Raw genomic sequence first — 72089 nt, 5'->3', positions numbered from 1 at the left:
TTTAATTTGACAATATTTACATCTACACACTCAATTCCAAAAAAGTTAGGACAATAGGTCTTTTACAGGTATTTAATTGAAAACAGCACAAAGAAGAGATAATATTTTAAATGCCTGAAACACATTCCACAAAAAAGTTGGGACTTTCCACCGGTACACAGGTAAATAAGTTACAGGTGATGTTATCATAATTGGGTATAAAAGGAGCACTTACAAAAGCTTCAGTCACCACTTTGCAAAAAACTTTGTGAGTGAATAGACCAACAGTTTAAAAAGAACACTTCTCAACACATGAATTTTAGGATTTCACCATCTACAGTCCATAACATTATTAAAATCTCTGTGTGTAATGGGCAAGGCCAGAAATCAATGTTGTATGCCCCTGGCCTTTAATTCTTCAGATGGCACTTGATTAAAAACCCACATATCTCTGTAATTAATATAACCACATAGGCTTGGGAATACTTCAGAAAACCCTGGTCAATAAACATATTTCAGCACTGCTGAATCGGAGATGGATTGTTTTCAGAAATATTGGACGTTTTGTTCTCTGGGACAAAGAGGAAAAGGACCATCCCAATTGTACCAGCGCAAAGTTTAAGTGCCAGCATCTGTCATGGTATAGGGGTGTGTTAGTGCCAATGACATGAGTAACTTGTAATTCTGTTAAGGCTTCATTAATGCTTACACATTTTGATACAACATATGCTGCCATCTGGATGACGTCTTTTTCAGGGACATCCCTGCTTGTTTCAGCAAGACAGTGTCAAGTCACATTCTGCATGTAATACAGCAGCGTGTCTTAACTGTCTCAAGCTTTTTGGAATGGGCTTTGTATAATGTGATCCATACAGGAATCACAGACCCTATTATACATAGTCCAAAAAAGTCCAAAAGTAATTGGCCAGATGTGTCATTGTATAACTGGTTTACCTACAAGAGAGATAGCAAAAAGTCTATTGCTATTTAGAGTTGATTTGCACTAAGTAAACACAGTAAAGCAGTGGTGAGCCCAGCAATAGTAGTAGTAGTCAAGACTGGTAGTCAATACCACCTTTGTCAAGTCAAAGACAAATCCATGACTATGACTAGTCAAGACCAAGGCCCAATCCCATTTCTTCTTTTTACCCCTACCCCTTGTTTTCGAGTGTCACCCTAATCCCTTTGAACTGAGTTACAAGGGGTAATCATTGAAAGTTTGCCCTACGAAATGGGACAACCCTCAAATTAAAAAAAAAAATAATAATACACTGCTTCATTAACAGGCTAGTAGCGCTGTTCTGTAGGCGACCCGGCCCGTCTTCAGTGATAGCAGAGAAGGGAAAGGTTCAGCAACCTCACTGTTGGGCTTTAGCTACATTTAGGGCATCACATGCCTTCAAAGAGGGGTTTAAGACAATTATTTATTATCGCCCACCGCTAATTCTTTGGTGATACGAAGCTGAAGTCAGATATTCGCCAGCTTCTTGTTGGAATTTTCCCGTTCCACCTTAAATGGTGAAGCAGTTACATTCTGGCGCTTCAGGTGTCAAAATACTGCTGGACTATTTAAGGTAGAACAGGAAGTTAGCTACCTAGCTACCGAAACATTAGCATGCTATTAGCGATTTTTTATGCTTGTTATAAAGAAAGTGACCATAATACATTGAAATGACATTAAACTAAGATAATACGATAGTTATTGTAATTTTTTAACGGAGAAAATACTGTGGGTTTCGTTGGTCGCTCGCGCAGCCATCTTACCGGTTTTTCTTTTTGTCTGATAACACTCCGACTGTGCCTCTGAAAAATCTCCGTTTGGAGGGCCACGTAGCCCTAACACTTCACGCTACCCCTCTATCTCAACAAAAATTGGGACAAGGGGTGAAATGGGATTGGGCCCAAGTCAAAAGTGTGGAGATACCATGTTGATGATGAGACCAAGTGAAGGCCACAGGAGTCCAAAAAAACACTTTTCAGTATGGAGGCATCAATGTGTCAAAGACTACCTTAAAGAAAAGAATACACCAAATGGTTTATCACAAGATGGAAATCTTTTTCATTCATCCATTCATAAGGTCACAGTTTTGTGAACAGACAGTATAAACATTAACTTGCACCAGAGTGATAGAAAAAATGGAGAAAATTCAGAAGATTCAAATTCAGAAGATTCAAAGCACACCACTTCTAAGCACCAAGGTTCAACATATTTAATCTGCATTTGAGTTTAGATAGTGTGTTCCCACCAACTAGTGTGATCACTGAATTCAGGAAAAACACTCAGCTAAACCTTAATGTAGTGATGGTGAAATCTTAGAATTTCTGGTCAATATGATAGGTTTTATGTTACTTGCAGCTAATGTATTCACATTTGCATGAGATTATCTATTTGACCATGAATTTTACATTAAAATAAGTGCAATATGTCTTATTTTATAGATGGATGATTTTATAGGTGAGGACTTTGACGTTGTTACTGTTGAAGACATTAAAGAAACACTGACCCATGAAGATCTTCCATCAGCTGTCAGCAAGATCGATGATTATTTTGCTCAGCAAGACCTTGTAGAACTGAACATTGCTGTAACAGGAGAGACTGGATCTGGAAAGTCCACCTTCATCAATGCTTTCAGGGGAATGGGGGATGAGGAGGAGGGCTCTGCACAAACAGGTGTTGTAGAGACTGCTACGTTTCCCACACCTTACCCACATCCAAAATACCCAAATGTCAAATTGTGGGATCTCCCTGGCATCGGAACACCCAACTTCAAAGCTGATCAATATCTTAAACAGGTTGAATTTGAACACTATGATTTTTTCATCATCATCGCATCAGATCGCTTCAGAGAATGCCACGCCAATTTAGCAGCAGAGATAGTGAAAATGAACAAGAAGTTCTACTTTATTCGCTCAAAAATCGATATCAACATTTCTGCTGAGAAAAGAAAGAAGAAGAAAATATTTAATGAGCAAAAGACACTGGATGCTATCCGAAAAGACTGCATTGAAGGTTTACTTATCAACAAGTAGTATATTAAATTACATCATCTTATTAAAAAAAAAGTAATAATAAGTAATAAGTAACAGCAAATACACCGATATGAAAATAATGATTATTTCAGTCTATTCATTACTATTAGATACATCTATTATAATGGATGCTTTGAAATGAACATTTGTTTTTATCCTAGGGCTGGAAAAGATTGGTGTAGACTCTCCTGCTGTCTTCCTGATCTTAAGCTTTGATCTTGCTTGCTATGATTTCAACCATCTTGAAGAGACCATGGTAATGTAACTTCCCCAGCACAAGAAACGTGTGCTGATCCTGGCCCTTCCAAACTTCACTCTGGAGGTCATTGGGCCTCATTCTCCAATATCTTCCTAAGTTTGTTCTTTAATGTGTTCTTGAAAAAGGTCCTAAGAAAAAGTCTACATCAGAGTTATTATGTGTTCTTAAAGTGCAGAACCATTCACTAATTTGTGCTCTTGAGTGTGTAGATTCTGTTCTTACTTAAGAACAAATCCCAAATAAGAAAACACTGGAGACTGACAATCATAATCAAAACTGCATAAGTGGGCTTTAAGAAGAAATTTCTTCTTAAGATCGGTTGGTGAATGTGGCCCAGTGAGAGAAAGAAAAAGGCACTGCAGAAAAATATATGGAGGTTGGCTCTGCTGTCTGCTGGTGTTGCAGCTGTTCCCATCCCTATAGCGAATGCAGCTCTTTCAATCACTGTAGATGTGATAATTTTGGTGGTAGAACTTAAAAAATACTACAATGCCTTCAGTGTTGATACTGCCTCCTTGCAGAGGCTCTCTGACAGATCAGGAAAGTCAGTATATGAGCTGAAAGCAGTAATGAAGTCTCCTTTGTATGCAGAAATAAACAACGATCTGGTCATCGGGTTGCTGGCTGGCAGCACTGTTGGGGCTTTAGAAGCAGCAGCAGAACACTGTCTGTGTCTTTTGTTTTTGCCTTTTGGTACACACTGACTTTATTTTAATTCAGTTTGTACCAGTATTCGATTTATACATGGAGGCTTTGTCATGTGGAGGTGAAGAAAGAACTGAAGCATGAGATGATCTGTATGATTTAACTCTGAGTTTTGCACTAAAAGAAGTACAATGTGTTTTATTTTATAGATGGATGAGTTTATACACAAGATGTTTGAGATTATTACCATTGAAGACATTAAAGAAACACTGACCCATGAAGATCTGCCATCAGTTGTCAGCAAGATTAAGGATTATTTTGAACAGCAAGACCGTGTGGAGCTGAACATTGCTGTAACAGGAGAGTCCGGCTCTGGAAAATCCACCTTCATCAATGCTTTCAGGGGAATGGGGGATGAGGAGGAGGGCTCTGCAGAAACTGATGTTGTAGAGACCACTACGTTTCCCACATCTTACCCACATCCAAAATACCCAAATGTCAAAATATGGGATCTCCCTGGCATTGGAACACCCAACTTCAAAGCTGATCAATATCTTAAACAGGTTGAATTTGAATGCTATGATTTTTTCATCATCATCGCATCAGATCGCTTCAGAGAATGCCACGCCAACTTAGCAGCAGAGATAGTGAAAATGAACAAGAAGTTCTACTTTATTCGCTCAAAGATTGACAGCAACATTTCTGCTGAGAAAAGAAAGAAGAAGAAAATATTTAATGAGCAAAAGACACTGGATCGTATCCGAAAAGACTGCATTGAAGGTTTACTTATAAATAATTAATGTATTACATTGTATCATTTTATTTTTAAAAATTAAAGTAATAATACATAGTGAGTAATAATAAGAATAATAATTTGAGCTATTTGTTGTTATATTGTATATTGCATACTATACTGTTTTATAATCAGTGTTTTAAAATGAACATTTGTTTTCATCCTAGGGCTGGAAAAGATTGGCGTAGATTCTCCTGTGGTCTTCCTGATTTCATGCTTTGATCTTGCTCTCTATGATTTCAACCGTCTTGAAATGACCATGGAGATGGAACTTCGCCAGCACAAGAAACATGTGCTGATGCTGGCCCTTCCAAACATCACTCTGGAGATCAATGAGAGAAAGAAAAAGGCACTGCACAAAGATATATGGAAGTTGGCTCTGCTGTCTGCTGGTGTTGCAGCTGTTCCCATCCCTATAGCGAATGCAGCTGTTTCAATCATTGTAGATGTGATGATTTTGGTGGTAGAGCTTAAAAGATACTGCAATGCCTTCAGTGTTGATCCTGCCTCCTTGCAGAGGCTCTCTGACAGATCAGGAAAGTCAGTAGATGAGCTGAAAGCAGTGATGAAGTCTCCTTTGTATGCAGAAATAAACCAAGATCTGGTTGTTAAGTTGCTCTTTGGCAGCACTGTTGGAGTTTTAGAAGCAGGAGCAGAACACTGGCTTGGTCTCATCCCTGTTCTGGGATCTCTGGCAGCAGGTCCACTTTCCTTTGTCACTGTGTATTAAACACTGAAGCGTTGTCTTGATGGACTGGCTGAAGATGCCCACAATGTGCTCATGGCTGCTCTGCACATTCCAGTTTGAAAACAAGAGAATGAAGAAAAAAGCCATTTTTTGTTTTTTGCCTTTTGTTGCACACTGACTTTATTTAATTCACTGTGCACCAGTATTCAATTTATACATGGAGGCTTTGTCATGTGGAGGTGAAGAAAGCATATATTTAGACTTTATACTGGTTACATTACTGGACAAAGTTATACCCAACTCAAAAACAGGAGTGAGTTAGGGGGTGTTGCATTTTAGGGATAAAGAAAAGAGAATCTTAATCTGTCTCATATCATATACTGACTTACTAGTGAGGAAATTTACTAAACATGGTTTCATTGTTTTTCTTCATACTCAATAATACTTCATATGTTCATGTCCAATTGTCCCAAAATTTAATCTACAAATTCCAACACTTTTTATTCTCAGTTGTATTTTGTTTGGATTTTTTTTCATTTATTTAAGATTTAAATGTATCATTGTGTAACTTAATTAAAAGTTGCTGCATTTTTTGACAGATACACTTTGATCAGACTAACAGTGCAGGCATTAAGTGAGAAGAATCGAGAGGGCAGAGCAGAATAGAGTGCTACTGAAAGGCTTATAGACTCATCTCTATTCTTTATAGATAAAGAAAACAAAGACAGAAGGCACAGTTACTGCTATCTCCCCTGGGCTGAAGCAGTAACATTAGACACGTGAGAGAATGGCAACACTGTTGGGAAACTGTTTGACCTACACTCCACATCAGCAAAAATAACCCTTTAAAACACAGCTGGGTTATTCTTCTGTCATTAGCTTATCAGCAGTTTAGCTACACTTCCTATAGTTTATTTATGTCTACAATCAACAGGGTATTTTATAGGTGTGACACAGCAACGGGAATTATTCCTAAAAGCTCTATAGGATAAACTGTATATAATATTCTTTATTTTTTAAGTAACCTTTTCTTCAGATATATCAAATAAAAGCTACAAAACGTTCAGAGGAACTGACCATGTTTTTTTAAGGTTATTAGCCAACATGAAACTAAACAATTCAGTTGACTGATTGAATTCACCTTATGAAGTTCATCAGTCTGATTAGGCTAACTGACACATATCACCACAGAGAAATTAATACGTTAGGAAACACGATAACTCAGGGGTTAATACTTTATCTTTCAAAGTTCTGTAAGGTACATTTATGTAAGTAATAATAACTGCCTGTCTTAAAAGCCAGACTAATGTGTGCATAACACCATGGCCTAAGTAATGATCTGAGCTAAAAATGTGCTTAAATTATAGTCGCTTTTCTTTAAACATCAGCTAAAATATGTCTATGGCAGGTTTAAAATTAATCTCAGTTCACATACAGTGACATCTGGTGGCACGATTTATGATGTATGCAGCAATCAGGTTTAAATTAAAGATGAAACTATTGACTACTAATGAAACTACTAATGAATCGATGCTAAAACATTTTGTAGTGCAGGGACAGATTGTGATTTGGCTGCGTTTATTAACTGAGTAGCGTTCATCTAGAATTTATTTGAAGAGAAGGTAGGGAATTGTGTTTGGAATTGTGTTGGCTCAGTCAAAACCTTGAGCTGAATTTAGTTCAGAATCAGCAGCAAGTATAAATACCTGTAACATCTATAAACACTAGCCCAAGAATTTAAGAGACCTCAAAAAATTGTCAAGAGGAACAAAGAAAAAAAAATCATCACTGTGCAATATCAATTAGTATCTCACGTGTGCACACACACACACTGCCAACTAAATGAAAAGAGAGAATGTGAAGGTGGTGTCTGAATGTGCCTATATATGTGTTCTGTAAAAGGAAATAGTTTCTGAAGAAGCACTTTAAATCTGTTGGAACTGTCCTTATAGGCATAAATTATTGTTTAAACTAACCAAAAAGATTCTGTATTACTTTGTTGGGTAAGCAGCAAACTTTGCTTTATTTGGAAAATCACACTACAATGAGAGCCTTCCTGCAGAACAGCAGGCTAATGCCTGAACTTAGCACCCTGCGCACCGTGTTCTGATCAAAATGCTGAGATTTACACCTCACACAGCTATAGTCTCATGCCCCCAGTCCTCGGGGGCTCATTGCCCTGCACAGTGTCAATTATTCCATGCTCCAGCACGCCTAATCCAACCCCTTAAGATAATTATGAAGCCCTTTATGAACTGAATTAGGTGTGCTCGGGCAGAGAATAGATGAAGCAGTGCAGGGCAGTGGGTCCCTACCACTGGAGTTAAGAACCAATGGTCTAATGGACCAGTGGGTCTCAACACAGCCATCAGACACTCACACATAAAATGCACACACATATACATAAAATCAGCAAAATTAGACTGACAAAAATGTCTGGAAAATGTTGTCCTTTTAGAATAACTGATACAGCAACTACCAATGTAATACAAATTTCAGTTGAGCATAACTGATTCAAAAAAGTACCAGATTCAAAAGTAACTCAGTTAATAAAATAACAATACAAAAAGCACAAAAACAGCCTTGAATCCAAACAACACATGTAAAGCTTTACTGTGCTCGCTCACCCAGTGGTCCTCTACACTCATGTCACACTCAACGGTTATACATTAGCAGATAGCAGTTAGTTCGCTGCAAGGTTAGACGGGCAGTAAAAGCCAAACGTTTCATTTTACAATCATAAATCTCAACACTCTCCATGTCCTGGCCCCTACCTGTCTCTCTCTCTCCCTTCAGCCCGCCCTCCCTTCTGTCTTTCTCTCTTACTCCATAGAAAAGGAAGGTGGGGAATGGAGGGGAGTGGTTTAGGATAAGCACACAGTGAGACAGCAATGACATCACCAGCGATGTCATCAGGAGGCCCGTGAGTGATGCCATGGTGGCATGGGTGTGCGTTTTGTAGCAGTTTGGTCTGTGTGCTGTTGTAGTCCACAGTTCTTCTCTAGGCCTCTAGGTGTCCTCCTCCTCTCCTCCTCCCACTGCTCTCCTCCTCACAGCATCCTCTGCTGCAGCTCTTCTCCGCCACTCCTCCTCTCTCCCACCATACTCGTCTTCATCCTCCTCCTCTTCCTCTCCATCTGCCTCCTGCTCTTCCTCCAACTGCTGCAGAAGACGTGCCTGCTCCACGGCATGTTTCTCTACTCGAACACAAGTACAGATACATAAAACTGACCACTCGGATGCCATGTGAAAACACATATTTATAAACACATAACACAATGTAGAGTATAGCTTTAAGTCATCAAGGAGCTTATCTTTCATCATCACATCACTGTTAGTGCTGCAAGCCAGAAGATCTTAAGTCAATGAGTAAAGACTAGAACTGTAAAGAGTGATGCTTCTTCAAGTAGGGCAACTTTTTTTTTCTTGCTATACAGAAGTGCTAGATTTGTGACATAGCTCAAGACTTGGCCAACTTTTTCTCTATAACTGTCATTATCTTCAACACTTTCATTATCAACACTTATTATCATAATGAAAACTAGAGTATAACAGCATAATTAAACATTGGTACAATTGTGATTAAATTCACAAATTCTGCCATTGAGTGCTTGGAAACTGTTCAAAATAAAGTCAAAAGTGCTCCTAATTGAAGAATCTCCCAAAGCATGGCTTTGCACAGAAGGAAAGTGGTCAGATCGCCCCCTGCTGTTCATGTTCAAAATGTAGGTTAATAGAACGTGCGGTACATTACAGTAAAAGACAGAAACACAATTTTAATGAGCATTTCTACAAATCCTGTCTCTTGTATGACACCATCATAAACCTCAGCTAGGTAGTGGTGCATTTCATACATGCAAGTTAAACATTCACAGTGTAGTGATGCCTTTAACTTACCTAATCAAAAACATTCATCACTGTCTGTCATTTTGTAAAACGTATCAATTTTTCTCAGCAGTTTGGAAAAACATAGAGTAGCACTGCACCATTTTGCTTTAGGTGGCGACACAATAAAACAGTATTGTGGTTTAATTATATTTAAATCTTTACAGTTTTAAAGCTCACCAAATGTTCTGCAGTCGTATTGTATTTAAAGCTAACATGCTTGTTTGGTAGCAAAACTGACAGTTTCAAAGTTTTTTAATCCATTACTATCCATGGCAAAATGAATGCCAATTCAAAAACCAGCGTTTGCCGTAGGACCACACTTTTCCCATAACAAGCTGCAAAATAACTTCACATGAGCAGATCTTCACAGAAAAAATAGCACACTCACTCTGATAGTAAGCTGGAGAAGAAAAGCGACGCGATGGGAAAACAAAATCAGCAATGAACACCAGCACCTGAAAAAGAAATACAAAATGAAAGCAAGTCAGAGGTGGAGTTACTTATAGTACAAGTGTACATGCATCTTGCATTTAACATTGTGTTTGTGTGTGTTCTTACCAGTCCTAGAGCAAGGCCAGAGAAAAGTGTTGCCAATGCAAAAATCACATACGAGCCCCACACTGGAATCCCCACTTGCTCTGTCAGGTAGTTATGGCATTGCTGCAACAACACCACAATGTTATTAGAGTTCACGTTCAACATTCACACCGCAGTACAGACAAATCAAAAGAACAGTTTAGAGCACAAGTCTGTCAAATTATGACATAATACACTAGAACTCAATCTAATATGGGATAGCATGCATAATTTTCTTGACATCAAGACAGGCTTAGGGAAACACGTGGAAGCATTGTCCCTTAAAAAACATCATTATTAAATTTGAAATGTAATTCACCTTAGAAATGTCTGACATGAGAAGAAAATTCTTACCCTTATAAACATGGAGAGCTTAAAGAGAGCAGACATCATATTCATCCTGAAAGCAGAACATAAAATCATTCAATCCAAACACAACCTTTACACAGAGTTCATACACTTTTTAAGCAGTAGAATTCCATGAATTCAAACGATTTTTCCATGACATAAAATACATTTCCATGCCAAACATTTCACATAGTGCTGGGCAATGTATTGGGGCACCTACACATTACACTTACAGGAGTTTCATGACATCCCATTCTAAATCTATAGGCATCAATATGAAGTTGGTTCCCCCTTTGCAGCTATAACAGCTTCCACTCTTCTGGGAAGCTTTCTACAAGGTTTTGGAGAGTGTCTGAGGGAATTATTGCCCATTCATCCAGAAGAGCATTTGTGAGGTCAGACACTGATGTTGGATGAGAGGGCCTGGCTTGCAGTCTCTGTTTTAGTTCATCCCAAAGATGTTCGATGGGGTTGAGATCAGGGTTCTGTGCAGGCCAGTCAAGTTCTTCCACACCAGACTCACCCAGCCATGCCTTTATGGAGGTTGCTTTGTGCACAGTCATGCTGGAACAGAAAAGGGCCTTCCCCAAACCGTTCACACAATGTTGGAAGCGTACAGTTGTCCAAAATGGCTTGTTTTAAATGGTTTAAATGGAATGACTATGAGTGAAATTGAAATCTGACCCATGTACAGATTTTTGCACCAGGTTTAACACTCTGACCTCAGAAAACTAATCTCTCATTTTGCTCAATACATCAATGCTCCACAATTTCAGAGCCTATATATTTTGACTCCTCCAGCATCCCATACTCTCATGTGCAAACACATTCATCGGTTTCGTTGGTAAAGAGTGGTTTAGTGCCTTATCATAACACTTAACACAGGCACGTTGGGCATGTGCACACATCAAGATTAGGTGGACAGCAAGACTCCACAGACGGCGCGCAAACCTGAAGCGAACATGTTACTGTTTACAGTAACGTTTCCATCGCTGCAGTTTTCTCGGTCATGTAGTTTAATAAAGCTATCACACAAGCACCTGTAGAGGCGATCCTGCTCAGTAAATCTCCCTTCAAATTCATTCATTTTGAACACATAAAAAGTATGTCGGAAATGACACAATCACAGCGCCTCCGACCCTGTGTACTGGCCCTGTGCGATATCGCAGCGCGTGGTTCTGCACCTCCGAATTTTTGTAACTTGGTGCTCATCGTCCACAGCTGTCACTACCTGACTGGAACCGGAGACCCAATTTGCGCAGCAAAGGTACGTCATTTCTGCTATCGCTTACAGTGCTCCTGCACATGCGTAGTACAAATCAGGTTTTCGCTTGTTAATTCATCTTCTCCAGTGTTCGAATGTCAAAACATGTTCCACAGCGCACATATCCGGAGTGTTACACCTCAGCTAGCCGAGACTCACTTTAACAACGTGTTAGTAAAGCTAGCCCACATGCAGATACATTAGTCAAGGGTCTCGGTGCTTTTTGCCATCTAGACTCTTTAGTGCTTTACATGTGATGAGATGACGAACTGCATGGGTGGAAGTCCAGAAAATTCCATGACTTTTCCAGGCCTGGAAAAACAAATTTCTATATTCCATGACTTTTCCAGGATTTTCATAACCGTTTACATTACTACCCAGTCTTATCAATGATTCATCATCATCATCTATATGCTCTTAGCATACTTAATTATTCATTCACTGTGACTCACTATATTGACGTAAATAACGTGAGGCAGGCAAGTGCGCTCACACTGTATTTGAATGCTGCTGTTACACCTATAACTAAATGCCACAGCATAATTATACATGACTCATTGAGCTAAACAGCCAGTGGCCTCTTACTTTTGATGTTGCACTTTATTTGATTCATGTTATTTAAATAAGCAAACATTTTCAATTATGAATTTAAAATAGCCCATTGAAGAGTAAACAAAGTTATTTATGGCGCATCTATGGCACATAAAAGCACCAGAGATGTGCTAATGCATTTCATATGTTTATTTAGTCCACATAGCCAACGTCAGGTAAATAAATAAATGTTGCCAATGTTTCTGTGAAGAAATTGGAACCGGACATAAAAATTATGAACAGTACACCCCTAGAAAGGAGAGCGTGTGTGTGCGCGTGTGTGAGAGTGTGTCATGTATACCCATGCATGCCCAAAGCACCCACAATACCTCCCCCCCTCCACAATGCTATAATTATAAGCCCACACATCCTGATATGAACCAAAAAGAAACCAATAACCTCCATTAAGCGCACTCACTCACAGACATTAAAACGGGCACTCACAGAAAAGAGGAGGGACCAAACCAGGAGGACAGTGGTTCGATGCTCTGCCATTTCTTCTCATCAATGAAGCTCAGGAAGTCATCTTTGGTGCGTGCGCCCTGGTACCGCCGAAAAACTCCATCTTTGCAGCTAATACACACAGAAGGACAAAAGAAGATAACAGTATTAATAAAGTCTTACACAGAGGCAGCATGCATGCATACACTGCTTTAATACTCCAGACTGTGTGAGTCACTGCAGCATTAACCTCAGTGAGATTAATAACAGCTCACAGACAGGAACTGGAACTGAAACTAGAACCTACACGCATACACCCGTGCTCACGTTCAAGCACAAAGAAAGACAGTGCTATGCATGCTACATGCACTCAGTAATCTATTCTCAGTTCAAGACTTCAAAATTGTTCTGCATGTTGGCAACTGCTCTTCTTTCAGTTCTCCTTTTATTTAAGAAGTCGGCACACGCAGTGTAGACTCACTGGTAAATGGTCGGCAGTGCTGTTATAATGAATCTGCCACTCAGTCCTGCAAAAAGACAGAGAATGCACATTAGTTAATCTGGAACCTCTTTCAGACACTCATATACTTACAACAAGCAGAAGATGAGTTGGGCAGAACATACCAGGCTGCTCTGTGACATCCACTTTAGCTATGTTGACCCCCAAGTCCTCCCCCCACTCTGAAAACTCATTCCACACTGGCTGAAGCTGCTGGCAGGCTGGACACCATGGAGCAAAACTGGAACGTGCACAAAAAAAACACTAAGCTTACAGACAAACAACCGAGCAAAAGCATTTCAATGCAAAACTGCATTTTGCTGCACTGTAGTTTCAGACTCCATTTTAAATATTCAGCCTTAAGCGTTTTACATCAGCATGGAGTACAATATGAAACAGATATTGTAGCTAAGAGGTTAAGTCAGGTTGCTACTGTGGTATAAAGCTTTTAAGTCATTTCTATTGGTATTTCCAGGCTTTAAAGGGGCATTTCAGCCTAAAACTAGGATTAATATGTTGTTTGTCATGTTAGGTAATATTCATGAATGCAGCATTACATCCCTCACCCCGCAGGTTTGACAGAACTCACAATTTTGAGGAATGCTTTATGTCTATCAATGTTCTCTCACTACAGTACCCAGCATGCATTACGCAAATACATCACACACTACAGTATCCTCCCAGCATGATAAGCAATTCACATATGTACACTGACATAGAGGCTAAAAATACAAATATATGATATCCACCCCACAGGAGTACTTTTTCAACAGTGTCCTTCCACCTTCAAAACACATCATCAGAAGGTGGTTTTCCTAGTGCTTAACCTATAAAATCTCTATCTATCGACTATTAGGGCACTGCTGTAGAAGATGAGTAAGCATGTTTACAACAGATTTAGCAACGGTTATATTCTTCATTTTCACCAGAATGTCCCTTTAAGTAAAGCTAAAACACATTTTTCACTATGCTAAAAAAGCTTCACTCAGAAGCACAACACTCAGAATTTGAATGAAATCATGGAGAGAATAAATGTTTCTAAATTTGCTAATTATTTATTTATCTCTTTATCTCTCTCTTTCTCTCAACTCATATCCTCCAATAAAAGCAACTCAAACTGCTCTCTCTGATGGGACCATCAGAGAGGGGCTACGAGGGGCTCAACCACAGGGTTTTTTCATTCGGATCAGGTTTAGCTCTGTGTTCAGATCACTGAAACAGATCTATTTAAAAATGCGCATTTTTGATGTTAAAGATGTTCAGTCGGGAAGAAGCATCAACACATTCTTCTCATTTATCCTCACGGATGCTACATCTCTCACCGTTCTGCATCTAACTGAAAAATCTGGATGTAAACATGTCGATAATAGGCTTCATGCTGTTAGCTGGCCCTAGAGTGACCCACAGCCTGCTGATCAGTGGGCACTGAGGTGCTGTCAGTGCACCAGCGACAGTTTGCTAACCGCTAACTAACTTGTGCTGAAGGAAACTCACAACTCGATCATCCACTCGCCCGTTAAAATCTCCTCCCAGTTTCCGTCTGTGATTACTTTCAGGTTTTCCCGCTTGGCCGACACAGGCAGCACCATCAAACACAACGCTACTAAAAGCGGATAAGGCTTTAAGAGGGATTTTAAGTGCAGGACTGGTCCCATCCCTCGGTCTTCGCGCCTCACCAGGGACGCCATGTTTACGCTAATTCTCAGAGCTGGTTTCCGCTCTGGTCGCTAACATCCGACTGTAAGTCACGTGACTGATTTTATAGGTTCAGCCAGACTAGAGTCCGGGTAAGAAAATATCTGGTGTAATATCGCCAAACAGAGCGACGTTCAAAGGTTATTAAATAGTGAATTTTAAAAAGAAACAACTACTTATTATTTTTGTCGTTGTTTGTGCAGCACAAATCGTTTGTTCAGTGTTCCACAGTAAACGCTAGGTGGCAGCATAACCTGAATATTCAGGGACATCTGCCGTTTCCGAGGCTAATGTCCGGTGCTAGGGTTTGTTTGTACAAAGGAATACTCCAAAAGTATCAATACATACCTTCTATTTTAAGGTTCACCCATTGCTGACACAGCCGTTCAACTGCATACAAACAGTGTACATAATCTCCATAAAATAGAATAGAGTCCATTGCCAATATAACGGGACACTGGAGCAGCTGTACATGAGCCTAAGGTCACCATGCCCAATGTCAAGTATTGAATAGAGGGGTATAAAGGGCCCCCAGCACTGAGCCGTGGAACTACATTTTCTGGGGTGATGGAGCTCCATCCAATAGCCTTGGGGGTTGGAATGGCGTTTGCGATCCTGACCGTGCGGGAAAAAAAAAGCATAGACCAGCATGCTTTCCATGTTGGTCTAAGCTGGTTTATGCTGGACTAGTGCTGGTCTGGTGCTGGTTTAGTTTTTCACCCAGCATGGTCATGCTGGTTGACCATACCAGCGTCCAAAATACAACATATGCTGGTTTTGCTGGTGACCAGCCATGCTGGTCTATTCTGTTTTTTCTAGCAGGGGTATTAAGCATCCAACATTAGGACCTGACTTCACTAATACTTTTCTGGCTGAATGCAATCAAATGTTCACAGCAATGTTCCATCATCTAGTGTAAAGCCTTCCCAGATAAGTAGAGGCTGTTACTGCAGCACACAGCACACACAATCCGTGTGCTGCTGAGAAGCTGTTCGGCTAAATGAGCAGAAAGCAAGTGGTTTTGTCAATAGCCATGTATCTTTCAGCATAATGGTTTCTCCCTCGCTGTGTTAGTGTAGTCCTTTCCGTTGCGCAGCCCACGTAGTAAAGGTGGTTTCTGGATGAGTGTCTCCCTCTGGCAAATGTCCTCCTCCGTCCTCCTAAAAATAAACTCTGAGCAACGCTCTCACTCTGCTCTCCTCTTTTTGGTTTGTTCTTCATTTACGCAGTAGAATAGACAATGCTGCTGAAGGCCACCACTCCGCACATGCTTCAGCAACATGAGAACATCTTCAACATATCTCCTCTAATAAGCCTACTTAATCTGCACCCTGGAATATCATATATTCTCGCTGTCTGCCTTGCTCAAGGGTAAGGCTGTATAAGAATGGTCATAGGGTGGTCTCTTGAGCCTGCTGGCCTCTAGTGCTAAATCAACAGCCCTGGTGCAAAACCGATTTTCTTTGTGCACCACTTCACCCTACAAGGCCTTGCATGAATCTCTCCACATTGTTTTTATAAAAATATGTTTAAGGCCAAAACCTTATTGAAACAACTACTGTAAAGCACTAATTTCAGGCATCAGGCAAAGTGTTTGTTACTATTTAATGTAATGATTCTCAGTAAATTAACATGCTTACATAGTGATAAAGATTATTCTGTCATCTACTGGATATTTCTTGTGCTCATGCAATATCCAATCACCCTATTTGCCAATAAAGTGAAATCTCACCCTATTGGTAAACTGAGGGGATGTTTATGAAATTTTATAAAACAGCTTTTGCTTTTAGGCCAGAAATTATGACCCAAAATAAAAAAATAAATAAACAAAGAAAACAAAATAAAAAGGTAAATAGCCCTACAACAGAGTGTCAAAATATAAGACTTTACAAATAATTGTAATGATAATAAAAATGACAAATAGTTGGATTTTATGGTATATAATGTGGCCCACATTCTACAATGTTGTTTAGTAAGTTTATTTAAGCAAGACACGAGAGGGAGTGTGTCATTGTGAGTAACATCACAGCTGTTATTTGGTCGCAGATCATCACTGCCATGATTTTATTTGCGATTACACATGACTTCAAGTGTTCTATTGCTTTTATACAACGGTTTTTCCAAAATAAAGAAGCAAAAACATCGTGCTGAATTTGCTGTAACACTGGCAATACTTTCCACCAAAAAAGTAGTTCCACAACAAATGAGTTGTTGCTATGCAATGGTAATAGTTCTCTAGCTTGTTGAGCCCTGTGCACAGTCCAAGATAATGCTGCTGATGCTATAAGGCTCACCTTTTGTGTTACAGATAGAGCCAAAGAACTGTAGATACACTATATTGCCAAAAGTATTCACTCACCCATCCAAATCATTGAATTCAGGTGTTCCAATCACTTCCATGGCCACAGGTGTATAAAACAAGCACCTAGGCATGCAGACTGCTTCTACAAACATTTGTGAAAGAATGGGTCGCTCTCAGGAGCTCAGTGAATTCCAGAATGGTACCATGATAGGATGCCACCTGTGCAACAAGTCTGGTCATAAAATTTCCACTAAATATTCCACAGTCAACTGTTAGTGGCATTATGACAAAGTGGAAGTGATTGGGAACAACAGCAACGAAGTGGTAGGCCACGTAAAATGACAGAGCGGGGTCAGCGGATGCTGAGGCGTGTAGTACGCTGAAGTCGCCAACTTTCTGCAGAGACGATCGCTACAGACCTCCAAACTTCATGTGGCCTTCAGATTAGTTCAAGAACAGTGCATAGAGAGCTTCATGGAATGGGTTTCCATGGCCGAGCAGCTGCATCCAAGCCTTACATCACCAAGCGCAATGCAAAGCATCAAATGCAGTAGTGTAAAGCGCTGCCACTGGACTCTAGAGCAGTGGAGATGTGTTCTCAGGAGTGACGAATCATGCTTCTCTGTCTGGCAATCCGATGGATGAGTCTGGGTTTGGCGGTTGCCAGGAGAACGGGACTTGTCTGACTGCATTGTGCCAAGTGTAAAGTTTGGCGGAGGGGGGAATATGGTGTGGGGTTGTTTTTCAGGAGTTGGGCTCGGCCCCTTAGTTCCAGTTAAAGGAACTCTTAATGCTTCAGCGGACCAAGAGATTTTGGACAATTTCATGCTCCCAACTTTGTGGGAACAGTTTGGGGATGGCCCCTTCCTGTTCCAACATGACTGCACACCAGTGCACAAAGCAAGGTCCATAAAGACATGGATGAGCGAGTTTGGTGTGGAAGAACTTGACTGGCCTGCACCTCATCCCGATAGAACACATTTGGGATGAATTAGAGTGGAGACTGCAAGCCAGGCCTTTTCGTCCAACATCAGTGTCTGACCTCACAAATGCGCTTCTGGAAGAATGGTCAAAAATTCCCATAAACACACCCCTAAACCTTGTGGAAAGCCTTCCCAGAAGAGTTGAAGCTGTTATAGCTGCAAAGGGTGGGCCGACATCATATTACACCCTATGGATTAAGATTGGGATCTCACTCAAGTTCATATGCGTGTGAAGGCAGACGAGCGGATATTTTTGGCAATATAATGTATATCAAGTTCAGCTCAGCCTTTTCAGTTGTTGCCAAATTAACCTGAAAGTCATTTTGCAACCGCCAGCCTTTGTAGACCATTTTGTTTGCCGAATTGTATTCTGTTCATTTCTGGCCAATTCCAGTGTGTTCAGTTGTTCTGCCATCACTGCAGTTAGCCTTACAGTTTTCATTGTAATGACAGATTCAGAGTTTAATGTGTGTCTGCAGTCACAATCTCAATTTCAGAGCTTGATAAAACGGGCTGCAGGTCAAATGTTATCTTAGAGTCATCCTTTTTGTCAATTTTTCATTTTGTATATGCACAACTACAAAACAACTAAGGTTTATGTGCATAAAGCTTGTCTTTTCTCAGCAATGCATCACTTGTTACTTGGCAATGCGTCAGTCTAGTGATACAGTTTTGCTGTGAAAAAGCCATGCTGTTATCACAAAAATCAGCACGGTTAGAACACTTCTCAACCAGTCAAGTTGTAAGGTCAGGACTAACTATTGTATAATTGATGTTAAAATGCACATATTCTACATTTTTCTTGTTTTTTATTTTTTCCCTTGAGGTCTGCATATAACATTTGTGTTACCAAAAATGATTATAATCAATTTTTACATTATCATTTTCCGAACTCTCTTCATCCCTTATAATTAAACAGGTTGTTTTTGTTACTGTGCGTCTAAGACATAAGATAAAAGATAAATGGGCTCTGTTCTGATTGGCTTCTCTGTGTTGTGCCTCATTAGAAAAAGAACTCAGAGCTGAAACCCTCTTTAGAACTTCAATATGAATGGGTGGGGCTAAACTGCTATAGTCTGAATAGGTAGATATATGTAAATGAGTCACAGTGACATCACAGAAACAGTGAATTCAAAACAAGCTAGAGAAATTCGTCTTTCAGTGATATGGGCCTTTCAACTGTTTTATTTTATTTTCAGTTTTTTTTTCAGTTTTTGACCCAGTGCATCCTATCTGTGGCCACGAATTTTCATTTTGGTGCATTGGTAGTAAATTGTTCTGCTTTGCTGCTTCTTGAATGCATAAGTGTTTTTAATGTAAGTATTATTTATTTAGGAATTATTATTATTTAGCATTTTCATTTGGTGCAAAGGCCTAACCTACATAGCCACTGTAGTGCTACTCTGAGAGTGAGTAGAGTGAGGCTGTTAGGTTGCACGCACCACCCACAAAGGAAGAAGTCAGTAAATCCTGTCCCATCACATCTATTCACTTTATTTAGTGGAAGGCTTGGGCTTGAGACACACACACACACACACACACACACATCCTCACTCTTCCACAAATTACACTGTGTTTCTGTCTCTCCAGGCATTAGAGCAGAATCATACTGCTGCTGGGATGTTTATGTCTATGTTTACAACATAGAGAAAGACCTTGAGGGGATGAGGACAGGAAAGGAGAAAAGAGAGAACACTGTACACGCACACACCACACACACACACACACAAGAAAGAGAGAGGAAATAGTCCCCTATTTCTGCAGTGGATTACAGTATTAAAATTGAGGGTCACTGAAGCGGCACTGCTGCAGTGTAGTTTGGGGGTTTGTGGTGGAAGGGGGTGTCACTTTATTGGTATGTGTATATTTATGTGTGTGTGTGTGTGTGTGTGTTGCTGCAGTAGAAATCTGGATCATGAGGTCAGTGGGATTAGGAGCAGATTTTAGGAGCCAAAATCTACTGAGACACATAGGTTTCCCCCGCTTGTGCACATACAGACACACACACAGACGCACACACACACACAGTGATCAAACCCTACTGATGTCATTAACAAACACGCTCAGTGTCAGCACCAACCTTAACCAAGCGTGAGTGATAATGAGATCCTCTGAGGCTCTGTATGCGTATGTGTGTGTATTAATGAGATCCGTAATGTGTTAATCGCTTTTTTTTGTGTATGACAATAAAATGTGTTAATTTGTGTGTGTGTCCTCAGAGAAAGAAGCTGTTGCGCTCCCCTGATTTACTGCTCTGGGTGGGATTGTGAAGACTTTATTCTGCAGAATATGGGACAGCACTTACTGCAACTTACATCAAAAACAAATGCTTTTAGAGGCAAACTAAGCAAAGTGATGAAGTAACTGTACCATCAATTTGCTTTAGAAAAGGTCTCAGCACTTACTTTTGCTGCACTTGTAACTGAATAATCATAATTTCAATACATTATTAACAGGAACAGACACTGTACAGAGCACCATGCCAGAAATCTAACAGATCTCACACAATATCATGGTTAAGAAAGACAAATTCTGTACACAATTCACTTTTCCACGACATATTAACCCATTAAACACAGAGGAGATACCAGTGGGGTCCAGGCTTCCATTCCTCACTCCTGAGATAGAACAGCTCTTAACATGTTGATTGTTTTTTTCATGTAGTTACTGAATAGTAAGCCTCTGAAGGAACTAATCCTGTTCATTTAAGAGATTAGTGTAGCACCTGTTTTGCACAGCAAAGTCGAAAGGAGGAGAATCCTATTTAACCCCTTGAACCCTGGGCTTATTATGCAGTTATTAATCTTAAGGCATCTTATTCAGTAATGAATAGCAGAATGAAGAACTGAAGTGTTGTTTAGAGTTTAAGGGGCTTTACAGTTTGCAGTGTATCCTCCAGTTTCAGCCTTTCATTGTTTTTATGAAAAATGCTTGTTACAGAGGAGAGTCATGGGTTGAATTATTTATTCTGTGAGAATAAAAAAAAGCAAGACATGACAGCCTAAAACACTGCTGAGAATGTGTAAGAATGTTCTGTTTTTCCAGTATTTTAGTGCAGCCTACATTTTTCAAGTAGGTTACATGTGTCAGCTATCAATGAGGCACAGTCATTATATTGATGAAGGACAAGCTCTCTCTGACCTCTTGGTATGGCAGAGTATATCAGGTGCAGACTTTGTGAATTGCAATAGCTGAAGCAAAAGATCAGATCATCAATATCTCGCATTTATCAGTTTTTGAACCAGAATTTGAGAATATGATTGACAAATTTTTGATTAGCTGAGGCATAAGTTTTCAACTAAAATGTGGTTTCAGGCTATGTTTCTTTAAAAGGTCTCTCACAGGGAATGAGAATTAGAAATAATAACTCACCTGCCTCTCAAACTGTGATGTATTTCCGATGTATTTGTCAAACACAGTATGAGGTAGAGTCCCAGAGCTAGCTGAGTGTTTAGCTTAATAATAGGGGTGGTGGGAGTGGGAGATGAAACATGATATTACTGGTTAATATTAATTTCCCTGCCTAGTGGTGCATGATGACAAAATCAAAAATCAGTTTTGATTGTAGATATTGGGAGAATAAGAATATAAAGAATATAAAGAATATATGTATATATTCTGTATGTATATATATACATATTTCTTTATGTATGTATATATATATATATATATATATATATATATATATATATATATATATATATTTCTGAATATCTGCATCTCTTCAAGCATGGCCATATATGGACAACTATGACATACAGAGAAAAAGCTTACTGACGTAGGCTGCACAGGATATGGGTAGGAGGAGAGAAAACGCCGGAACTATGGAGACAGCTTGAATAGGAAGAAGTGGGCAGAGAAATCACTGACTCCCTCTAATCACTCTCTCTCTCTCTCTCTCTCTCTCTCTCTCTCTCTCCCTCTCTGTCTCTCTCTCTCACACACACACACACATACAGACACAGACACATCCACTGGTTATGCAAGATACTGTTTTCTCTCAGCATCACAGAGACATTCTGCACAAAAGTAAACAGAAATAAACTTTTCACCCCAAAACTAACTGTACATTTCAACTCTGTCACACACAAACACACAAACACACCTCCGAGTTCTCCTGTAAATGCTGCTTCTTTTAATTTGTGAGATGATGTGACGTTTTATGTAACTGCTGATGTAAACCATTTGAATGAATATTCAAACATCTGTAAGTAAATGGCAACCACATGCAGAGATTAAAGTGAGGGGGATCGCCACCTCAGGTTGATATGCCATTTTAGCTGTTATTAAGAAACGCATGTTAAATTTAGAAACTGCACTCCTTCTCTTTCAACTGTTCCAACAGTTTAGCTGCTGTGCATACTTATATACACATACTGACTTTACGGATAGTGATTAAGGACATATAGTTAAGGCTTCAGTCGTCAAATTGTTTATTCCTTCACTTAATAATATGATTGACGTGTGTCAAGTTCTAATGCTGCCTAAATGGAAGCTTTGTGTGTGGACAGTGTTTCTCAGGTCCCTTCTGAGAACTGCACTGCACATGTCTAAAACACCTGATCTAGTAAATGAAAGGGTTTATAATTATCTAATGTGCTAAGTCAGTTGTGTGAGAACAAAGAGGAAATGAACTTATGTTCATAAAACCATGTTGTGTACCGTATATTGAATACTGCACCAGTATATTCTGTATACTAGAAGCTCCTTAGGTGAGTATGGTACAGCATAGGGCTGTGTGACAAGTTCCACTCAGCCAGCCACTTAGCCTCTCCTCATTTTGACTAGCTCCGCTCCCTCGGCAGCACAGAGGTAGTGCTCTGCCTCACTCGAGTACTAACACCTGGGTCTCCTTACCTGGTCATCAGATTCTCTGCATGAACTCCTTACTCCCTCACTTCCTGACATGGCATTGTACCTTCTCCATGCACTCTTGCTCCACCGTCCTGTCAATGCTCGTTGCTTGGTGTCCCTTTCCCTTGTTTTCTTGTATTATATTAGCTCTCTTATACTGTATTAGTTCCTGCTGCCTTACTCAGCAGCTAGCTGGCTTAGCTTATTTGTTCTTTTACTTAATTTCCTGGGGTTTTAGTTTTGGTTTGTGCTTTGGTTCTTTCATTTATTGCTGATGTTGGTTTTGTGCTTTATTAATATTAATATTTAATTTTGATTTTTCTGACCAATATTATGACTCCAATTTACGTCATGTTCTTTTTCTGTATAATAAATTTAGGCCCTGGCCTGCTTGAACAAGTCTAAATTAAATGGGTTCCTATTGAGATTTTGTGCAAAATCATAGTTTGTAAATGATTAATCATTGTAACGTATTAACATATTATAATTATTTGTTAAGTATTTACTAGTTAGTCAATTAAATATTTATTATTAAAATATTTTAATACTGCTGTTATATTTTTGAGCCCTTTTGAACTCCAGTTACAGGACATTATAATGGTGCCTCATTTACTCTCATGACATGTCAGTGGGAGTGAACCACTTTACTCAGCACAAACCTATCAGTACTTAATAGCAGTAATGCTTGAGTCCTACTGCCCAAAACCTGTTTGCTGTAGAAAATCAGAAAGATACTTTTAAGTTCTTTTTTTAAGAAACTTTCCAAAATGAAATGAAGGTCTCACACAAATGGTTAGAAACAAGTTAAAGTTTTATTTAGCCATTTAGCTCTATTCACCCCCATTCTTGAGGCGCTCTCTGGTGTTTTCTAAGTAAAATTTTTGATAAAATGGGAGTGACCAGGCTCCCGTCAAACTGGCTCTGATAGCTTTGACTGCATACTGGAGTAAGTGCATACTGGCATACTGTGTTATCCGGGTATCTCTGGCATACTGGAGAAATTCATGTGGATAACATAATGCATGCTACTACAATCAATACGCAAGCACTATGTAGTTGGCTATTCCAAACATAGCCTGTGCACTGAATCAAGTCTCAAAAAATGGAACTGAGAAACACTGATCTAAATCAGCTCAAGATGGTAGGAATATCTTCACCCAAAAAATCCAAGGAAAAAATACTTTTGCTTTCACCAGTAACCCAAAAACATTTTAACGGTGTTAATTTGTTTTTCAGTAGGCTATGATCCTGCATTTAATAGTGAATGCACAGTTGTTATCTGACAGTATATATTTCTTCTTCTTCTTCTTCTTCTTCTTCTTCTTCTTCTTCTTCTTCTCCTTCTTCTTCTTCTTCCAAAATACTTCCAAATTTTTTTAAAGTATGTTGTAAATTATTTTATGAGTTGTGCCTTCCAGGATGTGTTGCTGTATTAAAGTGTAGAAATAGTCAAAATGGTAAACATTTTAATGTTTCATTTGACAAAAATATATGATACGATGATACACTCTCATTTTCCCAGGTCATTTACATCACACATACCAGTTTTTAAATTGATTTTTTCATTTATATCAAAGTATAGGCCTACCACAACCTTCAGTTTTGATCCATCTCCTCCTTCTCCTTCACTGCCTCCTCTGTAGAACTATCCTCACTCGCTGACTTTATCTCTCCTTGCTGCCTGATTTCCTCATCTTCATCACTGGAGCCTGAATCTGAAGAACTTGCAGGGATTTCCTCTATCACTCTCATCCTCTCTCTCTCATTCTTCTACTTGCCTGTCTTTTGTCATAAAATCAGCTGACTGTGATGCCCTGCAGGAAAATATAATGTGATGTCAGCATAGAAGAAGAAGCAGGAAACATTGCATATCAAGCAAATGCTCCTTTATTGAATACAGCAGCAGGAGAGGCAGAGTGGGGCAGGTCATCACATGGCCTGGACAACCACGCCATTAACGCCATCAGGCTGCCATGCTGCTCCACTGGCAGAACCTTGTGTCCAGCTTCCTAACTGCTGCCTCTTTTGCTGTTCTCCAGCCAGGCTCCGTTGACGAGCCTTGTTACACTCCTTCTTCCACCATCTTAGCCAGACTTGGATCTTTGTGCTGTCTGTCTTTCAGTTTGTGAAAGCGCTGTTCCTCTCTAGACTGCTGGGGGGAGGGCGCTATCACACTTCTGACACTACTGTGGCATCAACATAGGAGAAGACACAGGAAACACAGTGCTTTAAATGTATGCTCTTTTATTGGAACAGCAGCAGTAGAGGAGACACTTCACTCAGTCACTTAATGCTGCTGAAACAGGGCAGAGTAGGGCAGATCACCAACAGCTATACATCTAAATACATTAATAAAAGTAACGGAACTTATTTTGAACTGTAGATGTAACTAATTGGTCATCTAGTGCCGTACCTAAGTGATTAAACTGGGCTCAATGTCTGGTTTGAAGATCTTCTCTAGTGTCTACGGTGTTTTAATCCAGTCCTGGATCTTGGTTTCACTTCTGCCCAGAGAAAATCCTAGGCTTATTATTCAGTTATTTATTAATTTATCTTACCACTTATTATTCAGTAACTACAATTATGCTAAGTAACTACTATGAAACAAATCTGTAAGTTATGCATTAGAGTGAAGATCTGACATATGAGCTTACATACTGAACTTCTGTGTTTAAGAGGTTTTAAAAAATGATCATTTCAGTGATCTGAGATTTTGGTGTATGTGTAATTTATAGCACGAACTGTGTTATATTCAGAGACTTTGACTTTGTCCTCTTTAATTTATTAAAATCTATCCTTTAGTACTTGGAATTCATGCCTGTGCACCTTTGACATGGCAAGATGTACCAGTATGTGGAACTGGAGCTGTCACTGTATAAAAGAAGCATGATGCTCCACCTACTTTTGGATGCACTGTGATAGTTTCCAAGTGAGCGTGTGCACAGAACAGAATTCAGATTGATAGGCGACTGGCAAAATATGTTACAATTCATGTGCTTTCTTGCTCAAAATGGTAGATTGTGACAAAAAATGAAAGCTGCAACTTTTCAGCTTCATTATATTATGTTCTTTTAATGATTATTATCATTAAGTGCCATTGATTAATTTCCGACTCCTGGTGACCATATGGATAGTATTTCTCCAGAATATCCTGTCTTCTGTTTGGGATTTCAGGCTTCTGAATGGCTGGGTTATGATTCCTCTGATTGTACCCTTCCATTTTGTAGCTGGTGATCCTCTTCCTCTTTTTCCTACAACTCTTTCAAGCACAATGGTCTTTTCTGACTAATCGGTTCTTCTCAGAATGCGTCCAAAACAAGATATCTTCAGTTTGGTTATGTGGGCTTCAAGTGAGAGGTAAGGTTGAATTTGGTCTGGGATCATGTTCTTTACATACCAAATTAAATGTGACAACAGAATTGAGAAATCATTTCACTAATTTCAAAAGATAAGGATGTTCTTTTTGTAAATGCTTAAGACTGAGATAAACATAGAACACATTTCACATATGAATATGTGAATCTTGAAGCTTCTCTCTCTCTCTCTCTCTGAAGAGGCCATTAATCTGAATGCTTTAGCGCTTTTATTGTCTTGAAGGGAGTGAAAGGCTGAAAAGAGAGAAAATCAGAAAGCATTCCATTAAACATTGACACACACTCTTCCCTGTGCCATGCGACACCATGTTCCGTTGGCGGAGAAGTTTCAGCTCAAAGTCAGGCTGCTTGGCCCAGTTTACTGTTGCTCTCATCCTCCTTTACCTACACTCATATCTCTCTGTGCGTTCATCCTGCATAGCTGTGTCAAAACAGCTGAAGGACTTGTCTTTCAATTATTGTTTCTTTACTCCTTTTTCTGCTATAGAAATGGCTCGTCCCCCCTCCCAACTCTCTCTCTCTGTCTGTTAATTCCTCAGCAGCCCTGAGGATGAGGCTGTTTATTAGAGGAGTCAGAAATCAGGCCAAGGACTTCACCCAAGACTTACAGAGAGACGGAGAGATTTACAGCCCTGGTCACACACCTTATATCATGTATGTGTGTGTGTGTGGGTGTGTGTGTGTGTGTGTGTGTGTGTTCTCCCAGGAGTAACACACACAACAGCAGCTTCATGTGAGGGTGTCATTTGTGCATTACCCAGCCATGGAGTGTGTGTGTGTGTGTGTGTGTGTGTGTGTGTGTGTGTGTGTGTGTGTGTGTGTGTGTGTGCGTGTGTATGTGCATGTATATGTGCATGTGGGAAAAAGTAAAAAAAAAGAAAAGGAGGGAGGGAGGAAGGAGAGACAGGGGGAGGGAGAGAGGGAGAAGGAGGGAGTGAGAGGGAGGGAGGGAGAAAGAGAAAGAGAAAGAGAGAGAGGATGAGTGAGACAATGAGAGAAACAATATGTGTGTGTGTGTGTGTGTGTGTGTGTGTGTGTGGTGTGTGTGTGTGGGGGAGGGAGAAAGGGAAAAGGAGGGAGTGAGAGGGAGGGATGGAGAAAGAAAGAGTGACAGAAGGAGGGAGAAAGAGAAAGGGAAAAAGAGAGAAGGTGAGTGAGAGAGAAAGTAAAAGAGGCGAGAGAGGGAGAGAGGAAACAATATGTGCTTGTGTGTGTGGTGTGTGTGTGTGTGTGGTGTGTGTGTGTGTGCATGTGTGTGTATAGTGATGATAAATGAGTCTTTTCCATTCTGATGTGAATTAAACTGCACTGCTGCAGTACAGAGGGGTTGTAGTCTGAGCTCGTATCTGTACAGGAGCAATAAAAGCAGCAATGCGTGAGAGGGTCATACTGGATGGTGATGCTGTGGAGGTTTCGTAACGCTGCCACATGCTGTGTTATCTGCTTGTGAGTGAAACTCATAAAGGGATCAAAACAATTCCATATAGACACACTGCAGTCTCTTCCACCCCATTCATTTCATGTGTTTGATTCTTCTACAGCAGAGGAGAGTGATCTAGTTCTGTTAGGCCACAGCACTGAACCAGTGGTTATTTGATTGAGCAGAAAAGACCTGTCTTGAATTTGTGTTTGGAACTTGCACAAACAATAAATCAAAACATCAATAATATATCACATTATATTCCATTTTTGAATTTACTGACAATACATAGCAATAGATTTCATCTTTATAGGAGCAACACTGAGGCAACACTGAGGGCTGTAAATTGGCCTGTAGATCAATCAGAGAGAACCCTAATAGTGAATTCTGCAGTGCTCTCTTGGGATCTTTCAGGGAAGGAGATGATAGAAGAGTCTCAACTGAATAGTAGAGATGCTGGTACATATATTACATAGATTTTTCTGTTACACTGCATATAATTTATAGCTCTGTTGGATTGTACATATCAGTTGTGCTTTGTGAAGCACCCTTTTGCACAATACACACACGCAATTTCTCTCTCTCTCTCTCCATATTGTGTGTGTGTGTGTGTGTGTGTGTGTGTGTGTACATAAGAGAATGAATTGTGTTGTTTCAGTCATAAGTCAGTTGTCTTGCTTAAATAAAATATCCTGACTTGTCAGGTGTAGCTGATAAAAATTTGTTCAGTTCATTGCAACCTTTTTGAGTAAAATATTTTTAAAGTAAAATTTTCTCATTCCTGGATCCATCTATTTGCATATTAGGCATGTCTTTCCCCTTAGGCTACCTTCATTTGGGTGTACAGTTATCTTCTGTATTTCAACAGAGAATCTGGTATTTTCCACCGCATAACATGGCCTATCTTGCCAGGAAGAGGCCATCTGTCTGACATTCCAAACGACCAATCGCAACCTGCTATTTTAGAGTGGTGTGTAGTGGTGATTGTAGGAGGGAACATAAGTAAAATAAGGTAAATCAACACTAGTGAAACTATTTTGACAAACTTGAATGAGTTGATATGATGTGTGGTAGCAACTTAAGCTAATTGCCAATTGTAGTAAATCATGTTGCATCAACAAAATTTTCTTCTGACTTCCTCCAGTGATCCGTCAAGAGAGAGTTCTTCCAGTTCTAGAATGTGATTGTTATGCAGCATTGGCTTCATGTCATCAGCAGAATGCTTTGGGCAGCAGTGAGCAGTCAAAACAATGGAAAGCAGTCAAATAAACTATATAAATATAATAAATGCTAATCATAAAGTAAATTGAAAACGTGTAGTCAACCTACATTTTGTTTATGCTTCACATGAGTTCAGAACACCAGTAAAATTGGCCAAAACTGATAGATGACTGCTAGCTAATAAACTACATCACCCGTTTCACAACCTCAGTGTTTGGTTAATCTCTTACAAATATCCACATGAATGCGCACGTTGAGTGTAGGAGTTCATCCTCAGAGAATACTACTACCCCACTTGCACTTGAAAGCAGCATAACTTACTGCGAGGCTCTTGTTTTTGACGGTTCTCGTAGCCATTTGCATTAGGCCCGAAACATACTTCATGCAAGGACGTGAACGCAGACGCTTTGAGCTACACAGATGGGGTTTTGCATATAGTTGCATTCGAAAATGTGTCATGACTCATTTCATAATGCAACACAAGCACAAGCTGCATTCTGAGCATTACAGCAAGGGGCACTGTAACTACAGCCAAGCCTCTCCAAGCAGTCTTGTATTGCCAGCGTGCTGCCATAACACACAAGCAACTGCCATAGCAGACGAGTAGTTGAGTCTCACACAAAGATGGCTCACGTAAACATAAAAAAATAAGATACATTACCACCTTTCCATTACACTAGAAGAGGTAAAGCAGCTCACTCTCCTCTACTTGTGCAAATTTAACATTAGTTATTGTGGCTGGAATAACAGTAGATCCCTCTCTGATTTGTCCTCTATTGCCCCCTTCAGTACTGAGTGTTGTAACCACCACACCAACGTAGAAACGCATGGTGAGTTTGTACAGATGGAACCCGAGCAATTACAATACATTGGCCAAGCGCTGTCATTTGCATTTCCATACTTGCATTGAGTATATTTCTGGCCTTAGGCTAACTTAGTTAAACTTTGGCTAGCCTGCTGCATGATGTGCATAGCACAAATTAGGCAAGCTTGTTGCAAACCAGAAGTACTCAGCATGGCTGACAAAGTGGGACGTTTTACCCGATGCTTTTTTTGCAAGTGAAAGATGTAGTAGGAGTGTGCTTTGTTTATGCTTCTAAAATATAACACGATCATAAACTCATGCACGGCCCACTACAAATGTGTGTTGCAAATGTGCCTATGTTTTGGCTGGTTTTTGTTGGATGCTGTATGTTATGAGAGGACAAACAAGCAGAACCCAATCTGATGATTGCGTCCGTGTTCAAAACTGAACATTCTAACCCACTGTTTGAATCCCACCAGTGGGACTGTACTATCTAGGGGCCAGCCACAGCAAATCCCTCTGATGGGACCATGCGAAAGGGTTCATTTGGAGGGAAAAATGTGCGCTTGCCTAGGAAATGTGTACTGAACAGTATGGAAGTTCAGTGTTTGCCCATAGCCAGCCTGTGTTTAGTTACAATGTTGGGCATCTTTCATCACATCCTGTGACCTTAGGTCAGTAGAGATGCAGCAAGCGCAAGGAGATTGTGGAAGTTTCAGTGGGAGGGGCTTAAAGAACTTCTGGTCACATGTTGGAGCGGGCAACAATCTGACCCAGTTTTCCATCATCAGAATAAAAATCATTAAGCGATTAATTACCCAGTAATCCCTCCACAGACGCAGAGGCACCAGAGAGAAGCACGCGCACCACACTCACATGGCTCTCACCATGCCCTCACACACTGTAGCACACACACACACACACACATCTCTATAACACAACACTCACAGTCCTCCCACACACACTCTGTAAACCTTTTTAACTCTCGCTCACACACACACATACAGTCTTTTATACAGTCTTGTATACACACACCCTCTCACGTTTCTCACAGAACTTTTAGTACACCCACACGCCTGCCTTCCTGCGCATTTTTGACTTCACTGATGACATTCACTCACACAGACACACTCATATTCTGGCACTTTCCTCAGTGAGCTGTACTTGTTCAGCACCACTGCTGAAGAAAGCCAAAACTCTCTTTCTCCTTTTGAATCTAAAATGATGTCTGTACTCCCATAATTACAGCATTCAGAGACCGTTGCACTTACAATTTGAACACAGGAAGTTGGACTGTCTTTACCAGACAGAGCACTGAAAACACAGCATAAACTCTTAAACTCTAAACCCTTATGTGGTCCACATTTCAGTTCTTCACTCACATAGATACAGAACTCTAAGTCTTAAGATTAATAACTAAATAATAATATTTCATTTTTATCCCCTTAACATTACAGCCTGAGCCTTCTTTTTCAGTAATTACATAAAAACAGTTCAAATGGACTGAATTATTCTTAAGTTACAGAAGTGTAGAATGGAGGCCTCAATCTGCCAGAAGTTCATGGACATTTAAAGGATTTAAACTTAAGGGATAAAACCATTTCTATTTGGATATTGAGGTTCAGATTGGAGTTAGGTGTAAGGTCTAGGCTTAGGAAAGTCTTATTACATGTAGGTACTCACATACAGTACTGTGCAAAGGTCAAAGACTACCCTTCATTTCCAGTCACAATGACCATTAAGTACAAGCTATTCATTTTTCAGGAGCTGTTTCTGAGGTTAGAGCTTCACTCTTGCTTCAAATATAAAAATAAATAAAACATCTGGTCTTATGTGTCTGAAAGGATGAGTAGCTTTCAAGAAGCAGATACTGAGAAAAAGAAACAGAAAAAAAAGAAAAAAGAAGAAAGTGTGCCAGTCAAACTAATAATTTGCTGCTGTTTTCAGAGCTATAAACTGTGCACTGTCAGAACTATAAATTGTCAGAACCTCACCATCACTGTATGTGTTTTGGATTGCTTGCATTGTGAGAAGTCATCAGTTCAACCAACTTTTAAGTCTGAACTTTGGAGATGTGGAAAAAATTACCCTTCACATTTCTTTGAAAAACTAATAAAGGATATTTAGTTATTGAGGCTTCTGTGTAATTTTCTGTTAAATATTATGTTTTCTGCTTTTTTCCTAATAATGAAAAATGGCTAACTTTTTCTCTGCAGTGGTCTCAATTCTGTGTGTGTGAGTGTGTGTGCATATATATGTATATATATATATATATATATATATATGCATAATACGTATATACACACACACATGGCTGCCCCCCCATCCTTACATTGTATAAAATGGGTGTGTGTGTGTATTGTGGCTACCTAAAGACACTGCTGCCCCCCCTAAAATGTCAGTATGTTGTATGAGTGCGGGCTGTGATTTCTCTCTTTGCTGCTGTCTTGTTCTGCTCTCAGCCAGGTTACCGTGGAAACACAGCTGAAGGCAGCGACAATGGGACACAGTAAAGCTGCACTCATCAGGCTCCAGCACTGAGGACAAAGCACTCTAAACTCAGCCCTGTTGATATTTCTGCTCCATAGTCAACAAACTAAACTCTCACATCTCAATAATACATCATGAACACCTACAGCTACTGTGCCAGCACTCATCCTCTGCCTCTTACGCTTCACGCAAATCATGAACACTTTAAGCACACTACTACCACACAATAGTCACTGTAACCTCTATTATTGTATGAATAGCGTGTTATTAACTGTAAGGAGAGCTCTGTTTAGGAGGGCTTACTATAGTTTCCTATTTTATTCTCAATTGTTCACAGCCCCTTTATTAATATCTTAACCTTTGAAAGAAGCCACCTTTTCCTTATGAACATTGATTTTTTTATTTCTCCAACATGCTGCTACATTTGTATTCTTTTCATACAAAATTTCCATTTCCATTTAAATTATTCTTTAAAATATAAAGCTATATATTTTGAAGCTAGTATCACAGTGCTTGCTCTGAATACATGCCTGTATCAACTTTATGTACATCATTACCTTATAGTAATTAATGAATCTGGCTTCATTGCTGCAAATACATTAGAGGGAATGCAATTGCTGCCACTTGCACTGTTTCACACTGCAACACTGACTGCTTTTGAAATGAAGAATTAAGGCATACACATTTGTCATTTTAGCTCCATGATCTTGACCATGTGGAAGACCACAATATGGAGCTCCAAACTTCCATCACAACCCACCACCCAATACATAGCTCTGCGATTTTCAGCTAATATTTCAACAGGCTTGTGTTTGGCCAAGTGCACTGGTGTGATGTCTTAGCTATTCATCCAAATCCTGCTTTACCTTGTGTAACTGCATCAGCAGCATCCATTTCATTTCTGCACATTACAGCTGTACATTTTCAAAAATTCAAAGTGTCAGTGCTAAACTCAATGCGGGGACAGAATAAAGGTTTGATAACACAGACTGACAAGGCAAAGTTTTCTTTTCTATTCATGAGATCATGATTGGTTGTTGTTTTTTTTATTTATGTATTTTAGCTTCTAATATCTCTATTTTTGGACATATTATTAAATATTCCATTTAATAGCTCACACTGAGTAACTAATACTGTTTAACAAATACGGTTTGATTGTGACTTTGAAAGAGACTGAGGTTCTGGGCATGTTTAACTGTAGGCAACACGTTCACTTGGGCTGAATTGCAAACAGCTTCCTATTGGATAGTGCACAATATGGGTGCATCATTGCTTGACCTATGTATTGTAATATGTAGAAAGAATTTTAGATTTATTTGAGATTCTTTTGAGATTTAGTCTTACTCAAAGGTGAGTGTAGATTAGAGCCCTCATTTCATGACAGCTCTTATAGTTTTTAAGAAGTTATTACACATCTGTAACAGTTCTGTTTAAAAGTTCTTTCAAACTATTAAACCACCACAAACTGAAGAGGCCTGCAGAACAAGGCCTGCAGCACTGTCACAGTACATGCAAATAGCCTTTTAAGATTATAATTGAATCCATGAGCCTCACCGAACCATCTGTTATGCAAATTACATCATTAGAAATGTCACCAACAAACTTTCATACTATGGGTGTTTTTTAACCTGAATGCCCTTCACAGTATGTCTGTCCAAAACTCAGGAGTTGTATAGCAGGCACACATACTAAACACTGTCAGTAACAACTCCTGTGGTGTAAACACAAACACTCCTTTCATTTTTTTACACAGAAAGATCATTTTGTTCCAGAGATGAGGCTTCAGTGTGTATAAAATTAACTTTTGTAAATTAAGTACATTTTAGGGGTTTCCATTGCTGTGTTCACAATATCCTACTGTGCAAAAGTCAGAGACCACCCTTCATTTATTTTATTTCAAGGCATTGTCCATTAAATACAAGTATTTCATTTTTCACAGTAAGGAAAAAAGTATAAAACATATATTAAACAAAAAAATACAAAGAGGCCTAACAATTACATATAAAATCACTTATCACATTTTCAGCATTTAGTGTGTCCATTCTCTGCCTTTTTTACAGCTTCCTTTCCTGCTGGGAGACTTGCTTTCAACTTTCGAAGGAATCTGGATGTTTTTCCACACCTACAAAGTTCAGTCCTAGAAGTTGGTTACATTTGCTTCTCACAATCTAAGTATGCTCAGACACATTCAGTGATCTTGTGGTCTGGACCTTTGGCGTGGTCAGTCCATTGTTCTGAGAACACCAGCATCCTCTATGTTTGATATGCAAACTTTTATGTCTGTTTCCTTTTCTCAGTAAAAGCTTCTTTACAGCTACCCATTCTTTCAGACTCATAGTGTTGAGTTGTCTTCTCACAGTGGAAGGATGCACAGAAACACCTGTGGATTTTTTCAGATTGATTTTTCCTTATCTTTTAAAGTTTAAAGGTTTAAGTACTCTTTATCAGATGGTAACAGTGCTGGTGGTCTACCAGGTCTTGCATAGTTGCTGGAAGTCCCATTTTCTCTGCACCATGTCATATTTTTTTTTTCTTTTGAACTTCTGTCAACCACTATCTCCTTGAGTTGTACTTATTAAATATTTTGACTGGAACTTCAATAAAGGAAGGGTGGTCTCTGATATTTGCACAGTGCTGTACATATTTACAACAGTTCTATACAGTTCTCCCACTTACTTAGTACAGCATTCAATTGAGTGTGAGACTTTTTAAACACACTATATCACAGATGGTTACCCATACAACCTCTAAAATTTTAACCCTAATAAACATTGTACGTATATATTTATGTGAAAATGTTTTGGCTAGATTCCAACATATAGATAGTGCATTAATGTAACATATTATGTTATTATGAATAGTTACAGTCATTATCAAGGTGACCAACTGTCCCTCCTGCCTCCTAGAATTGAACAGTATCAAGTATTTGCACATTTTGGATTTTGACCAGGTGTATTATGGTATTTGTGTAGTTTTTACATCCTGTTTTGATGAGCACTGTAGTTTCAGGCACACTAATCTTCTTGGAGTACTATTTTGGCATCCTATTTAGAGCAGAAGCGCGCGGTTTGGGACGCAGCCACTGTAGTGCAGGGTCTGAGAACTGCCTAATTTCGCTTTGTTGTCACGTCTTAAGCCGTCGTGTCTTTAAAAGTGCAGTGAGTCGTATCAGTAGGAGTGCTTTAGTCTGGACGCCGGGCCCCATCTCGCTGCACGCTGATTGGTTGCTTCACTTTAGCTGGCAGCTTCTTTGGCGAATAGCCGTTAACTGTGGTCTTCAGTTACTGGCTGAGGACAGGGCCTGTGCTGTGTCTCCGCCCGCGCTATAAAGCTCCCCTCCTCCGGGTCTCTGCGCGCATTCCGAGGACGGAGGGCAGCGGAACAGAGGCAGAGTGACGGTGACGGTAGCGCTTGTTGTTTTTTTTTTCATCCCGAGCTTCATTATTTTGGCCAAGATGGACGAGATGGAAGAGGAGCTGAAGTGTCCGGTCTGCGGCTCGTTTTTCCGCGAGCCCATCATCCTGCCGTGCTCGCACAACATCTGCCTGGCGTGCGCGCGGAACATCTTGGTGCAGACGCCGGACGCTGAGTCGCCTCAGAGCGCTCGCGCCTCGGGCTCTGCCGCGTCCGACTATGACTACCTGGACCTGGACAAGATGAGCCTGTACAGCGAGGCGGACAGTGGCTATGGCTCGTACGGAGGCTTCGCAAGCGCGCCCACCACGCCGTGCCCCAAGTCCCCCAACGGGTGTGCGCGTATTCCCGCCGGCCGCGCCGCCCCCCCAGCAGCAGCAGCACCACCTGCTGCCTCCGCCGGCCGCCCCCGGCGCGCCTCCTCCTCCTCCTCATCCTCATCCTCATCCTCCCGCCATGATGATGATGATGATCCCGCGCAACGCGTGCCTCACGTGCCCGCAGTGCCACCGCAGCCTGACGCTGGACGAGCGCGGCCTGCGCGGCTTCCCCAAGAACCGGGTGCTCGAGGCGGTGGTGGAGCGCTACCAGCAGAGCAAGGCGGCGGCGCTGCGCTGCCAGCTCTGCGAAAAAAGCCCTCGCGAGGCCACGGTGCTGTGCGAGCAGTGCGACGTCTTCTACTGCGACGCGTGTCGCGTGCGCTGCCACCCGCCGCGCGGCCCGCTCGCCAAGCACCGGCTCGTGCCACCCGCGCAAGGGCGCATCAGCCGTCGCGCGAGCCCGCGCAAGACCTCTACGTGCACGGAGCACGAGCTGGAGAACCTCAGCATGTACTGCGTGCAGTGTAAGACGCCTGTTTGCTACCAGTGCCTGGAGGAGGGTAGGCACTCCGCGCACGAGGTCAAGGCACTCGGGGCCATGTGGAAACTGCACAAGGTGAGGAGCGGAGCAGAGCGTGAAGGATGAAGCGGATGTCAGTAGGATGAATGGCTGGAAGTGCGCTTGTGACCGCTTTCACTGTCTGCTTTATAAGAAACACCAACTCTGTGCTTCCATTCACTGGCCACTTTGTGAGGCCCACCTTAAGGTCCACTATCTAGGTGTACAGACACTAAATGTGGCCCCTCTGTTGTGATGCACACACTCTATCAGCCACCATTCAGCAGTGGGCAGTTTTTCACCACAGACCTGCTGAATTTGACGAGATGGTATAGACCATTCTCAAAACAGCTGTGACAGCAGTGGCATGGCAGGGTGTGAGGTGATGGTATGAGTGGACCAGTCACACGTTCCTGTTTTTGTTACGCCTATCATTGTCACTGCTGGGTTGAGAGTGTTCGACAATTCACAAATATCCATCAAAAAGCTGATCTGTGGTCAGAAACTGTTTCTTGATGAAGGTCTATAGCAGGGATGTCCAATCTTATCCAAGAAGACCTGGTGTGGCTGCAGGTTTTCACACCAAACAAGCTGAAGCACACCTGATTCCTCTTGTTTAATCAGTCGGTCTTAGTCTTTAAACATTTCATCAGGTGACCTCCTGCTTTGTTGGAGTGAAAACCTGCAGCCACACTGGCCCTCTGCAGATAAAATTGGACACCACTGGTCTAGAGGGTGGTTAACACAAGTTTAGCATGGCAACAGACAGGCTCTAACTGTACACCAGCTAGGTAGATCTGTGAAGTAGATGTTTCTGATAAAGTGGCCATTTTGGCACATTTAAGGTTTCATTTACTTTCTGTGAAGAACCCAGGAGAGGTTCTTCACAGAAAGTAAAGAGCTTGGCATTTAAGGATTCTCCAAATCTGAACCCAGAAGTGTTGTTTAGGAGAATGTGACAGTGGAAGGTGGCAAATATGTTGTGTTCTTGTCATTGCTTTATTGATTGGGTCTTCAGACTGTAAGGAACCTCACAGAATATGAAAAATTTCTTTAGTATTTGAATGACTGCATCCTTACAGTTAAACTTGTGTACATCACTCTCCACTAGTGGTTCCCAGCTCTGGTTCTGGTATACCCTTGATCCCACTAATCAGCTAATCAGCAGGCCTCTCCTGAGTTAAAGTAGGGGTCCAAGAGCAAGAAAAACACTAAATTGTGAAAAGCAGGGGTACTTTAGGACCAGGATTGAGACCCACTGGTCTACACTTGTCCTAGACTGGGCTCTTTTTCACTCTATAGAAGGTAATGTATACCTTTCAGGTTCAGAAATGGGGATTTCACTGTGCAGAATCTCTCTACTCCATCAAGAATCCTGTCAAGATGGCCACTGTGAGAATTCCTCTGAGGGTGTGATTGTTGGTCACTAGTGTGCTATGGTGGAATGGCACTCAGAGTGTTCACCGCTTAATAAGTTGTGACAGGAATGTGGCAGTGAAGAGCAGAGGCGGTGGCACTGTTCGTGTTAAAATTCAGAGCACGAGCGAAAAGGAGCGAACTGTGATTTAGACCAAACAGAGCGGACAGGGAAGGGAAGCGCTGTTATCTGAGTGAATGAAAGATAATAACCCTCAGATCTGTAATCATCTCATTACAAATGCCCTGTGATTGATCTAGAAGACTTCAGTCACAGAGCAGATTCACTGCAGGCTGAGAAGAAAGTGTTTCTTGGTCACTCCATAAGAGCTGTGTCAGATGAACAGGATATTCCTTGTTCTTCAGCTGGTGTAACTTTGAAAGTAGATCATTACTAGAGGACTGTTCTACCTGTTCCTTATGGGAACTGTGTCTCCATGGTGATGTTAAAGGGATATGTGTACTTGTCTCCATGGTAACATTAAAGGGATGCATGATTTTGGCCTAGAGCAGTAAAATGCTGCTCTTCCACTCTGTGTGTGTGTGTGTGTGTGTGTGTGTGTATTAGGGCTGTGCAGTATTCCATTTGTTAATCATTATAGTGACATTGGCCTTTGCGATATTGATATTGCAGAAAGCTGCAATATACAAATCAGCTTTCTCAGCAATCACAACATTCTTTCTTGGTGTTGCGAACATCCTGACCAATCATATTTCCAGATTAATGTGTCTGTGGGTGTTTTTGGGGAGTTAAGATATTCATTGTAATCCAACAAGTGTAAATTATTTAGGTCAAACTGAGGCAGACCAGTCTGTAACAATATCTAGTTTACTAGTATTTTGTCAACATTGTGTGTATGTGTGTGCGATAGGGCTGTCACTATCAATTGACCAACTGAGTAACCTAGCAATTATTTTGACAATTAAATAAAAAAAAAACCAAACAGTCTTAACTGAACAGATTTAACTGAACAATAATAAATTATGCAAAGCTTTTCAAAGATTCCAAAATACAAGTCGCCTGTGCAAAAATGCATAAAAAAGTGTTTCTGTTTTTAAACTGTCCAACTGAAATTTAATGTATTTTGGGTCATTTTTGATGACATTTTGAGAACTCAGTAATGTTACTTTGAGCGAGTCATTTTATGAACTTGTCACCACGTTACATATCACTATAAAATAGAGTTAACCTCAGAAACGTTCACTTAATAAGTAGCATGAGTACCACCACTATGAAAATGCGAATTCTGCAAGTGCTTCTATGAGAATTTCAGTGTTTTAATATGATCAAGTTAGTGTTGGTGTTCACTTCCCACACAGGGATTAATACCACTTAGGCCAGCTCTGTTTAAACATAGGTCTTGTGACAGCCAAGCAGGTGACCTATTCCAGATTTTGTAAGCTTTTTTTTTTTACAGTGAATCCTTCAGTAAAGGCTAATGGCTTTACAGTGACCCCCAGACGCTCTGTTTAGTATTCAAAATGCAAATTAATTACTAAGCCAATTTATTAAGAACATACATTTTTGAGTAACCGGTTTTAATCAAGTAATTGTGACAGTTTAGTTTGCAAGCAAGAACTTATCTGTAATGAGACTTAGCAACAAGGAGCACCACTATATAGACAGAATACCGCCCCCCCCTCTCTCTTCCTCTTCTCTATATCATCTTCGTGAGCAATCTTTGTCTGAAGGTTTTGACTTCATCAGTGTTCAGCGTGTGTGTGTGCCTAGACACTGCTATCTGTGTGTAGAGTGGGAGACACATGCCTATCCGGCCTGTTTGACTGTGGGATGTTATTTTGAGAGTGAGGTGACACAGCTGAAGACTCCACTCTACAAAGGGTAGATTAAGGATGTGTGGGTGAGTGTATGAGGTGTGTGTGAGGCTGGTTATGCACTCTCTTTAGCCCATATTGCGATAATGTGTGGGAGTTGAAGGGAACAGATTTAGAAGCACTGCAGTATTACCCACTCACGCAGGCACACGCACACACAACGTAACACTGTCTGCGTGTGAGAAAGTGTACAGCAGAGCTTTTGGGTATGACAGATGGGCCGAAGGACCCACCCAGGGGGAAAGACTTAAGGCTCTCTCTCCTCTTGGTGTTCACTCCGTGGTGTGTGTAGTGTGTGTGAGTATATGTCCTGGGAAAATCATACTCAGGAGTGACACACAGACTCTGATGACTGGGGTACACAGCTGTCACTGTGTGTCCTTTGGGTATCTTTTGTGTATGTGTGTGTGTGTGTGTGTGAGAGAGAGAGTGTGTGTATGAGTGGGCTTGTTGTATCCTGTTATTCCTCAGGGGACAATGGAATCCTTTGTCTGTGGGGCCTGTTGTCGTGGCGATGTATCAGATTCCCATGGCCATGCTAAGCTGGGGCCAACATAAAGCATGTGTGCATCTTCTGTAGGCTATGGGCCTAATTAGGGAGTTTTTCAGGTCAGTTATGTCATAAGAAAACCTTGTATCGTGTTATAAGAGAAAGAAATGACATTCTTGAAAGAGAATTCCTCAGATTTTCCAACAGTTCTGCATAATTAGATAGTTAAGAGTCATCCAGAGTGGTTTGATGTGAAATGCTCCATTCCAGAGAAGCTTGTCGAGTCAGAATTGTTCACAGTGGTGGTGATAGGAACCAAACATGTGAAACATTTAATGCTTCTAAAAGTTCCCTCACAGAAAGCTCATACATGAAATGCTTATCAATATGCTGTCTGATGCTATTATGTGAGACACTTTTTTATGAGAAGGTTTTGGCCTAACTGTAGTCCCGTAATGGTGGAGAGGTACATGCAGGGCATTCCATGGCAAAATAGCCCCCAAAGGAAACAGATTTTCAGATTTTCCACCATTTTATCATCATTAACATTAAATCTAAAACTCAGAAGACACATGTAGGTTCACTGGTCATTTTGGCTATATTTGAGTTGTAGACAGTGCGACTGTAAGTTTCTCTACGATACACCATTTCCACATCAAACAACTCTCAATGACTGCTTATATCTCAACAGGTGACGTATGTAGAAACTTTGAAAAATTGGTGGAATTCTGCTTTAACTTTAACATACATTAATGTAGCAAGATTATTAATCATCACAAACTGTTCACACAATGTAAAGGGCAGCCAGCTGGCGTTTTTAAATGGTAATGGCAAATGGTATTATTTGTGTCTGGACTGGTATTTATTTAGTTATTTGAGTTTGACTATTGTGGATTATAATCGACAGTGGAGATGTGTAAATTGTCTGAAATTGCACTAGAAGACAATGTATGCACTCCACTAAATGATCCATGACTCAAAACAAGGTCAGGTGTACCTTTAAGAAAGTGGGGAATGACACAAGCGCAACAAGGTAATTATGAGAACAGTCAGATTTATCTCAGTGGTGGTGATGCCAGAGAGTGTCATAGGGTATTGATTGGAAGCTTTGTAGCGCTTTCATTCTGACCAGCCCACAGCGGGACAAAGAGGAAAAGAGATTTCCTCGCAGATTTAAATGAGGTATATAAATCAAGCAGGCCATATCCTGAAGTGTTAGCAAATTGAAACCTTTTGCAACAAATATAAGAGAGAATGAGTTGTTTATTTTTATATTTCTTTGTGTATGTGTGTGTGTGTATGTGTGTGTGTGTATTTGTCAGTGTCTCATTTTTACTTTAGTTAGATAAGAGATGAGTTGAAAATGGAATTGGAATCCAATTCATGATGGAGAGTTTTTTCCATAGTCTGACTGAGGACACACAAACCACCCACACACGCACACACACACACACACACACACAAAAACCACACAAGACACAGCAAGCTCTAAGCTCAAGCTCTGGCTGACACTGTTTGTCTTTTATGTTTTTTATGTTGTTTACATGTTTGAATCTAGTGGGACTGTCATAAAATGTGTTTGATTGGCCTGTTTGCTTTGTGAAAAGCTGTGTGAATGTCTTTTTTATTTTCACCTTTACTCTTGCCTTGAGGGCTTCTGTTCTGGAGACACTGCAGAGCCGTAGTCATTGTTGGCTTTTTCCCAGAATGCAACACTCAGCTTCTCTCTAAAGCACCCTGTTTGTCTTCTACGGGGCTCAGGCTTAACCCGAACCTCCACACTGGGGCAGCTCAGGGAAAAAGAGGAGGTCGTTATCTGGTATTGATCATGTCTAATAGATTCAGTGATAAAGGTCACACTGTGTGTGTGTGTGTGTGTGTGTGTGTTTGTGTGTGTGTGTATTCATCTCATTATCAGGGACTTGTAAACATTCACTACTTAATACACACTCTCTCTTCTACACACTAGTGTTGAAAAGTGCACAGAGCAAATTCTCACACTCATGTGCACTGACCAATCTCTGCACGCAAGATCAAGCACACATGCATACACACACACACATAAACACAGACAATAGCCTATATAACCCCCCTTTTCATTGTAACCATAAACACCAGTATACCAGTTTAGCTTCTCTGATGAGCATGAAATGGAAAGCAGTGCTGTAAATAAAGCTGAGAAGATACATTTTGAGCTTAGCTTGTTTCAGTGTGCTTGTCTGTGTAATGGAAGTGGGAAGTATTGTTTTCATTTTAGAACATGGAGATGGCACTTCTAGAAAGTAAGTGTTGCCATGGCAATTATACACTCTAACAGTAAAGGATTTTTACTCCAGTACTGGCATTTTACTGCAAAGTACTGGCATTTTGCTAGTGTGTTTCACGTGTCAATCAGCCCAAACAGTGTGAGGTTCAGGCTCCCAAAACAGGATTAAAAAAATTGACCTATAATTCGTCCATTAGCCAATTTGCCGGCAATAAATCATCGTCTTAATCGGCCATAAAAATGCATGATTGATGCAGCTCTACTTCTTGGCTTAGAATTATGGCTCTAGCAAAAAACTTCAATTGGTATCAAATCTTTACATTGTTTAAAAAGGTTTTTCACATTCACACATCTCATTTCCAAAAATGTTTGTTCAGAAAAACAAAATTTGCAAAAGTTTGTTCAGGAACCCAAAATAGGTTCTTGTATAGATTCTCTCCAAAAAATGTGAGTGAAGTGCTTCAATTAAAAATCACTCATTTTAAAGCTTAGCTGTTTTTAAAGAAGAAATATCGAGATCAACCAACACTAATGGTTTTAATACTAGTAACAGCATCGGATTAGAAAAAATGGTATCGTGCCATCTCTGAATAATACATCAAATGTTTTTTTGTTGGATTTTTACTTTCATTTTTTGCGGTCAAATGAGTGCACGCTGTTGAATATTATTGTAATCTGTTATGGCTGATTCTAATATAACAAAACTGATGCAGTTTATGTGCCAACTTCAGACTGATGCACATTTATTCTGTATTTATGTGTACTTCATTTCTTAAATATGTTATTGTTGTAGAGGACCATGTGCAGATGGCCAGATAAAAAAAGCATCCCCCATCTCTTTCCCTTACCCTATCATTTCATTCCTCCCCAACCCTCCTCCCTGATCATCTCTTCACAGCTATTTTACCCTCTTTGCTCAGGCTTTTCTCTGGATCTACAGTTTCTGTTGTATATCTTTCATGTCAGAGCGTATATTCAAGGTTAGCTGAGGACTGTTCAGAGCTGCTGTGGAATAATTAGGTCAGATATGAGTGGTCCCAGGTGCTGTAGAGGCGCAAAAAGAAGAGATGGGGAAAGACAAAGAAAGAAAATAGCACACTCGACAGCAGTGGGGGAATGGCTAGAGAGCCGCTCTATCTCTTTCTGTCATTTTTGCGATTTCACTCCGTCTCATGGATCAGTGTGTTCTGTGACAGCTCTCTGCTGGGACAGCACTCATCTGCAGGATCACTGCAGAGCCAGAAACAGCCTCCCTGCTGCACAGCTCAAGGCACACACACACACACACACACACACACACACGCACACACAGGTTTTCTAGGTCCAGTGTCCTCTGCCTAATTATAATCTTCAACTGCAAAGACCCACACGTGAGTCCAGTAGTTTCATAGCAGCTACTGAATAATTTATAGTTTCTGAGTCTTAAGATGAATAACAACATGCTCAATATTCAGTTATTGATCTTAAGATTTATTATTCAGAAGCCACTATAAACTATTCAGTAATTACTGTGAAACTAAAATGTAAGTTTTTAGAATTTGGGATTGTCAATAGGCCACATACAGTTAAGGGTTAACCACTTAAAATCCCATCAACATCTTAAGTCTTAATATTCAGTATAATATTAATATGGGAAACAATGCAAACTGGCAGAATTAATCTTAAGTTATGAGTATATAAGAAAATGTTGGACTCTCTGGTGAGCCCTTGACATTTGAGGAATCTTTGAAAGAAAACAGACTACGTTCACCTTACAAGATGGAGGAGGCATAATAAGATTTTTTTTTGTCGTAAATCTGACACATCACAGGACTGTGAACACAAAAATCTGATCTTTTAAAATCATGTTTCACCCACTTTCATATGTACTCCTAGACTGGATACATATTTTATACATGGTCATGTGATCATGATGGAACATTCAGAATTCATGTTGGTTTGTTTGTTTTTGATGCACCTCATGGACCTGACCTGCAACTCACTCCCACACATTTAGCAGGTGGAATATTCTCCACAAGCAGCCGCTATTAGCACTAAAATAGTTTTTGGTGCTTCACATCAATGACACTATGTGTCTTGCAGTGTTTTTACATCACACTTCATGCCATATGTGCATATCACTGTCTTCATCATTCAGTGTCAGCAGCAGCTAGCTTGATGATAAAATGTGCTCATGCAGGTACTTTCAGGGCAGAGGTATGTTCGCAGTAATGGCAAATATGATTCACTTACAAATTCGAATGAGAAAAAATTAAGGTAAGAAAATCAGATCTGAGCAAAAAATAAATAAATATATAGAATCAAGCAAAAACAGCCAAGAATTGGTCCGAGTTAAGCAGCTAGAATAGAAACCTCCTACACTAACAGTCAAATCCTGCTGATAACAAAGACTTAATAAGTGAGACTGCTCACTATGCACACTGAGCATAATAGCGTTTGTGATTTGCATTATTAACATATGAAATTGTGAATTTATGAGTGACAGTATTTGTAGGAGTGTATTTACTGAGGAAGTGTGTGTAAGTCTATAGTCATGTAGATATTAAGTTTGTGGGCATTCTGGAATAAAGATTCATAATGTAACAGACTTCTTCATCTTTCATCTATAGTGGGAAACCTTTATTATAAAATGAAACACAAAGAAAATAAAACAAAAAACTAAGCTAGAGGTTTTGATATAACAGTGATTATACATTGTTGCTGTGACTGTGTTGGTGTGACTCAAATTTTAGATGGTAACAAGTATCCTGGTTTATTCTGAAGAGTCTGCTACACTTCATGTTCAAATAACAGCATTCAAAATGTTACAATCACATCCAGAATCCTTTGGGAGCCCCTTTTAAAAAACTTGCACACTTGGCTCTCTAACTCTGAACAGATTGTAGTTTTGCTATGGCCTCAGGCCTACATATGCCACTTTTTTCAGTGCCAGACCAGTACAGTGTTCCAGCCTGGGGCTGGACAATGCTTGTCAAAACTCAGCCACAATGTTTGTACATTCAGTGCTTTCACAGTGCAAGATATATCCTAATGTTTTATGCTTTTCTCAGTTTGCCGAAGTGCTATGTGAAAAGTGGCCTGTGTTTGGTAGTGTGTACTGTGGAGGCTCCAGACAAAAAATTAGCTTAAAGAGCCACTGGCTTTTGAACAGAATTTGCAATAGAGTCTGCTTCATGTTGTCATACCTGAGCCGCACAAATTCCTGAAGCCAAGGAGTGCTGAAACGTGTTTCTGTGGTTGTGTTCTTGCATAAAGTGCTTAAAGTGGACGATTGTTCAAATACATCTTCGTGTGCATCTTTTACTGGTCCTAGCTGAGTCAGACTAGGGTTGAGTAGATGATTGTGTGAAAAATCTGCTATTTTTCACTTCACCATTTTCTACACGCTGACATTCACTGCAAAAAGCTCAGCTCAGCTCATCTGCTTTGTTTGTCACGTTTTGCTACTCTGGTTGAAATCCCGAAAGCACAAAGGCATTTTTTTTTGATAGGCGGATGTGTCCATGAGACACTATAGCCTGTCAGTTACGTTTTAAGATGTAAAATGCTAAAACAAAATATATAAAAACAAAAAAGTAATAAATGCAAAACAATAGTAATAAATAGTTACCCATGAAAAATAATAATAATCCAAAGTTGCTACCTGTCATCACTGGCGACTTATTTCATTTTATTATTCGCAAATTAATAATTGTGGCTGCAATTGCGACCAATTTAGTCACAATCTGGAGCCCTGTAGAAGAGATCATCAGCAATACTCAGTCCCATTCCTGGAGTTAATCCTGCTCTTGAGTCAATGTGTATGGTGCTTGTTAGAGGAATAATTTTGCAAAAAGTCAAATTTACCCAACTTTCCCCTTACCTCAAATGTTGTCAGTCAGCCAAAACAAATTAATAAAGGACATCACAAAGCTACAAAGTGTAGTAGCAGCCACTTTTATAGATAACAGTATGTTCATAGACTGTCAGAAACCACAGCTCTATATTGTCTGAGGCAAATATGATGATTTAGGCATACAGTTTGTTAATTGGTGTATGAGATTCTATTACTTGTTAGCTCCACTAGCCTTATAGCACCTGCCCAAAACTGTACTACAGTATGGAGTACAGTGTGAGATATGGTATGGTCATATAGTGTGTTATGTAGTGGTGAAATGATACACATTTTCAGAGTCAATATGATTTTTCAATTCTGAGGTTAAGATTGGATTCGATTTTCTATATTCTACGTGTTAAAAATATTTTGATTCTACAGAGCCCTGATTATATGCACAGATTGGTTTGGTTGAGATAAATAAAAGTTCTCATATATATTTTTCTGATTCTTTTGTTAGAGGGAATCAAAATTGCAAACCCCTCAAGTGACTTCGGAAAATAAAAGATTTGAGCATGAGCATGCGTATCATAAGCCCCACCCCCTCCCTGCCCACATTACTCAGAAAGCTAATCCTACATGCCAAGTGTTGATCACTGTCAGTGATTTTCATGAAACAGTAGATGAGAGACCATTGGAAGGGACAGAGGAGTGTTTCACCAATATGGTTATAAAATTTGATATAGTGTTCATTTTTTTCTATTTTTCAATCCTATATAGAAATTCAAGCCCCTTCAGTATTGTTTCTGTATGTAGGTATAATGACCAACAGCAACAGATTGAATTCACATTGCAAGCCTTTACTGATCTTTGATAAGATTGTTCGTGTTAGTGTAGATGTGGGCAGGTTAGAGCAGTGTGCGGTGTGATTGGTCTGAGCAGGGTGCATGAGCAATGTAATTGGTTGAGCTTTTAGGGTCTGAAGCTGCAGGCGCAGCGTAATCAGCTCTGACAGCTTCCTGTCACTCTCTGCAGCAGAAGAAAAGGAGTGTAATTAAACGGGTCTAATCGCCCTGCAGTGAATTATTTATGCACAGCATGTTCTGTCACTTCACTCTTTTTCATAAACTGTACACCTACACACTGAACCCCCAACACCCCCACCCCACCACAAAAGCAATTAGATATGATGAGAGAATGACTCCTGAGTCCTCTTAGAATGGTGACAATTTTACTGATGTCAGCAACAACCAGCAGTCATCACCTTTTCCTGCTCTGAGAGTGCTGATACAGCTGAGCTCTGATACACACACACATACACACACATGGTTTTATCTCTTTACGTGAATGATTAACCTCGCCCGTGATGCTGAGTGCTGTGGCAGAGCCAGGGCACGAGGATCATAAGATCATTTAGAAAAGCATGAAATTTGATATTGATCTGATTTGATTGCATACTCATAGTCTGTAAACACTTCAGCACTTGAGAATGAGACAGTAATGTATATTCAGCTCACTGCTACTAGCACTGCACTTTTGTAGGTGTGATGAACGACAGCAACAGATTGAATCTGCATTACAATCCTTTATCCTGAGCTTTATCCTAATCCTGTTCTTTGATGAGGTGGATTGGGATTGTTCATGTCAGTTGTATGCACTGACACACTCATGGCCTGTAAACATTTCAGCAGTTGAGGATGCTGCTGTAATGTCTATTCATCTCACAAAAGTGCAATGCTAGTAGCAGTGCACAAGCCTGCAGTGCTGAAAGAAAAATCAGTGTTGCGTGGTGTGGTGAAGAGAAGTCAGTTTAAATTGGCCAAATTGCATTCAAGCTCTGTTTTGCAGCATAGCGCGGTCAGAATACGGTGGTTAGCTATAAAAGAACACCAAGCTCAGGCTCAGAGCCCCGTGCCATTCTGCTGTTTTTCTCTCTCTTAGCCTTTCTGTTCCCTCAGAGATCACACTTTGGAATTCTTGTGAATTGCTCTACTTTTCATAATTTGGTGGCCTTTTCCATGCACACTGATCCACAATATCCTGTGTACACTCTTAAAAGAGATCAAGGGTTCTGAATAGAGCCATGAACACTCAAAGAGGCATTTGCATACTTAAATGGTTCTTTGCATGGTGAAATAGCTGTTCAGATTGATGGAGAATGTGTTGTGTATGGATCTATATAGAAAATTGGGTCTGTGTAGCACCATAAAGAGTTCTTCTATTGTTACAAGCATGACATTATATCAGTAGCAGAACACTTTTGGTTGGCTTGGCTGTATAATAGGACATAACCTGTGAGAGCAAACGTGATTTAACACAAGGATAAAAGTTTTGTGTCCTGAGAGACAGTATGTCTTACCAGTGCACAGTATTTACACATCTTTATTTAAAATGTGTAAGATTTAGATTACATTATAATGCATCCTAGTTTCTAACAAGGTACTTGGCAATCACTGAAAGACATATGCATTACTGACTAATTAAATCTATTTTTTTTGTTCTGCCTTTTAAAAAAAACTGCTTACTATCAGACATTTGATATAAAATATTTATATAGTTAGAAAATAAAAAAGCTAAAATACTTTATAATAAATTAAATGAAATAAAAGTTCTCAGATTTAATTCTTCTTAAAAAGTACAGTAAAAGGGAAAAATGTACGATGACAAGAGTAAATGTAATTCATCACTTTCCACCTCTGCCTCTGACCAATCACAATGTTTTTACTGTGTGCTCTGATTTTCCTGACAAGGTGAGTTGGAGAAAAAGGGGAAATCTCTCTTGCTGGTTGATGTAGTAAAGCTGGGATGTTTGTATTTCACTCCTGCTTCCCACACTCACACAAAACACAGGGTCACTCGAGTCTCTCTTAGTCTGTTTCCTGTCCACTCCCCCATGGACTGCTCTTACATTCCACAAACTTACATCAATACACACCCACACACAAACATAAGCCTTTAGAGATTTGGGGCATGCATCCACAAGCCTGTATAGTTTTGGGGGTTTTTCTCTGTTTGTTCATTCTTTGCTCTCAAAGAAAAGCCACCCCCCTGCTGTCACAGAAAGAAACATAAAATCATCCCAGTTGAAAAACTGTCGTCCTCTCCCTTTTGCATTAACGTTCTTATGTGATTTCTTCTATAAGCATATAAATTCATTTTAATTACAAAGGGCTTATACTTCTGTAGCAATAAATGGCCACTGTAATACTGGTATAAGATGTATGTGAAGTCTAATATCTGTAGAAGTGCACATGGCTTATACAGTGTTTAGTGTAAACGAATGGTTGTGTAAAGTATTAAGGTTTTCTAAAAAAGTATACAAGCAATTTTTTTGACCTCTTGTCTGTGCTTGAAAACTTTTTTTACAGTTTTAGCACAGTTTACAGTAATACTTCATATCACTACAGCAGTGCTGTGTTCTCAATGTCCCAATCCAGCCTCACCACCAGGGACAGCAAAAAGATCCTAGTATTCAGACCTTTAGACAGAAACACATTTATCTAACCTCTCTCTCTGTCTCTCTCTGTCTACAGGAGCAGCTCTCTCAGGCACTGAACATTCTGTCGGATCGAGCCACTGAGGCCAAAGAGTTCCTTGTTCAGCTCAGAAACATGGTGCAGCACATACAGGTACTGTTCCACTTAGGACACACCTCTTAATCATTGAATTCAAGTGTTTCGTTCAGTCCTATTGCCACAGGTGTATAAAATCAAGCGCCTAGCATTGCAGTCTGCCTTTACAAACATTTGTGAAAGAATCAGTCATTCTAAAGAGCTCACTGAATTCAAGTGTGGTACTGTAATAGGATGCAATCATTACGACCCATCAGTTTCTGACATTTCTTCCATCTTACATCAACTGTGAGTGATATTATTGAAAAATGGAAGCATTTAGGAACCACAGCAACTCAGCCATGAAGTGCCAGACCATGTAAAGTTACAAAGCGAGGTTGCTGAGTTCTGAGGCGCATAGTGCATATAAGTCGCCAACACTCTGCTGACTCAATAACTGCAGAGTTCCTAACCTCCTCTGGCCTGGAGCTTCATGGCACGGGTTTTCTTGGTGGAGCAGCTGCATGCAAGCCTGACATCACCAAGCACAATGTCAAGCGTTGGATGGAGTAGTGTAAAGCACGTTGGAGCAGGGGAAGTGTGGAGTGACGAATGACACTTCTCTATCTGGCAGTCTGATGGATAAGTCTGGGTTCAGCAAATGCCAGGAGAACATTACCTGCCTGACTGCAGTTGTGCCAACTGTAAAGTTTGGTGGAGGAGGGATAGTGCTATAGTGTTTTTTTTAGGAGTCCCCATCAAACACCTTTGGGATGAACCAGAACGGAGATTACAAGCTAGGCCCTCTTGTCCAACATCAGTGTCTGACCTTACAAATGCTCTTCTGGATGAATAGGCAAAAATTCCCACAGACACACTCCAAAAATCTGTAGAAAGTTTCCCAGAAGAGTAGAAGCTGTTATAGCTGCAAAAGTTGCCTATGTATTTACAATGCAATGTCATAAAAGCTCCTGTATGTGAATGTGTAGGTGTCCCAATACTTGCATCCATGTAGTGTATTTGGCTCCTGTTTCACTGAAAACTCGCTGTCTGATTAAAACAGTTTGTCCTCAAAGCTTTGAGGATTCATTTTTGTTAGTACGTTAGCGCATCAGAGCGCTAATCTTCGCTTAGCTTACACTGCACTAGTTTCATGACCTACAACTTTGGCAGGGACTGAAAATAAAAATAAATCGCAAAACAACAAAGTGATCGTATGTCAGCCATTTTAGTCTTTTTCAGTACATGTAAAAAATTAGTACATTTCAGTGCATTTAAATCTTCTGTGCCTTTAATGTAGCATCCAGCACCGTCCTCGATAGGTATCAGCTATCGACTGATCATGTGGAAAGGGGACTGGTGATTGGTTTTTGGCCCCAAAAACACTGATTGGTCCATCTCTAGTTCCACTCTCACACACACAAAAGATTTAAGGAAATTCAATGGAACATGTTTGATGTGAGAGTAAGAAGGAGATGGAACATGAGCTTAAGATGAGAAGAGGAAGATAAAAGTGCATTCTCACTCTTCTCATACATGTGCACATTGCCTGCCCTTCACCTGTGCTATTACTTTATTTAGCCTGAATCTAAATGTGTGTATGTGTGTGTCTGTCTTGCTCAGGAGAATGGAGTTGAATTTGAAGCCTGCTTGGTGGCTCAGTGTGACGCATTGATTGAAGCACTGAACCGCAGAAAAGCTCAACTACTGACCAGAGTCAACAAAGAGCACGAGCACAAACTCAAGGTAAACAAACGTGCACACCATGTTCATAACCTTGACACTAACTAGCAGTAGACAATGAATGAATTGTCTACTGCTAGTTAGTGTCAACATTATTTGTTGTGTTACACTGTGTGGAGATGGTCATAGTGCAAGTGTCTTGTGTTGTTTAAAGCTGTGATTCCCAGTGCAGGTGTACTGGCCTGTGTTGTGCTGTGTTGTGTTGCACTGTGCTGTTATGTTGTGCTGTGCTGTGTTGTTTTGCATTGTGCTGTGCTATATTTTGCTGTGCTGTGCTGTGTTGTATTATACTATGTTGCGTTGTGCTATATTGTGTTATGCTATGTTGTGCTGTGCTATGTTGTGTTATGCTATGTTGTGTTATGCTATGTTGTGTTGTGCTGTTTTGCACAGTGTATGTTTTGTGTAGTGTTGTGCTGTGGCAGTGCTGTAATCAGATGTTTTTTGTTGAGTACTTTGCTGCAGTGTGCTGTGCTGTGTTGTCTTGCATTGTGCTGTGCTATATTTTGCTGTGCTGTGCTGTGTTGTATTATGTTGTGCTGTGTTGTATTATACTATGTTGCGTTGTGCTATGTTGTGTCATGCTGTCGTGTTATGCTATGTGGTGTTATGCTATGTTGTACAGTGTTTGTTTTGTGTAGTGTTGTGCTGAAATCAGATGGTTTGTGTTGAGTACTGTGCTGCAATGTGCAGTGATTTGTCATGCTGTGCTGCTCTGTACTGTGTTTTGTGTTGTGCTTTGCTGCTTTGTGTTATAGTTTCTTGTATATGGTTTGTGCTGTGTGTGTTGTGTTGCATTGTGCTGTGATGTGTCATGTTGTGTTGCACAGGACTGTGTTTTGTTGTGCGGTGATGCATTGCATTGTACTGTGTTGTGGTGCGCTGTGATGCATTGCATTGTACTGTGTTGTAGTGTGCTGTGTTGCATTGTATTGTGTTGTGGTGTGCTGTGGTATGTTGCTCTGTACTGTGTTGTGATGTGTTGTCTTGCATTGTAGTGTTGCATTGTGCTATGTCATATTGTGCTGTGTTGTGCTCTCTTGTACTGTGTTTATGTTGTGCTGTGCTGTGCTGCGTTGTGTTCCACTGTACTGTGCTGAGCTGTGCTATGCAGTGAATTTGTTGTGCGTTCTTGTACTGTTTTTTGATATTGCTGTATGGAGTTGTTTTGCATTGCATTTTGCTGCACTGTGTAGTGTTTTGCTGTGTCTTTTTGTACTGTGGTGTGTCGTTCTTTGCCGTTTACTGCTGTGCTGTTTTGTGCTGCGCTGTGTTATTTACCACTGTGCTTTGATTGTCATGGTTTAGATTGCTCTGGCCTGCTGCTGCTTGGCACAACTCTGTTCAGGCCTGCTCCTGCCTTTGGTCTCCATGGAGCCACAGACCTGTTGCTATGGTTACCAAAATGTTAGGTCTCCAGAATTGTTTAGTGGCTCAAGTGAGAGGAAGCAGATACCCACGCATGCACACATACGCAGCAGACATGCTGTTTCTGTCTGCTGTAGATATGTAGTCAGTTTGATTCCAAGTGGTAGTCACAATTTATATTTTAAACCTATGCATGATTTCCATCATGGACCTTGGATTATTAAGGATGGACATCACCTAAATGTATGGCATGTACATTTTCATAAGGAAGCAGCTATATGGTCTTAGCCACACACACACACGCACACACACACACACAGACACACACACACACACATGCGCAAGGAAAACACACACACTGCTTGCTCAAAGAGGATGCAAAGAGCCTTTCCTGCTGTTGCTTAGCAACCCAGCCTCAGCACCAGTAATGGTAGGGAGATTCTGATATTCAAGCCTTTAGACAGAAACAAAGATTTATCTCACTGATTTATCTAAAGTGGAAGAGAGAGTGAATGAGAGAGAGAGCATTAATTATTGTGCTCAGTATCACTTTTCATCACTGTTCAACTGCGTCTTGTCTTTTTTTCTATCCTTTCTATATCTCCCCTCTCCCTCTCTTTGTATCTTTATCTTTCCTTTGCTCTATCAGGTGGTGCGTGATCAGATCTCTCACTGCACGGTGAAGTTGAGGCAGACGACGGGGCTGATGGAGTACTGTCTGGAGGTCATCAAGGAGAATGACCCCAGCGGCTTTTTGCAGGTCACCTAGCCTAAGCCAGATTCTTTTACACAGTATACTACCATAAAAATAAAAAGCACACAATATGAACGAATGTGAAGCACCACTTTTGTTAGAAACATAGAAACATAGACCAGTGTCATTAGAAAGAAAACACTAGTGGGTAGACAAGCCTAATATCATGTAAAAGTATGAATAAGTTATAAATAAATACACCTTTCCAAAAACCAACTGGAATAGACAAACAAAAGCAGCAGGTCAACAAACTACTAGAGGAAATACTGAGTAATTTAAAAGTATAGCATGGTCCTTGAAGTCCAGTTGTGTACCTGAAATGAGTTTTAAAGGTACAGTATGTTCATCCCAGGAGAAAGGTAACTTAACTTATTAAAGTATTAAATTAAAGTAAAAAGCAGGGTATCTAGAGTCATAATGATGATTAAACTGACTAAAACTTCACTACACTTGACCAAACATGGGCATTTAAATATGTGTCTTTGTGTGCAGATCTCTGATGCACTTATCCGTAGGGTGCACATGACCGAGGGCCAGTGGGGTAAGGGTACTCTCACACCTCGTATGACCAGCGACTTTGACCTGACCCTTGACAGCGGCCCGCTGCTACAGACCATTCAACAGCTGGACTTTGTTCAGATGAAGGGTAAGACAACATGTGAATTTGAGCATGTATGCTGATTTGTTTATGCTCATTCGTGTATAAGCAGTCTCTCTGGGCCCCGGAGCCACCAGGTGGCCCTGACCATGTGCTTATTTTAAATGTATTTAATATTATTTGTTAAACAGCACAGTAAGTCCAGAGATTTTCCAAGCATTACTTACTTGTATACTAAAGAATAAGATTGGGTTGCCCCCATAGGATGTTGCTGAGGGACCCTGAATGTTCAGAAACAGCTCTGAGTTTATGACTTTTTGTGTGTGTATAGTCCCTGCAGCTCCAATACTGCAGCTGGAGGAGTGCTGTAGTCAGACCAACAGTGCCACTCTGTCTTGGAAGCAACCGCCGCTCTCTACCATTGTAGTGGACGGCTACATACTTGAGCTGGATGATGGCAGTGGAGGGCAATTCAGAGTGAGTGTTGTGTACATATATACACACAGAAATACACATATACACATACAAAAGTTTGGAATCACTTAACTCTTTAAAATACCAGGCTTATTACATGCTAAGGCTTATTATTCAGTAACTATACAGACTAAAATGGAAACGAGCTGTCCCTAGGTTTTAGAAGTGTGTAGTAAAACTTTGGGCCTGCTGGTGGGACCTGGCCATCGAAGGGGTTAATATAATAATGGTTGCCATTTTATTCAAATTTAACTTATGAGGTGTACTTTGAAATATTAGAATAATAGAAGAAATCTGAAATATTAGAATAACAGAAGAAATTTGAAATATTAGAATAGAAATTTGACAACAGAAAGTATTTTTAAAAGTCTTATTCATTTAACTTTTTCTAGTCTTTTGAGAACAACAAGGAATTGTTAAATAATTAATAATGTGCCGTAATTATGTTCTTATTGTAATTATTTTCAAATTATTTTCCTTGACATGAGATCACCACTTTTGGAATACGAGGCATTCTGGAAGTTAATTTTATTATAACTTCTTAAACATTCTTAATTTCTCAGCTTTCTCAGTCAGTAAATATCACATAATATCCAGTTTTTTTACAATCCCCCCCTTTTTTAAGCATTAGTTTGCTGTGCAGTGCAAACATTGTTAAATCTTCAAAACACATCATTTACCTCCAAAGTCCATTCAGCCTGTAAATGGAAACTATCCTGCAAATCAGCTTGCTTTGAATTGACTGTACATTTTTGCATATGTACACCTACAGCAGTTTAGCCCCGTCCACTGATGTTGAAGTTGTAAGGAGTATTTCACCCTGGACTGCTTTTTAAATGAGGCATAACAAAGGGCAGCCAATCAGAACAGAGATAATTTAAATACAAATACATCTGTCATAAAGGCTCAACAATAAAAACAGCCTGTTTAATTCTAAGTCATAAAGAGAGTTTGGAAAATGGCTATGTAAAAACTAATTATGACTGTTTTTATGAAGGAATTATGACAACTACATATATTTATAAGTGGACCTGGAAAAATGAAAATAGGAAAAATGTATGATATGGGTTCTTTAAGGAATCATCTACAGCTCTGTTCATGATTTTATACATCTATCTGGTATGATTTCAAACTTATGAACAGAGATTCCAGTCTTTTATACGGTAGTGTGTATCAGTACACAAGCAAACATCCACATGTACACACCATTATTGATTCACTCTCTTTAATGTAGGCATATAGTCTTTCTGTATGATATAATGCATGTTTGATCTTCTTTACCACAGCTTGCTATTTATACACCTCTTAGTAGGCTGCTACACAGACATGCTCTCTCTAAACAGGCCAGGCTCTTTTTTAAGCACCTAGGTTCTTGTGTTCTGATTTCTGCTCCATTTTTTTGCTCCAAGTCTGACTGATGAACCCCGGCTCTTTTCTGATTGCTGTAGCCAATTCTGAGAGTCTGTTATAGATAAGTTATAGATCATTATACCATTAAATATGGTTAAATAAAGTGTTGGAAGACTCTGAAGTGTAACAATAAACTTAAGAAATAATGCGCACATATAGAAGCACGTACTCCACTATGCATGCTCACAAAGTGTGTCTTCCGCAGGAAGTGTACGTTGGCACGGAGACTATCTGCACGGTGGATGGACTTCACTTCAACAGCACATATAAATCACGCGTTAAAGCCTTTAACTCCAGCGGCGTCGGGCAGTACAGCAAAATACTGGTCATGCAGACCTCTGAGAGTGAGTTACATAACCTGCTGCCCCACACACACACCTGGTCGCTTTGCCATTAGATATGCTCGGCTCCTGATAAGTAGGGAAGCTGGATGATGTTCAGTATGTAGCTGCTAAGCTAAAACAATAAATGTAATATACTTCACTTTTAAAACGCAGGATAAGCTTTTGTTTCTCATAGTGCTTCTGCTGCCTGTTAGACTGTATGAGATAAGATGCAGCATAATAAGTGAAAATGTTGTTATAAAGCCTTTATTAATGGAATGCTTTGCCCAAAATTGCTAAAAATGAATGAAAGCTGGTGGGGGTCAGTTACAAGTGTGCAGATAAGCTCATGGTCCCTGCTAGCTCGCATTCATTGTTAGCCATGTTAGCTTTTTTGGGGAAAGTAGTCCCAGTTTTTTAATGCATTCCAGTATAATTAACAGAGGTGGGTAGTAACTAGTTACATTTATTCATGTACATATATTCAAAAAAATTTTGACAAATCTGTACTAGATATGGCAAAAATGTAATATGATACTCCTAGATGTTTTCACATATACAATATTTTATAATATTTATTTTTTCTTACATCTAATCAGTTGGAAAATATGAAGTTAAGGCCACATGCTATCGAAAAAACTATGAATGAAAAATTAACTATGAACCATGAAAAATACTATCAAAAACTATGAATGCAATTATTATTATTCAACATTTCCACATTTAACATTTTATTTCAGACCAGGAAGATCCCAAAAAAAGAGAAGAATAGCTCCTAACAAACATCAATTCTTGTACTGATAGACGCTCATAGCTATTAAAGGGGAATTCCACTGAAATTTCAAAATGTCTGCATAATTAAACAGTTAAGATGTAAATAAAGTCATTCAGAGTGGTTTGATGTGACATGCTCCATTCTAGTGAAACTTACAGAGTCAGAATTGTTCACAGTGGTGGTGATAGGAACTAGATGTCCAAAATACGTAATGCCCCTAAAAGCTCCCTCACAGAACGCTGCTACATGAAATTGTTATGACTATATTGCCTGGTGGCTAAAACGTTGGTTTACCATAATTTTAATGTAAGATTTTAGCCTAAAATTGTTTTTTTTATATCAAGTTGTGGCAGAGAGTTGCATGGTGGGTGTTAAACAGCAAAATAATCCCCATAGTAAACTTTTTTTACGATTTTCCACTATTTTACCATAACTAGCATTAAAAACTCAGAAGACACGTGTAGGTTCACTGGTGGTTTTAGATAGTAAATAAAATGGCTATATTTGTGTTGTAGACATTGTGACCCCTGGTTCCTATCACCACCACTGTAAAGAAAATCTGAATCTCCAAGTTTCCCTACAATGAATCGTTTCACAGCAAACCCCTCTGAATGATGATGTTTACATCTCAACAATTAAAACAATGAGTGGAATTCCCCTTTAAGTTGTTTTTCAGCTTCTACTTTTGTACCTCTGCTTAAGCTGAATTGTCTTTTATTGAGTATGGGTTTAAGCTAATCTACCCACCTCTGACGATCAACACGTCTGCTTTAAAAAATAAGTTGTTTAGTACAGAATATGTTAAACTAATGTGTTATGTCATGTTTATAAAGGCTTTATGACTGTTGTTGAATGTGTGAAGTGTGAAAGATAACTGAGCAGATCCAGCTTCCCCGATCAACTGCTTTACCTCCCTCTTTCTCATCAACCTTCCTTTCTATCACTCTATATTTTTCTTTTATCCTCCCCCCACCCTCTCCTTTTCACTCACCCTCTCTTCCCCTTTCCTTCTTTCTCTCTCTCTCTCTGTCTCTTTCTCTCTCTCATCTCAGCCGGACACCCCCCATGTGATATTAAATCTCTAGCTACAGGTATGGATGGCTTTCTTAAACACAATCCTCTTCCTCCTCTTCCTCTTCTTTCTCATCATTATTATAACCATCTCCTCCTGCTACTGTCTTTTTGAGTTGCTGGTGTGTGTATGTATGTTTTCTTTGTATGCATGTGTGTTTGCACTGGTCTGTCTCTGTCATAAACGCGTGTCATTCAAACTGTCGTAATGATTCATCCAGTATAAATCTAAAGAAATCACACATATCTGATGAAGTGTTCAGTGGGTAATACATAATGTGTGAGTTTGTATGTGTTTATTTTTTCTGCAGTTGCTTGGTTCACCTTTGACCCTGCATCAGCCCACCCTGACATCATACTGTCCAATGATAACCTGACCGTCACGTGTAACAGTTATGATGACCGCGTTGTCATGGGCAACACAGCCTTCTCCCGCGGTGTGCATTACTGGGAGATAACCATTGATCGCTATGACAACCATCCGGACCCTGCATTTGGGATTGCACGGGGTGATGTGCTGAAGGACGTGATGCTGGGAAAGGATGATAAAGCCTGGGCAATGTACGTGGACAACAACCGCTCCTGGTTCATGCACAACAACTCCCACACCAACAGGTATGTGTGTTCCTGCATGTATGTATTTGTAGGGGTGTCAGTGTAGGCATGTGTGTCTATGTGAATCTATTAACCCATAAAAGTTATTAATATCATTGTTCTATGTATTTTATTCATGCTACCTAATCATTACAGACACAAATGTGTTATTGATTTCTCTGCTTGTATCAATGAACGTGTGAAATATTTTCAAATAAAATGTACGAAGAGTCATTACAAAGCTTATATTCCATGGAGAGAATTAGGCCACAGGGGTTGAGCATATAGGACAAATTGCAGCTATACTCAGCCTGTGCACAGACATATTGGGGGCAGGGGCTCAAGGGGAAAAAGGGCAGCATACACATGAATTAAACTTACTTTAATTTACAACATATTGCAATCACTCTTAGCAAGGGAGACAATATAATCATGTTTCAGATAAAACCAAACATGGTGTTAAGACCTTTTTCCCAAAGCAGCCAAAATGCACTAGCATTACAATCTATGCAGGAATTTGAACCCCTCCCGCCAGCCTGTAGAGCGGTGGCATTACTCACTGCACTGTTTAATTCCCACAAATACTTGGTGCAGCCAGTTATTCATGCCCCTTGTTGCCAACATTTATTGTTCAAAATAACCACATTATCGAATGTGATGCTTCCTAAAGAGAATTTCGGCATTTTTTCTGGTGGGATTTCCTGCGCTATGGGGACGCGTAACAGGTCGCATTTACTGAGGAGAACCTCAGGTGGTCTAAAGGGATTTTAAAGAATGGCAGAGAAAACAAATACTATTATTATACACCAACTACAAAGGCCCTTATACAGTCTGTAGACAAAGGGACAGGGGCTCAAGCCCCCTGGGATCTGTCTGTGCACGTGCTTGGCCTTTCGACATAACAATAAAACCTCTGTGTAAGCTCAGGTTCAAACTCACCTTGACCTCAAGTACAAGATAACCAATTTTTCATTTTACACTCTACTTAGATTTAGTAGAATAAACATATATTAGAAATCATATAACACATTTATTATATTTGGTACCAGCTAACTAAGTCTTCATAAATAGCTTAAGGTAGTAGTTGAAATAGAAGTTACAATGTAAGAATGAGGCAAAACTAAACAACTTGATTTTCTTTTAAAATATTAGATTGACTCAAGCCACATCTACCAGAGATTTCTATGGTCCTGTTCTGGCATTAATATTGTGGCGTTGGTGTAGAAGGAAATGCAGGAGAGGCCATTATTTCTGCCACAAGAAGTGCTCTTTTATTTACCAGCAGAAAAGGCACACTGAAAAACGGCCAGGCAAAGCAGGCAGGTCACTTCTAGCCATACAGTTCCTCTTTTTGGTAGACACACAGCCCCTAACTATCTCACCACAGCCCAACCTAAAATAATATAAACAATACATACGCACTACTCAAACTCAACAAAACATTAACGGAAACAAAAGAGCAACAAAGGAGGGGGACGCGGGTGAAGCGCATGGTGTAGTTTTGCATACCACTCCTCTTAAGCCCCTTCTGCAAATTGCAGCAAATGGCAGCTGGCACAATATAACACAGTAATAACAATACGCTATGTGGCATTCAGTAGTGCTCAAAGACCTTGAGCAATGCTGGACAATGCAGAGTAGCTGTCCATGCAGAACGTGTCATGAAAAACAAGGATTTCTGTTTTGTGCATTGTGTGTGGTACTGACACATCTGGTGCATTAGCCTTTAATTTCTGCATATGATTTGACTTGTCTGTGTGACTTAGATTTTAGAATCTCTCTCTCTCTGTTTCAGTTAAAGTTAGTTGTCAAATTGTACTTCATAAATGTTTATTTGCTTATGTAATCTTGTTGAATAAAACTCAACCTCTTCCCCATTGGCTCCCGGCAACATCTATTTGCATGTTGTTTTGCTTGATGTACTGACCCTCTTCATGTTGTCTTTTCCCCTGGCCTTCCTTCCACTGGGTGCATGTTTCTTACAATCCACAGTTAACTGACTAGCCACATTGTTGTTGGCTGTCCGTGCAAGTTACTATGTAACCTACTGCTGAGCGTAATTTTTCAACTGCTCAGCAGCACAGTAGTAATGAAATTATACCAATAAACTTAAACCAATAAACCAATAAACTTTATGTTCTTTTTTTACTTGGATTAGTAGAACACAGCCGAATTAGGTTTAATGTTGAAATAACACATAAAAATGATCAGTCCAGTTAATTAGAACTTACTTGTGTGTGATTTACATGAATTCACTGAGTACATGTTACTCAATTGAGGATCTTAGATGCTACTTAACACAGTTGTGTGGAACCACTTAACATATAATTTCTAAGAAAATCCATTTCCATCCAGTTAATTAGTTATCCAGTTAATCAAATCAGTTTAGTGTGATTTACTTGAATTTATTAAGCACATATTATTCAATCAAGTATATCAGAAGCTTCTTAAGACTTGCTTAGAACTTTGACATAATATTGTTAAGTAAATCCATCATTTCAGTTTTTTGTGTTCTCTTTCTCTCTCTCTCTCTCGCCCTCTCTCTCTCTCTCTCCCTCTCAGAACGGATGGAGGGATAGGTAAAGGAGCAACAGTGGGTGTCCTGTTGGATTTTTCACGAGGGATTCTGTTATTCCTTATCAATGATGAGCAGCAGGGTCCCATAGCCTTTGACTCTCTGGAGGGTCTTTACTACCCCGCTATTAGCCTCAACCGCAATGTTCAGGTAACACACACAACACAACAGCCACAATGCCTAAACAACACACAAACAGCAGTAAAACAATTTACTGATATTACAGACGAAGAGTTTATAAGGTGACTTAGTGTTGCGGTTCACACTTTAAATGTACTTTGAATTCATTGTCTCAGCAGCAAATCATAATAATGCATTCATTTGATTTGTTTCAGCAAATACAGAAAATAAAAGACAAAAATTGTTTTAATCTCATTCCAATTAATACAAAGGCCAGAATCCAGATGCCGGGATCAGTACAGCAGATACTTTCAGAGGTCTTCTTGTGCATGTAAAAAGGGGAAGTCCTTGTGATTTCTACAATAAAAATGGGCTAATATGGACACTGAAGTAGATTTATTTTAGTATTTTGTATTAGTATTAAATTAGCTGCCAAAGATTGGCAGTAAAGACTGTGTAAAGAAGTGAAAAACTTTGAGAGTTTGGCAGTTACTGAGAGTTAGTAATGTCCCAGTTACCTTTACCTTTTATATGAAAGGCACCTTTTGTATGTGTGTGTAGGTGACTCTTCACACTGGGCTGCCCATTCCAGACTTCTACACTCCAGGAGAGTCAGACCCTTCAGGCTCCGTCTGCTGAAGACACAGTCAACACACACACACACACACACACACACACACACACACAAACAGATACTGTATATGACTGGATAAGAAAATCCACATATTCTGTTTTCTATGTAAAGTGCTGGGGTGGCTGAGGTGTTAAAAGGGAAATTCGACCAGTTTTTCAAAATTCCTGCATAATTCAGTGGATAAACAAAGTAATTCAGGATGGTTTAATGTTTAATGCTCTGTTCTATAGAAACATACTGACTCATACTGACAGATTTCTTTACAGTGGTGGTAGGAACCAGGGGTCATAATGTCATGACATCTACAAAACAAATATAGCCATTTTATTTACTGTCCAAAATGTCCAGTGACCCTACATGTGTATTTTAAATGTTTGTATGTTATGTTAAGAGTGGTAAAATAGTGGTAAATCCGAAGAAACATCTTTCAGGATCATTTTGCCTTACAGCACTCTACATGTATCTCTCCACCTTGAATGTATCTGAAGACTACCTTAAAATATCCTCCAATGACCACCACTGCAAACAATTCTGACTCAGTACGTTTCTTGAGAACAGAGCATTTCATCAAACTGCTCTGATAGACTTTGAGTTGCTTGGTCAGTTTTACATGAAACTTTTACTTAAACCCACCCTCTCTCATAATGGCCAGCAGAGGGAGGCATAGAGCAGACTAGTAATACTGCACTTTCGTTTAGAGAGAGAGTGAGAGAGATAGAGAGAGAAGGAAAGCCCTCCATGATGATGCTCTAGAGGCCAGAAAACCTCTCTTCTTTTGAGAAAACTGTTAATGATCACATGGTCAGCTGAAGTAGCAGTTCATGCTGCAGTGGCATTAGAAAATGAGAACATATGCCTTATGGACTATTCCAGTCTGATGTGACTGCGAGTGTGGAGGAACTTAACATGTGAACTGAAATTCGACAAGAAAGACAGGCCAAATGGTTAATTTTTTATTGTTTATGCTGCCGTATCATCAACTTCATGTGAAGCATTTCAGGTCACAGGCAGCCTTAAGACTTACGTCAATTGTATGGAATCACTGGTCCTGCTGTTATTTTGACGAAGGTTAACTGGCATGTGCTGTGGCAGAGCCCATTTTATACTAATGAGTGCAGTCTTCTCCCACTTACTTACAGCACGGCCAGCATGCCACAAAGGATACACCTCAGTGTGCTGACACAAGAAAAACTGAATATCCCATTCTCTTTCTCTCTTGTTCTTCTCTCTGCTGATCTCTTATAATCTTTAATGATTGGTCACTTTACCTAACAGAGTAACTAAAAAGCCCTAAAGACCAATCACGAAACAGACTGGTATCCAGACAACCACTACTTTACACTGATTTTATTACCATTATTATTATTATTATTATTATTATTATTATTATTACTACAGTCTTGTCGGTGCTAAAGCATATAGACTTGTGGCTCTGTTCCTGTAAGCAACAGAGTCCAGGCAGATTTTGTACTTTTACTCATGATCAAATATTCTGTGCAGACGTCAATATGTGTACAGATAAATCTGTAGAGAGTACAGGATTATGAGTCTCATATACAGCTCAATATTATGATTTTACCAGGTTGATTAAGTTCAGTATGATGTGAAAGGGAAACTTGTGCATGTTGTGCTGACTGAAATGTCTGTATGGGCTTTTTTGGGGGGGCGGGATTTGAGGACATGTGGCCCTCACACTACACACTCACAAACTACACACAGTTTGCCAGAACACTATACACAGTACACTACACAAAGATTAACAGTACACTAAAGACAGTTTGACGGTACACTACACACAGTTTAACAGAACACTATACAGAGTTTAACAGTGCACTACACACAGTTTAACAGAACACTATACAGAGTTTAACAGTGCACCACACACAGGATAACAGAACACTATACACAGTTTAACCAAACACTACACACTGTTTCGCGGTACACTACACAATTTAACAGAACACTACACACAGGTTAACAGAACACTACACACAGGTTAAGAGAACACTACACACAGGTAAACAGAACACTTCACACAGTTTAACAGAGCACTACACACTGTTTAACAGAACACTATACACAGTTTAACGGAACACTATACACAGTTTAACAGTACAATATATACAGGTCAGTGGTACAATACACAAGGCTAATTAAACAACTAAGGGTTGTTTTCTGGATTTTCGGGATTAATGCTGGGAAGTGGAAAGTTGAGGTTCAGAATTATGTCAGTTTCAGCCTCTGCATGTTCGAGCTACGAAGTGGGAAAAAATGCAGCTGCCTCCATAAAAGTAAGCACTGTTAGCAACATTTTAGCCTGATAATGCTAATGATATGAGTGATAACTTTGACATTGATTATGCATTTACCTTCTCAAAACAGCAAACTTTATGGTCAGTGTTATAGATTTAACCAGCTACTGTGTCCGTATATTGACTATTCTAAAGCAAATTTCTCTTAAATTGAGAGAAGTGGTATTTTCCGAATTTCCAGTTGAGGCTATGCTATCTTTGATTATTTATAATTGACTCAGAGTTACAAACTCTCGAGTGAAATGCAGTGTAAATCCTGGACTACATTTTTGTTTCAGTGGACAATCTCCTTTCAGTATGCCATGTAGTTCAGCACTTGGCTTGACTGAAGCTTTTAACTCAGAATTTCCCATTTCCGACTAAGAATAATAAAAGAGGGTTCCCCCTTAGCTGGGAATTCCTACTCAAAGATGGTGATGATGGTGTTCTCAACTCTGCGCTCGGTGCATGATGTCAAATCAGCATGGCTGTGAACACACTCAGTAGTAAAAAAGAACTGCTTTCTACTTTTAAATGATATTCGATTTAGATTAGTGAACTTACAGATAGAGTACTTGGTTATATTTATAACACTCACCAGAAAGTTCACTGTTTTGAGAAGGTAAATACATTGTAAGCGTTAAAGTCATTATTCATTTCACTGACATTAGCTGGCTAGCCTGTTGCTAACAGTACTCACATTCATGAAGGTCTCTGTGTTTTTCTCACTTTGCAGATTATACACACGGAGGTCAAAATGGGGCAATTCTGAGCTCCTGACTTTAAACGCAGCATAATCCCTTTGTGCTGAACTGACCCCAAGACTGATTTTTTTATTAGAGACTTGAAAATCAACAGCCAAACTTTAGAGCCTAACCTCTTATCCTATTGTGCCCTCTTACAGGAACTATCACATGTTGTCATGGTGAATCATCTTCACCATGTTTAATGAGGACAGTTTGTGTCTGTCTATGTGTAACACACACACATTGCATGCACACTCACACACACAATAGTCCCTCCTGCAGGCCAACACACTCAGACAAAACAACAGAGGCATTCATTTACAGTCAAACACACAGCTATCCCATCAGCCTTATATAACTCATCAATCAGTGTGCAGAAAAATAAATACCCCATACTCTCTCTCTCTCTCTCTCTCTCTCTCTCTCTCTCTCTCTCTCTCTCTCTCTCTCTCTCTCTCTCTCTCTGCCCCATTTGTTACTGCCTCAGAGCTGTACAGGCATATTGCTAAACTTAAATGAAAACTCGGTGCTGCTTCTGTTTATATGTCTGAAAACTACAGTAAAATATATAGATATATATTTGTGTTTATTAACTGCAATATGTAACGGCACAGCTGTAAATCCAAAAAGAAGATTCATGAACTGGCAATATGCCCTGTGTTCTGGAAGTGTGAGAAGATGCTGGATGTGGATGTGGGCTGTGTCTGGCTGCTATGCTCTGGTGCAATGAGACATAGGCCTCCTGTCTCTTTTTACATAGACCTGTGTAGCTTGCTTAAGAAAATGAAATCCTGACCCCACCGACAAACTCACTGACCCGAGGCCTTTCCTCAGCCTGATAAAGTGACTGGAAGAGAGCAGAAAGAGGCAGAAATGTCTATGCTGAAAACAATGTGGTGCTTTGAATGTATGTAATTCGTTTGTACACTTCAGTTGAGCATGAATAAAATCTAATACATCAGCACAGTTTAGGTACTTTGGCAATAATTGTGTTGATGTAATGGAGTTTATTGATGTGTTAGTGATATATACGTGTGAGTCACATCAATTCAAAGCACTACTTTTTTCAGTGTATGATTGTAAAGGGTTTCTTTATTTTCTTTATCAGAAATGAACCCCAAATGTGAATAAAATTGTATTATTATTATTATTATTATTATTATTGATGTTACTCGCCTATCATGTACCTGGAGCTTTGTGCTTTCTGTAACCGTACAGTATATTCAATAAACTGGTTGAGTGAAATGAATCCATGTGTTTTTTTTATTTATTTTCAATAACATGTGCACTGTGCTAAAGCCAGAAACCATAGTCCCATAGAAGTCATAGACATTTATTTAATTTATATATATATATATATATATATATATATATATATATATATATATATATATTAAACAGAAATTACACAAAAGCCTCAACAACAAATTATAATATTCGATTTTTCAGTATTTAGTGTGAATAGAGTAGAAAGAGTTGAAAAGTTAAAAAGTCAGACGAGTCTAGCAAAAATGCACATTGTTATTCCATTAAATAGAGTACAAAAAATATCGAATGGAATAAAAATGTGTATTTTTGCTAGACTTGTCTGACTTTTCAACTGTGTGCAGGCAAAACTCTCTTTCTACTCTTCTTAATTCAGGATTTTTTTTTTTTGCTTCAACAATAATTTTTGTTCTCAGCATTTAGTGTGTCCATTCTTTACCTCTATTGCAGCTTCTGTTCTTTTTGGGAGTCTTTCAGTTTTTCAGACAATTCAACACTGATTTTTCTCCATTCATTGTTTAGTGATCTACCAGGTCTTGCATGTTTGTTTGGAGTCCCATTTGTTTGAATTCCAGGTTTAGAAACTCCAGTTTTTTCATTTATTTTCCTCATTATGCAGGAACGCATCTTATATCTAATCTCTCAATATCACCTTAAAAATGAATAACTTGTAATTGCCATTTTGACAGAAAATTAAATTAAAAAAGGGAGGCTTCAGAGTTTGCACAGTAATGTAAGAAACTGTAAGATCTACAAATGATGAGCAAAATGAGAAAAAAGGCTATGGGAAAAGTTAGGACTGATGATCTGTAAGGATTTTGTATTGTTGACATTTTGTATGTTGCAGGTCTCACGTAAGTCTATTAACTTTATGTTCTGTTCTGCTTTAATAAGTACATTTATCACTCAACTGAGCATCCTAAAAGCTACTTTACACAGTCATGTGGAACCACTTGATAATATTTTTAAGCAAATCCAACCTTTCATTTTTGGGTAATACATAATAATAATCAGTCCAGGTAATTAGTATTTACTCAGATCACTTTAGTGTGATTTACTTCAAATTTATTAAGTACATATCACTGAATTAAGTACCTCAAAAGCTACTATACAGTTTGTGGAACCACTTGACATAACACTTTTCAGTAAATCCAACCTTTCATATTTTTGAGTGTAGGAACTCTGATTTATCCTCTTCAGGGATGACACATTATCCCGAGTTTAGGTCAGGGGACTGACCTAACCATCCTCCTCACTGTGTGTGGAGACAAAATACTGTATCTGTATCATTTTGACAGGTTCATTAGAACTCCAGCTGTTTGAATCTTCTTAATTATTTTCTTAATAGTGTATTTGCAGGTGTGAAGCTATTTTATAGCCATTGCCTGATGTATGAACGTCAGGAGTCAACAGTTCTTGTGCAATTCATATTTAATAAGTACGATTTTAATCATAATGTTTTCTGGGGATGCTAATAATTGTAACAGGTGTTATCCCACAGGTAAATTTTAATGTTCAAATGTTGCTCTTTGGCAGCTCAGGAGACCTAATGGTGATTGTCCTAAAATCCCTTAAGAGAAATAGCATTAGACAAAAAAGGAAACATAAGATTTTTCTGGTTCAGATAAAAAATTTAATATTGCCAAAACTGAGAAGACTCGTAGTCTGAATGAGAAATGGTTGCATTCCTGTCTTTATGTCAGTTGCAAATGAACATGAGTGTTATTGTCTGGGGAAATCTGAGCAGCAGCACACTTAAGCAAAATTTTCTTGTGTCTTTTGGTCTAATCTCGTTGTTCTCTAGGAGGCACTGCAGAGATACAAAGGAGATCTATTTTAGTTTTTGTTTTCTTTAGGATTGGATGGATTTTTACCCACTGAATTGTTAGATCAAGCTGATGAACACTTTAAAAAGATGGTTCTTTAGTAAAGACTATGGTACAAAGAACCATTTGCATGCTTAAATGGTTCTTTGTATGGTGAAATGGTTCTTCAGATTGATGGAGAATGTGTTGTATATGATTCTACATAGAACCTTTTTGAAAATGGGTTCTTCAATATTTTTTTCCGCCCCATTTCTGCTCAGTATTTAACGAGGGTGCCAATCATTTTGGAGGGCAGGTGTGGTTCTTTCAAACACAGTAGCACGTGACGCCTGCAGTGGCCAATGGCAGAGAGGGAGGGCCCGTTGTAGGTCAAAGTGAAGCTCAGGGCTCTGCAGTCCGTCCCGAGCCCCCGGGCTTCCAGCAGCATGGCCACTCCGCTAACTGACCAGGAGAAACGCAAGCAGATCAGCATCAGGGGCATCGTGGGGGTGGAGAACGTGGCCGAGCTGAAGAAAGGTTTCAACCGACACCTGCACTTCACCCTCGTTAAAGACCGCAATGTGGCCACGCCGCGCGATTACTACTTCGCGCTCGCGCACACGGTGCGGGACCACCTGGTGGGGCGCTGGATCCGCACGCAGCAGTTCTACTACGAGACGGACCCCAAGGTGAGGTCGGCTCAGGGGGGGCTTCCATCTAGCACAGGGTGTTTCAGCTCCAGTCCTGCGCTGACACGCCTGATTCAGCTCTGAGAGCCCTGGTCAGCGGCTCATGCAGGAAAGGGCAGAGCAGGTGACCATAGAAGCAAAGCTGACAAGCATTGTATTAATGTGATCAGTCTGGGTCTGTATAGATGATGATGATAAATATGATCTGATGAGATTTTGGATTAAACTGAATCTTGAACTTTAGGGGGGAGGAAGTTTACTTTCCAGACTAAAAGTCTCAGAAGTCTCCAAATATCATGACTCCAGTTCAGAAAACAAACACCAGTCTATTCACTCCCTGTTGACTCATTTGAACTTTGTACTGGACATAGCTAGACTGCAGCTCCAGTTGTATGCAGAAGTTTGAACACCCCTGGTCAAATTACACATTTTGTTGCTTGTATGAAAAAAAGAATGAACACATCCTCTACCTGGAACAAATTAGCATTTTGTCTGCAGATTTTAGTGCTCAAATTCTGCTTATTTGCTGAGTTTAACATATTGGGGGGAAAAAAATAAAACGTCGAATATAAAATGTGCCATAACTTTTGCACAGGCCACATGTTTATTTTTATATATATATATATATTAGGTAATTCCGCAAATAAACAGTCGTTGTGCATTAGAATGTGCAGAAGTGTTCTCTGTAGAGGATGTGTATTTATTTTTACTTCAACAAAATGTATAATTTGACCAGGGGGTGCCCAGACTTTTCCATACCACTGTAGCTGACCCAATCTAAACCTTTTAATGTTAAAAAAGTAGGGAAACGCCTATGCATAAAATCTGCCCAAAGTGAGATAAAGCCTTGCTGATCCTTTACGATGTAAAAAATAATTGCCTGATACAGCGCCTGAGGGATATCATAACAGCGTTCAGAGTGACTCAGCCCAGGCTTTGAGGAAGCAGACCACAAACACTTCTGCTTGACTCCAAGCAGCACTCTGTCAAACTGACAAACGAAAGAGCATTAGAGCATATTTTTATGTTTCCTGATTGTTCTGTGATTTCTGTGATATCCTGTGATTGTGATATCTATCAGCTGCTTCATAACAATATCACTAACTATAGAACTGCTCCAGAATTACTTGAAAATCACTTTACATTAAAACAGAATTCCACCAATTTTTCAAAATGTTTATGTTTATATTGTTGATATGTAAACAAAGTCATTCAAAGTGGTTTGCTGTGAAATGCTCAGTGCTTGAGAGTGAGAATTGTTTACAGTGGTGGTGATAGGAACCAGACACCTGAAGTATTTAATGCATGTAAAAGCTCCCTCACATAAAGTAATTCCACAAAATGGTTACAACAGGGCAAACATGCCTGATGCCTGAGACATTAATGATACTTTGGAGATAAGATAACCACAATTGTAATAAAATTTGAGTTAGCACGTTTCTCTATAGTTAACTATTTCACATCAAAACACTCTAAATGACGTGTTTACATTGTAAAGACTGAATTATGCAGAAAAAAGTTGGAATTCACCCTTAACTTGCATTAAGAAGGTTTTGCCTTCTTCTGTAAAGTTAGCATTTTGGAGATACAAAGATTTTATGTTTTGGACAGTGATGATTTACAGTTGATGCCAAAGCATTGTAAAATCTGTGTGTGTTTGCAGCGTGTGTACTACCTCTCTCTGGAGTTCTATATGGGGAGAGCTCTTCAGAACACCATGGTCAATTTAGGATTGCAGAACGCCTGTGATGAGGCCATCTACCAGGTAAGTGAGTGTGTGTGTGTGTGTGTGTGTGTGTGTGTTTGTTTGAGAGAGACAGAGAGTACTGATTACTGGGTTGCTCAATGTCTGTTTACTGTGACCCAGGAAGGGCTAAACTGCTCACTTGCTGTTCTCTGTCTCTGTTTAGTTGGGTTTGGATATGGAGGATTTGGAGGATATGGAAGAGGACGCCGGATTAGGGAATGGTGGACTGGGCCGGCTGGCAGGTCTAACATTCTTCAGTCTCTTTCACTCTCACTCGTGTTCTCTTTTTCTTCCCTCCCTCTCTTTCTCTGTTCTGCTGCTCTCATTTAGAAGCCCCTTTGTCCCCGCAGTGTAATGAACACAAGGCCTCAGCTGTGTCTGCCTCACTCTGTTAAAGTGTAATTGGGATGTTTGTATGAAATGTGGGGGGAAAGTCCTGTAAGTAGGCCAGAGTGAGAATTAAAACATGCATTACACGCATGCAAACTTTAAGTAGAAAATATTGTTTTTAGTGCTTTTTTCCTGCTATGAGCCTATATGGCATACGTTATTTCTAATAGCACCACTGACCAATCTGCCATGTGATCTACAGTACTGTACAAAAGCGAGACCACCCTTCATTAATATCGTTTTTAATCAAAGCAGCCATTATGTGCAAGGTATCCATTTCCAGGAGATATTTCGGAGGAGATTAGATTTAAGATAATCCACCTGCACAAGGAAGGGGAAAGACAAATAAAAATACAGGAGTTTCCAAAAATGGGACTCCTAACAACCGTGCAAGACCTGGTAGACCACCAAAACTGTCACCATCAGTTAAACAGTACTAACAGTAGAAAAGCAAGCTCTACTCTTGCTTCAGATCTGAAAAAATCTACAGGTGATTCTGTCTGTCCTTCCACTGTGTGAAAAAAACTTAACACTGGGTCTGAAAGGATGTGTAGCTGTCAATAAGACATTAGGAAAATTATGTCCAATCTTAACCACAAAGGGCTGGTGGGGATGCACATAAGACTGGACACACCTGCGTTAGGAAATAGACAAACAAAGAAGCTATGAATGTTCTCAGAACAATGGACTGACCACCCCAGAGTCCAGACCTCATTGAGAAGCAGTTAAATATGACTTTACAGAAACACTACCATTACACTGTTAGATTTTTTTTTCTTGATGCTGAAAACCAATGATGAGCAACTTGTATTTAATGGCCAATTTGATGAGTGGTGTATGACTTCTGCACAGCACTGTAACACATTGCTATATCGTCATTCAGGCCAGCTGACTTTTGCAGACTG

General features: G+C 39.8%; 4 protein-coding genes and 1 pseudogene across 4 annotated transcripts in view; 4 read left to right on the top strand and 1 right to left on the bottom strand.

Moving 5' to 3' along the window:
• The first annotated feature begins 2418 nt into the window (after positions 1–2418).
• On the top strand, positions 2419–3972 carry LOC118810062 (annotated as a pseudogene).
• A 150-nt stretch (positions 3973–4122) lies between these two features.
• LOC118809959 (interferon-inducible GTPase 5-like) lies at positions 4123–5436 on the top strand. The gene is made up of 2 exons (XM_036573476.1): positions 4123–4693; positions 4874–5436. The coding sequence occupies exons 1-2, from the start codon at positions 4123–4125 to the stop codon at positions 5434–5436; spliced, it is 1134 nt and encodes a 377-aa protein (XP_036429369.1).
• Positions 5437–7398: 1962 nt separating this feature from the next.
• On the bottom strand, positions 7399–14707 carry tmx1 (thioredoxin-related transmembrane protein 1). Its single transcript, XM_036574619.1, has 8 exons — positions 14496–14707; positions 13127–13242; positions 12984–13029; positions 12506–12634; positions 10213–10258; positions 9841–9942; positions 9671–9737; positions 7399–8591 (listed from the first exon to the last, which is right to left on the bottom strand). Exons 1-8 carry the CDS (start codon positions 14687–14689, stop codon positions 8404–8406), a joined length of 888 nt encoding a protein of 295 aa, XP_036430512.1. The 5' UTR covers positions 14690–14707; the 3' UTR covers positions 7399–8403.
• A 20811-nt stretch (positions 14708–35518) lies between these two features.
• On the top strand, positions 35519–62492 carry trim9 (tripartite motif containing 9). The gene is given in 11 exon segments (XM_036574618.1): positions 35519–35891; positions 35893–36495; positions 49794–49889; positions 51435–51557; positions 53572–53682; positions 54169–54322; positions 54606–54751; positions 56364–56502; positions 58639–58942; positions 61484–61646; positions 62178–62492. Coding segments are annotated over 11 exon segments (2208 nt in total). The 5' UTR covers positions 35519–35600; the 3' UTR covers positions 62256–62492.
• Positions 62493–68804: 6312 nt separating this feature from the next.
• pygl (phosphorylase, glycogen, liver) overlaps positions 68805–72089 on the top strand; it is a 17420-nt gene continuing 14135 nt past the window's right edge. Inside the window, exons 1-3 of the mRNA XM_036574617.1 lie at positions 68805–69047; positions 70711–70812; positions 70958–71036. Of these exons, the coding sequence (XP_036430510.1) occupies positions 68805–69047; positions 70711–70812; positions 70958–71036 (424 nt within the window). The remainder of the gene's footprint in view (positions 69048–70710; positions 70813–70957; positions 71037–72089) is intronic.

This window comes from Colossoma macropomum, unplaced genomic scaffold (genome assembly GCF_904425465.1).
Source record: "Colossoma macropomum unplaced genomic scaffold, Colossoma_macropomum, whole genome shotgun sequence".
Taxonomy (NCBI): Eukaryota; Metazoa; Chordata; class Actinopteri; order Characiformes; family Serrasalmidae; genus Colossoma; species Colossoma macropomum.
Note: the sequence above shows the minus strand (reverse complement) of the source record. Positions and strands in the feature narration are given on the sequence as shown.

Excerpts from the sequence above, each read along its gene's own strand:
- LOC118809959 (XM_036573476.1), top strand. The coding sequence starts at position 4,123 with ATGGATGAGTTTATACACAAGATGTTTGAGATTATTACCATTGAAGAC. Across the intron at positions 4,694-4,873 it reads CCGAAAAGACTGCATTGAAG|GGCTGGAAAAGATTGGCGTA; the intron begins GTTTACTTATAA and ends TTTTCATCCTAG.
- tmx1 (XM_036574619.1), bottom strand. The coding sequence starts at position 14,689 with ATGGCGTCCCTGGTGAGGCGCGAAGACCGAGGGATGGGACCAGTCCTG. Across the intron at positions 12,635-12,983 it reads GCACTGCCGACCATTTACCA|CTGCAAAGATGGAGTTTTTC; the intron begins GTGAGTCTACAC and ends TGTGTGTATTAG. Across the intron at positions 10,259-12,505 it reads TTTGGTCCCTCCTCTTTTCT|GATGAATATGATGTCTGCTC; the intron begins GTGAGTGCCCGT and ends TTCTGCTTTCAG.